Genomic DNA, 72,089 nt, shown 5'->3' on the forward strand with positions numbered 1-72,089 from the left:
TTTGGATTTGTTGTTCTTGTCTGGCAAATACTTCAATCTAAATTTTTAATTAATTATATAAATTTTAAACTAAAATATTAAAAAATAAAAATATTTTAATAATTTATAATGAGAATGGACATGCGGACAGTAGAAGACAAATTTTTAAATACTTATCTTAGTCTTTTTATCTCTTATTTCTTATCTAATTTAAAAAGTGAAATATTATCTATATTAATGCATATGTGTGAACATCAATATGGGTTTGAATATTACTCGCACATATATAAGTTTATTCGCCATCCATAAATATGAAATACAGTATTTTTTAGAATAGAAATATCTAAATATACATATATATATATATATATAAAGTATATAATTTAATACAAATATAATTAATTTTTATACAAATAAAAACATAACATGTAATGTAAAATGAAATTAAATTAGTCAACATGAACATAAAATATCTAACACTTCAACCATTTCAATCATAGAATTCCTTCCATCATATGGGAAAATAATTCTTTCAAATTTGATTTATTAAGAGATAATTAGTAACTTATTTTAAATTATCATTAATCTTCACCAATATTGACTCAAGCACAAAATTGAAAAGAAAAATATATATTTTAATATATATATATATAATTATGTTAGGTATCACTATTCAACTTGACATCTAAGTTATGTTAACACCTCAAATAACAAAAATCATCTGTCATTAGATAAAAAAATATTATTAAAAAAAATACAAAAAAATATGAAAAAATTAAATTAAATATTAAAAAGAATGATATATAGATAAATTATATTTATTTATAAAAAAATTTTAAGAACACAGTAATTTATCGATACGAATAAATTCTAAATTGAATTTTTTTTTTGAGGTTATTAAATTTGGAATAGCCTATAAAGCATTCATTAATAACTCATTGATGGATTCCCTGCGAGGGATGCTCAGAAAATCTGCCGAAAGCTCTTTATATATTACTAGTAAAGGTAGGCTTGTGTTCGCGTTTTTTTAACATTTTTAAAAAATAATCTAAGAGTGGTTATTAAATATTATAATTAATAAATTACATAAATAAATACTTTAACATAATTTATTCTATGTAAGAGATATTAAAAAAATAAGAATTAATTGAGACGATGGTGAGAAAATTAACAATTGTGATGGAATTTTTTTTATTATATATGATTATAAACTAGATTAATTCAACGTTCACTTTCACTTTCTTACAAAATGATGAGTTGATTCCGCTTATTTTTATAACTAATAAGTAAAAAATATTACTCTTATTTGTAATATTCATTAACCTAAGTTTTCTTTAATAGCAATAATAAATTACGATATTAATTAAATTAAATGGTAATTATATATAAAATGTGATAATGTAGTATAGACTAAGTACGTCTCTCAAGTATAATAAATCTTTAATTTTTACATTTTCCTTATACTCTATTTTATTTTAATTTTTATCTCTCTCTCTCTCTCTATCTCTCTCTCTCTCTCTCTCTCTCTATATATATATATATATATATATTCCACGTAATATTCTAAAATTAAAATTATAAATTAATATATGTTTACAGATATTTTTTATTTATCCAATATTCTTTTTAACACTTTATGAAACGACCACAATATTAATTTGATTCATTAGGGTATGATGGTGATCTACTCAACTTGAAAAAGAACCACAAGATAAAAATATATAAGAAAAAATAAATCTTAAGACACATATCCATAAATATCCTACTTCCAATAGTCAATTTGTGAGTTTTTTTTTAAAGGAAGAGATATTCTTTAAAAAATAAGAGATTTCCAACAAATATTTACTTCAAAAAAAATTTATACATATAGAAAATATTACTCTCAATTTTAACAATTCACAGTATAATCTAGTTTAAATGTGTAAATTGTTAATATTAATATCATGGTTAAACATAATTTAATTGTGGGTTTCAAAATTATAAAAAAGAAAAACTTATATTTCTACCAGGAACAACAAAAATTATAAAAGCAAATGTTGATATTATCTTTACATATTTTTAATATAATGATCAAGAATTAAAAAAAAAGTAATAATATTAAAGGAATTTACGAAGATAAGTTACTGCAATCATAAAGAACTAATTGAGCAAAAATTAAGATGTACATCATGGTAGTAAAGAAATTGAATATTTAATTCATTAAAATAAATGTATTTATACTTATTATTGTATTTGCTCTATTGTGGTAAAAATATATCTTAGTATATTAAACATGTTGTAAATACAAGTGTCACATCACATACACCTGAGGCATCATATTTGTTTCACAAAGCAACAAATCCAAGAGAGTATCAATTACTCTTCACAGTACAGATTTGGAAGAAAAAAAAAACTGTTTAATCTAATTTTGTTTGAACAACATTTCACTTGCTTAATCTAATTTTGTTTCAACAATATTTCACTGATCATTTTGTCCAAGTTCATGTATGAAAGACCACTAGATCTAGTGTCCTCCTCTGCCTTCTGCTTCAACTGCATCACCTTTTGTCTCATCTTCTTTCCTTTCTCTCCCACCATCAATTCATTCACATGTTTCTCGACCTCCTTTCTCTTCACATCAGTGTCAATTTCAATCCCAATGTCCCATTCATTGCAAATATTTCTACAGTTTCTTGACTGATCAGCAAAAAATGGCCAACACACCATTGACACACCAGCACAAATGCTTTCAATTGTTGAGTTCCATCCACAATGAGTCAAGAATCCACCAATTGAAGGGTGATTCAGCACTTGCTCTTGTGGACACCAGCTTGCAATTAGACCTCTATCAGATATTTCATTCACAAACTCAGATGAAAAAATCACTGAGCCACCACTCACAAGATCAGGCCTAATGATCCATAAAAAGGGTCTCTTGCTGTTGGCCAAACCCCAAGCAAACTCCAAAAGTTGTTCTGGAGACATAACCGTGATGCTACCAAAATTCACATAAACAACAGAATTAGGTTCCTTGGACTTAAGCCATTCAAGGCACTCAGTATCTTCCTTCCAGAGATTGGAAGCTAAAGATTCCAAATGATTCTGTGGACTTTGATTTAAAAATGATGGGAAAGGGCCAATGGGGTAAACAGAAGGGAGCATAGAAGAGAGAGCCTTCAATGCCTCAGTCTCAAGTTCTTCATAAGTATTTATAACAGTTGCAGGGGCTTTGAGCACACTATCAGCCATATCAATGATAGATTTTACTATAAAGTTGTTTGGATCTGCTGTCCTTATAAAGTCATTCGGTCTAAAGTTTTTCATGGCTGGAATCCTGTCTAGTTTGGTGTCCAAATAACTTTCATCTGCAATCATGATTACAAAGCCTATAGTTACAAGTTCCACATAATTACATATGAACATTTTCTTCATTTGCATGTATCCATTAGTTACAAATAGTAGAAAGGGCTAACATTGAAATAACTTTTCAGAGGATTTTGTTACCTTCAGTTATTATTTCAATTCAGATTAAGATTGTCACTGGTCTTACCTAATGGATGCTATAACTAATGCTATAAAACTTTTTACAGAAAGAAAAGATAAAGTAAAGTAATATATTTAGTACATCAGTCTATCAGGGAAAACCGACAACTGATATGATATCTCAGCAAAGACATTATTTTTTACGCACATATACACAATATCAATTGTTAATATATTACTTCATTTCGAGGAACCATATCCGAATTACTCGTGTTATTCGTGCACGTTCTTAAAAGAAAGAGCTTTAAAGCATACCTTTGAGTGGTATTAGACCTCTATCAGAAAGAATACGCATTTGCAAAATAGACAATAAGGAGCTGGCACTGGCTGGTGAAAATAGAAGAATAGGGAGTGCTAGTTCTTGAGCAGCTTGTGTAGTAAAAGTCAAGGAATAATCAGAAACCAAACAAGTAACTGGAGGTATATGGCCAGCAATGGCAGAATCATGGAGTCTAGCAAGAAGTTCACGAAAGGGTAAGAGAAAGTTCTCTCTCACTGATTTAGAAAGGGGCACTAAGTCTTGAGTGACATTAACAACTTCATCTGTGAGGGGAAGACCATCTGGGATTGTCTCAAAATGAAAATCTGGAGAACCATCAAAGGCTTTAAGACCCCTTGAATTGAGCAAGCGTTTGTAGTTGTATTCAGTGTGGACAAAGGTGATGTGAAAGCCTCTAAGATGAAGCAACTTTGCTAATCCGAACAAAGGATTGATATGGCCTTGAACTGGATATGGGATCAACACAGCATGTGGCTTTTTCTCTACAGGGTTACTCATCTGCATTTTTTTCTTGTAGTGTGAAGAGAGTGTTTGGAGAATGAGATACAATATGCATAAGCATATGCTTTCAACGGGGATGAAGCAATTATGCTTTGGAGAATGAGATATGGAGAAGGAAAAACATGTCCATTTAACTGGGATGAACCAATGTTGTTCAGCACCGAACGTGTTAACTATGATATTCTGTTTTTAATTGGAGAATGATACTTGTACGATACTTAAACTTAGAGAAAGTTTTGTTAACACCCTCTGTGTCAGTCTAACGTGGCCAAGGATGGTGACAAACCGTATCTAATCACTGGTTCTGATGATCACGCTGCCAAGGTTTTGTTTTGATATTGGTTTTCATTTGTTTGCTTGATTGATTTACCTGTTTTTGATCGTCTTGTGAAAAGACAAATTAATGGTGCACAATTCTTTATAACTTTTCCAAAATACTTTGGTATTTATCAATTAACATTAACATTACATTTTACTACAGTACACATGTGTTAAAATTTTATTATACATATTTAAATAAATAAATTTTGAGAAAATTATATCATATTGTAATTGTTTTGTAAAAGATGTTGAACTGAAAAGAAAATTAAAAAATATTATAATTGTTCTTGTAAAAGGGACTGAAATTGTAACTCTACCCAATGAACAATTAATTCCTTCTCGATTGTAGTACTTTCCTTCAACTTTCTCTCCTAGCAATCGTGCTTTAACTCTTGACCGGTCCGAAATGTCCTAGCAAAAGGTTATTTAATGTTTACGTAAGTGTTTGGTATTCAAATGCAATAAATACAATAATAATGTATTTTTGTCTTGATTGTTGTGTTTATTTATACAGTCTCGATGGACCCTTTTATTGTCTGGCCGAAGTTAAGATATGCATAACGATTAAAGGGTGTATTATCTAATCTTCCATATGACTTATCCTAAGTTAATGATTCATTTATCGTAATATAATTTTTTTATAATGGTAGGTTTTGTGATGGTCTGATCCCTAATAGTACAATAATTATAAACAATATTATCAAATTTTTAAATTAATGTTATTTAATAATTTTAATTGAAAAAATAAGTATTGTGTAAATTTTATGCACAATAGTTATAGAAAACGTAAGTAACACTAATAATATAAACTTATACACATAAAATAAAAAAATTATAGTTTAATTTGAGAAAAAAATAAATTTTAGAAATAATTTTTTTAAACAAAACAAATAAATTGTATTTTAAAACCAAACTTTAAAAAAAGATGGTTGTGCATTATTTTTTAATTTATTTTACTAAACTTTTCTTTTATTGTTGTGATAAACCAAACTCATTTTGACTATTTCGACTCTTCAGTGTAACTCTAATCCACTTTATATGAAAACTTTATAGACTAAAGTTTTTTTTAACTTATTCATTGATTAAGTCAATAAAAAAATATTTATTTTAAATATGGATTGTAACTGATGTGGGACATAAGTGAACTTAATATATATGATCAATCTAACTTTCTAATACTCAGTATAATAGAACACGCATCAAAGAATATCTTACCATATTTGTTTAAAATTCCTGAATAGACATAAAACAAACTTGTGCTTAAGCAATTTTTCCATTTCATAAATCTTAACTGCAAATAAGAAGTCTAAGAAAGCACTAATGTGATTTTCAAAGACAAAAGTAATATAGATAGCTTAAATATGTTGTAAACATAAGTTTCACTAACACTTGAGCCATCATTTTTGCTTCACACAGCAACAGATCCAAGATACATGACTCATCACAGTTCAGATTCAGAGGAAAAAGAAAAGTTGTTTAATCTAATTTTGTTTGAAAAACACTTCACTAATCACTTTGTCCAAGTTCATGAATGAAAGACCACCAGATCTAGTGTCCTCCTCTGCCTTCTTCTTCAACTGCATAACCTTTTGCCTCATCTTCTTTCCTTTCTCTCCCACCATCAATTCATTAACATGTTTCTCCACCTCCTTTCTCTTCACATCAGTGTCAATTTCAATTCAAATGCCCCATTCATTGCAAATATTTCTGTAGTTTGTTGGTTGATCAGCAAAAAATGGCCAACACACCATTGGCACACCAGCACAAATGCTTTCAATTGTTGAGTTCCATCCACAATGAGTCAAGAATCCACCAATTGAAGGGTGATTCAGCACTTGCTCTTGTGGACACCAGCTTGCAATTAGACCTCTATCAGATATTTCATTCACAAACTCAAATGACAAAATCACTGAGCCACCAATCACAAGGTCAGGCCTAATGATCCATAATAAGGGTCTCTTGCTGTTGGCCAAACCCCAAGCAAACTCCAAAAGTTTCTCTGGAGACATAATCGTGATGCTACCAAAATTCACATAAACAACAGAATTAGGTTCCTTGGACTTAAGCCATTCAAGGCACTCAGTATCTTCCTTCCAGAGTTTGGAAGCTAAAGATTCCAAATGATTCTGTGGACTTTGATTTAAAAATGATGGGAAAGGGCCAATGGGGTAAATAGAAGGGAGCATAGAAGAGAGAGCCTTCAATGCCTCACTCTCAAGTTCTTCAGAAGTATTTATAACAGTTGCAGGGGCTTTGAGCACATTATCAACCATATCAATGAGATATTCTAACATAAAGTTATTTGCATCTGTTGTCCTTATATAGTCAGGTAGGTCCTCCAGTCTAAAGTTTTTCAAACCTGGAATCCAGTCTAGTTTGGTGTCCAAATACCCATTTGTCAAATAACTCTCATCTGCAATCATGATTACAAAGTCAATAGTTACAAGTTCCACATAATTACAGATGAACATTTTCTTCATTAGCATGTATCCATTAGTTAAATAGTAAAAAGGGCAGATTGAAATAACTTTTCCGAGGATTTTGTTACCTTCAGTTATTATTTCAATTCAGATTAAGATTCTCACTGGTCTTACCTTATGGATGCTATAACTAATGCTATAAAACTTTTCTGCAGAAAGAAAAGATAAAGTAAAGTAATATTTTTAGTTCAGTCTATCGGGGAAAACCAACAACTGATATCTTAGCAAAAGACATTATTTGTTATTCACATACATAATATCAGTTGTTGATATTACTTCATTTAGAGGAACCAGATTCGAATTACTCGTGTTGTTCATGCACTTTCTTAAAAGAGAGAGCCTTAATGCATACCTTTGAGTGGTATTAGATCTTTATCAGAAAGAGTACGAAAGTGCATAACAGACAATAAGGACCCGGCACTGGCTGGTGAAAATAGAACAATAGGGAGTTCTAGTTCTTGAGCAGCTTGTGTAGTAAAAGTCAAGGAAAAATCAGAAACCAAGCAAGTAACTTACGGCATATGACCAGCAATGGCAGAATCATTGAGTCTAGCAAGAAGTTCACGAAAGGGTAGGAAAAAGTTCTCTCTCACTGATTTACAAAGGGACACTGAGTCTTGAGTGACATTAACAACTTCATCTGTGAGAGGAAGACCATCTGGGATTGTTTCTAAATGAAAATCTGGAGAACCATCAAAGGCTTTCAGACCCCTTGAATTGAGCAAGCGTTTGTAGTTGTATTCAGTGTGGACAAAGGTGATGTGAAAGCCTCTAAGATGAAGCAACTTTGCTAATCCGAACAAAAGATTGATATGGTCTTGAGCTGGATATGGGATCAACACTGCGTGTGGCTTTCTCTCTGCAGGGTTACCCATCTACAATTTTTTCTTGTAGTGTGAAGAGAGTGCTTTGGAGAATGAGATACAATATAGATAGGCAAGTGCTTTTAACTGGGATGAACCAATAATGCTTTGGATAATGAGATATCGATATGGAAAAGCATGTGCATTTAAATGGGATAATTATGTTCCGCACCTAATGTGTTAACTATGATGTTCTGTTTTTCATGTGCCAAACATAAAGCCAATGGCACTTTGAACTTTCCCATAATGGAAACATGTTGCATACACTACGTGTAATAATTATATAATAGATTATGTATGAGTAATATGTGTCCTTGATTTTATGTGATTTTTATTTTATATTTATAATGGAAGTCGGATATATACGTAATAATCCATATTAAATGTAATTTTAAATTGTATTTTTAGGGTTTGTAATTATGTAAGTAAATAATTGCATGTATAATTAATTCTATTATCATATTATTGTTTTAATTTTTACATGTTTAAATTTAATTTACAAATACCACTTTTCAATTTGGTTTTTTTATATTTCACTTTTTTAAAATTCATATTTGAGAAAATAAAATTGAATATCATTTGTAATTAATTATTTATATATTTTCAATTTCAAAAATTAGTTAATTTTTTAATATTATTTTTATTTAATAAGTTAATGATTTAAATTATTTTTCAATTTTAATTTATACTTATTCTTATTAAAAGAATACAATGAAGGGTAAGCCCAAAGACCTAAAGGGAAGCCAAAGAGTTGGGATTTTCTTAGGAACAACATTAAGCGTTTGGATGACACCCATCGTGAACACGTCAAAGGAAAAGGCTATATGCATATAAGAAAAGAAGCATAAGTATAAAAGGGGAGTTCAGAAGGAGCCTGATCGATACAAATGCTATCAGCCGGATGACACGAGTTGATAGCAAGGATGTCATCAACAACATCAGGTTTCAAAAGGCACACTCTATCTATGAAAGAAGTGATAGAAAAGGAATCCTAAATTGGAAAAAATACCTAGTGAATTTCGGATCAACCCAGTCAAATTCCAAACGATGGGATAACACTCCATTAGAGTTTGATCAGTCGACAATAGTGTCCAAATCATTAACTCTAACTGAGTTAACACTAGAGGGCACAACCTCCTCATGTTGAGGCATGGGGGGCAACATTTCAAGCGCCCCAAAAGAGGAAGAAGAAGAAAGAGACGATATGGAGGTAGAAGAGCTAGAGGAAGACATGATTAACCTCTCAGAATGAAGGGAAAACACCTCGCTAGATTGTAAGGGGTTTCGGAGGTCAGAGTGAAGCAAATGATGGACAAGTGCTAGAGGACCACTATTTATAGGCGTTGGAGAAGAGGAATAGTAAAGGTCTCTTTGATGTCAACCGTTAGATCTCGCTCAATACAACGATCATATTGCTTAGCGCCAAACATTTCAAGTAATCTTGACACACGTCTTGTCAGGATTTCGACGTCATCGATGTCACATCCAACATCGGTAAGTACAATCAGCACATTTAGACTCTTCAAGTTGGCACCTTTCCGGCCTGAGGGCAAGTGTATCGGTTAGAACCGGACGAATCATGGAGGATTCAGTACCCAGTTTATGTCAACCGACATGAGTAAATCCCCGTCAAACTCGATAGAAGATTAACACGTCTAAAACAGTGATTAAGAATTAGGTAATGTGCTCTTAATTATGATCCAAACATTAATCCCACCCAATAAAAATGGGCTCATGATAATCATATAAAGTCACAAGTTTTGAGAAAAAAGCATGTCATTATCACATATTAACTATATCGAATACCGAGAACTTACTTAAGTGTTGGAATACCTTTTGTAGGTACCATCCCGACCAAGAGCATACGAAGGAGTGGAGGCCAGGGGAGGAGGAGTAGCAAGGGTGATTCAAAGAGAAGTAGAGTTGTCAAGTGAAGTGGAGAGAAAAAAAGATCGACCGATCGAAGAAAAAAGTAATAATTCTCTTAATCATTTATGTACTAGAACAAAAATAGTTAATTTTTCTCTTATATGCAAAATCAAAGAGGATTTTAATCCTCTTGTAAACAAATTAATTGTGCAAAGTTGTTTATAACCTTGCCAAAACACTTTGGTATTTATCAATTAGAAGTTAACATTAAGATTACATTTTACTAAACTATACATATGTTGAAATTTTATTATAGATATTTAAATAGATAAATTGCGAACTATATTTATTGGAATACGAGATTTATTGTAGTATATATTCTAAAGAATAAATTAAGCATTGTATAAAATCAACTATCTGAAAATTAAACCATATTGTAATTATAAACAATATTATCAAATTTGAAAGTTAATGCTCTTTAATGATTTTAATTAAAGAAATAAGTATATATTGTGTAAATTTTATGCACAATAGTTCTAGAAAACATAAGTAACTAATAATATAAACTTATACACATAAAAAATAAGAAATTATAGTTTAATTTGAGAAAAAAAATTAGTTTTATAAATAATTTTTTTAAGAAACTCACAAAAAAAGGAAAAATAAATAAATTGTATTTTAAAACAAAACTTTAAAAAATGATGGTTGTGCATAATTTTTAATTTACTTTACTAAACTTTTCTTTTATTGTTGTGATGAAGCCAACTTATTTTTGCTTCACAAAGCAACAGATCCAAGATACATGACTCATCACAGTTCAGATTTAGAGGAAAAAGAAAAGTTGTTTAATCTAATTTTGTTTAAACAACACTTCACTAATCACTTTGTCCAAGTTCATGAATGAAAGACCACCACATCTAGTGTCTTCCTCTGCCTTCTTCTTCAACTGCATCACCTTTTGTCTCATCTTCTTTCCTTTCTCTCCCACCATCAATTCATTAACATGTTTCTCCACCTCCTTTCTCTTCACATCAGTGTCAATTTCAATTCCAATGCCTCATTCATTGCAAATATTTCTGCAGTTTGTTGGCTGATCAGCAAAAAATGGCCAACACACCATTGGCACACCAGCACAAATGCTTTCAATTGTTGAGTTCCATCCACAATGAGTCAAGAATCCACCAATTGAAGGGTGATTCAGCACTTGCTCTTGTGAACACCAGCTTGCAATTAGACTTCTATCAGATATTTCATTCACAAACTCAGATGACAAAATCACTGAGCCACCAATCACAAGGTCAGGCCTAATGATCCATAAAAAAGGTCTTTTGCTGTTGGCCAAACCCCAAGCAAACTCCAAAAGTTTCTCTGGAGACATAACTGTGATGCTACCAAAATTCACATAAACAACAGAATTAGGTTCCTTGGACTTAAGCCATTCAAGGCACTCAGTATCTTCCTTCCAGAGATTGGAAGCTAAAGATTCCAAATGATTATGTGGACTTTGATTTAAAAATGAAGGGAAAGGGCCAATGGGGCAAACAGAAGGGAGCATAGAAGAGAGAGCCTTGAATGCCTCAGTCTCAAGTTCTTCATAAGTATTTATAACAGTTGTAGGGGCTTTGAGCACACTATCAGCCATATCAATGATAGATTTTACTATAAAGTTGTTTGGATCTGTTGTCCTTATAAAGTGATTCGGTCTAAAGTTTTTCATGGTTGGAATCCTGTCTAGTTTGGTGTCCAAATAACTCTCATATGCAATCATGTTTACAAAGCCAATAATTACAAGTTCCACATAATTACATATGAAAATTTTCTTCATTTGCATGTATCCATTAGTTACAAATAGTAAAAAGGGCTAACATTGAAATAAGTTTTCCGAGGATTTTGTTACCTTCAGTTATTATTTCAATTCAGATTAAGATTGTCACTGGTCCTACCTAATGGATGCTATAACTAATGCCATAAAACTTTTCTACAGAAAGAAAAGATAAAGTAAAGTAATATATTTAGTAGATCAGTCTATCAAGGAAAATCGACAACTGATATGATATCTCAGCAAAGACATTATTTTAAAGGCACATATACACAATATCAATTGTTAATATATTACTTCATTTCGAGAAACCAGAACCGAATTACTCGTGTTACTCATGCACTTTCTTAAAAGAAAGAGCTTTAAAGCATACCTTTGAGTGGTATTAGACCTTTATCAGAAAGAATACGGATTTGCAAAATAGACAATAAGGAGCTGGCACTGGCTGTTGAAAATAGAAGAATAGGGAGTGTTATTTCTTGAGCAGCTTGTGTAGTAAAAGTCAAGGAATAATCAGAAACCAAGCCAGTAACTGGAGGTATATGGCCAGCAATGGCAGAATCATGGAGTCTAGCAAGAAGTTCACGAAAGGGTAGGAGAAAGTTCTCTCTCACTGATTTAGAAAGGGGCGCTAAGTCTTGAGTGACATTAACAACTTCATCTGTGAGGGGAAGACCATCTGGGATTGTCTCAAAATGAAAATCTGGAGAACCATCAAAGGCTTTAAGACCCCTTGAATTGAACAAGCGTTTGTAGTTGTATTCGGTGTGGACAAAGGTGATGTGAAAGCCTCTATGATGAAGCAACTTTGCTAATCCGAACAAAGGATTGATATGGCCTTGAACTGAATATGGGATCAACACAGCGTGTGGCTTTTTCTCTGCAGGATTACTCATCTGCATTTTTTTCTTGTAGTGTGAGGAGAGTGTTTGGAGAATGAGATATAATATGGACAAGCATGTGCTTTTAACTGGGATGAAGCAATAATGGTTTGTAGAATGAAATATGGATAAGGAAAAGCATGTCCATTTAATGTTTATGTTCAGCAACTAATGTTAACTATGATGTTCTGTTTTTCATATGCCAAGCATAAAGCCAAAGGGCACTTTCTTAGTACAGAATTTTTAACATTCCCATAATGGAAACATTGTTGCATAGATTAGTTTTCTTCTTTGCAAATCAAATTAATTTTCAGAGCATTTATGTTCACGTGGTGGTGCATATGTTCCAGATAAGGTATTATGTTTACTTATATAATTGATTATATATGAGATTACGTGTAATAATTATATAATAGATTATGTATGAGTAATATGTGTCCTTGATTTTATGTGATTTTTATTTTATATTTATAATGGCAGTCAGATATATACATAATAATCTATGTTAAATGTTATTTTAAATTGTATTTTTAGGGTTTGTAATGATGTAAGTAAATAGTTGCATGTGTATTAATTCTATTGTCATATTATTGTTTTAATTTTTACATGTTTAAATTTAATTTACTAATACCACTTTTCAATTTGGATTTTTTATATTTCACTTTTTTTAAAATTTATATTTGAGAAAAAAAAATTGAATATCATTTGTAATTAATTATTTATATATTTTTAATTTAAAAAATTAAATAATTTTTTAATATTATTTTTATTTAATAAATTAATGATTTAAATTATTTTTCAATTTTAATTTATACTTATTCTTATTAAAAGAAAACAATGAAGAGTAAGCCCAAAGGCCTAAGGGAAAGCCAAAGAGTTGGGATGAAGTTGAGAAGGAACAACATTAAGCGTACGAAGGACACCCATCATAAACTCGTCAAAGGAAAAGGCTATATGGAGATAAAAAAAGAAGTATAAGTATGTGAAGAAAAAGGGGAGTTCAGAAGGAGCCCGACCGATACAAACGGTATCGACCGAATGACACAAGTCAATAGCAAGGATGTCGTTAACGACATCAGGTTTCAAAAGGCACACTCTATCTAGGAAAGAAGTGATAGAAAAGGAATCCCTAAATAGGGAAAAATAACTAGTGACTTTGGGATCAACCCAATCAAATCCCGAATGGGATGACTCCCGAGTAGGGTTCGATCGGTCAACAACAGTGTTTGAATCGTTAGCCCTAACTGAGTTAAAACTAGAAGGCACGACCTCCTCATGTTGAGGCATGGGGGGCAACATTTCAAGCGTCCTGACCGACAAGGTTCGGTTGAGGATGAACCAGAAGAGGAAGAAGAAGAAAAAGACAATTTGGAGGTAGAAGAGTTAGAGGAAGACATGACTAACCTCTTAAAATGAAGGGAAAATACCTCGCTAGATTGTTGGGGGTTTCAAAGGTCGAAGCGAAGCAAGTGATGGACGAGTGGTGGGGACCACTATTTATAGGCGCTTGAGAAGAGGAATAGTAAACATCTCTTTGATCTCAACTGTTAGATCTCGCTCAATCCAACGATCATTATTTCTTAGCGCCAAAAAATTTAAGTAATCATGGCAATCGTCTTGTCGAGATTTCGGCGTCGTCGATGTCACATCCAACATCGGTAAGTACAACCATCACATTTACACTCTTCAGGTTGGCACCTTTCGAGCCTAGGGGGCAAGTGTATATCTGTCAGAACCAAACTAATTGTGGAGGATTCAGTACTCGGTTTATGCCAACCGACATAAGCAAATCCATCAAACTCAATAGAAGATTAACAAGACTAAAACAATTATTAAGAATTAGGTAATGTGCTCTTAATTATGATCCAAACATTAATCTCACCCAATAATAACGGATCATAATAATCATATAAATAGTCACAAGTTTTGAGAAAAAGGTACGTCATTATCGCGCATTAATTGCACTAAATACCGAGAACTTACTTAAGCGTCATAGTACTTTTCAAAGGTACCATCCCGACCAAGAGCATACGAAGGAGTGGAGACCAAAGGAGGAGGAGTAGCAAGGGTGATTCAAAGAAAAGTGGAGGGAAGAAAGCAACCACCAACCAAAGAAAAATGTAATAGTTATCTTAGTCCCTTTCTATAAAAAAAAAAAAGATAGTTAAGTTTTATCTTATATGGATATTCAAAGAGAATTTCTTAATCCTCTTGTGAAGAAATTAATGGTGCAAAATTCTTTATAACCTTTCTAGAACACTTTGGTATTTATCAATTTGAAGTTAACATTAAGATTACATTTTACTATAATACACATATGTTGAAATTTCGTTATACATATTTAAATAGATAAATTAGGAACGATATTTATTGGAATAGGAAATTTATTGTAGTATATATTCTAAAGAATAAATTATCAATTAAAAGTTAACATTAAAATTTCATTTCACTATATAGTACACATATGTTGAAATTTTTTTAGACATATTTAAATAGATAAATTTGGAACAAAATTTGGAACGATATTTATTGAAATACGAGATTTATTGTAGTATATATTCTAAAGAATAAATTAAGCATCGTATAAAATCAACTATCTGAAAATTAAACCATATTGTAATTATAAACAATATTATCAAATTTGAAAGTTAATGTTGTTTAATTATTTTAATTAAAGAACTAAGTATTGTGTAAATTTTATGCACAATAGTTCTAGAAAACGTAAGTACCACTAATAGTATAAACTTATACACATAAAACAAAATTATAGATTAATTTGAGAAAAAAAAAAAAATTTAGAAATAATTTTTTTAAGAAACTCACAAAACAAGCAAAATAAATAAATTGTATTTTAAAACAAAACTTTAAAAAATTATGATTGTTTATAATTTTTTAATTGATTTTACTAAATTTTTCTTTTATTGTTGTGATGAAGCCAACTTATTTTTGCTTCACAAAGCAACAGATCCAAGATACATGACTCATCACAGTTCAGAATTAGAGGAAAAAGAAAAGTTGTTTAATCTAATTTTGTTTGAACAACACTTCACTAATCACTTTGTCCAAGTTCATGAATGAAAGACCACCAGATCTAGTGTCCTCCTCTGCCTTCTTCTTCAACTGCATCACCTTTTGTCTCATCTTCTTTCCTTTCTCTCCCACCATCAATTCATTCACATGTTTCTCCACCTCCTTTCTCTTCACATCAGTGTCAAATTCAATCCCAATGCCCCATTCATTGCAAATATTTCTGCAGTTTGTTGGCTGATCAACAAAAAATGGCCAACACACCATTGGCACACCAGCACAAATGATTTCAATTGTTGAGTTCCATCCACAATGAGTCAAGAATCCACCAATTGAAGGGTGATTCAGCACTTGCTCTTGTGGACACCAGCTTGCAATTAGACCTCTATCAGATATTTCATTCAAAAACTCAGATGACAAAATCACTGAGCCACCAATCACAAGGTCAGGCCTAATGATCCATAAAAAGGGTCTCTTGCTGTTGGCCAAACCCCAAGCAAACTCCAAAAGTTTCTCTGGAGACATAACTATGATGCTACCAAAATTCACATAAACAACAGAATTAGGTTCCTTGGACTTAAGCCATTCAAGGCACTCAATATCTTCCTTCCAGAGATTGGAAGCTAAAGATTCCAAATGATTTTGTGGACTTTGATTTAAAAATGATGGGAAAGGGCCAATGGGGTAAACAGAAGGGAGCATAGAAGAGAGTGCCTTCAATGCCTCACTCTCAAGTTCTTCAGAAGTATTTATAACAGTTGCAGGGGCTTTGAGCACATTTTCAGCCATATCAATGAGATATTCTAACATAAAGTTATTTTCTTTTGTTGTCCTTATATAGTGAGGTAGGTCCTTCAGTCTAAAGTTTTTCAAACCTGGAATCCAATCTAGTTTTGTGTCCAAATACCCATTTGTCAAATAACTCTCATCTGCAATCATGGTTACAAAATCAATTGTTACAAGTTCCACATAATTACAGATGAACATTTTCTTCAATAGCATGTATCCATTAGTTAAATAGTAAAAAGGGCTAACATTGAAATAACTTTTCCGAGGATTTTGTTAACTTCAGTTATTATTTCAATTCAGATTAAGATTGTCACTGGTCTTACGTTATGGATGCTATAACTAATGCTATAAAACTTTTCTGCAGAAAGAAAAGATAAAGTAAAGTAATATTTTTAGTTCAGTCTATTGGGGAAAACCAACAACTGATATCTCAGCAAAGACATTATTTGTTATTCACATACATAATATCAGTTGTTGATATTACTTCATTTAGAGGAACCAGATCTGAATTACTCGTGTTGTTCATGCACTTTCTTAAAACAGAGAGCCTTAATGCATACCTTTAAGTGGTATTAGACCTTTATCAGCAAGAGTACGGAAGTGCAAAATAGACAATAAGGACCTGACACTGGCTAGTGAAAATAGAAGGATAGGGAGTTCTAGTTCTTGAGCAGCTTGTGTAGTAAAAGTCAAGGAAAAATCAGAAACCAAGCAAGTAACTAGAGGCATATGACCAGCAATGGCAGAATCATTGACTCTAGCAAGAAATTCACGAAAGGGTAGGAGAAAGTTCTCTCTCACTGATTTACAAAGGGACACTGAGTCTTGAGTGACATTAACAACTTCATCTGTGAGGGGAAGACCATCTGGGATTGTTTCAAAATGAAAATCTGGAGAACCATCAAAGGCTTTAAGACCCCTTGAATTGAGCAAGCGTTTGGAGTTGTATTCAGTGTGGACAAAGGTGATGCGAAAGCCTCTAAGATGAAGCAACTTTGCTAATCCGAACAAAGGATTGATATGGCCTTGAGCTGGATATGGGATCAACACTGCGTGTGGCTTTCTCTCTGCAGGGTTACCCATCTGCAATTTTTTCTTGTAGTGTGAAGAGAGTGCTTTGGAGAATGAGATACAATATGGACAGGCATGTGCTTTTAACTGGGATGAAGCAATAATGCTTTGGAGAATGAGATATGGATAAGGAAAAGCATGTGCATTTAAATGGGATAATTATGTTTAGCACCTAATGTGTTAACTATGATGTTCTGTTTTTTATGTGCCAAACATAAAGCCAAAGGCACTTTGAACTTTCCCATAATGAAAACATGTTGCATAGACTACGTGTAATAGTTATATAATAGATTATGTGCGAGTAATATGTATCCTTGATTTTATGTGTTTTTTATTTTATATTTATAATGGCAGTCAGATATATACATAATAATCTATATTAAATGTTATTTTAAATTGTATTTTTAGGATTTGTAATTATGTAAGTAAATAGTTGCATGTATAATTAATTCTATTCTCATATTATTGTTTTAATTTTTATGGAGAACTTACTTAAGTGTCAGAATATCTTTTGTAGGTACCATTGATAAGGGCCAATGTGTAGTATTTATAATTGAGAAAAATGAACACTTTGAAACTTAATTGTTGTTTAATGTTAGCAAATTACCTAAATATGAGAATTATTGATTCTTATTATATACGTTGAACCAAGAAACAAGTGAAGAAAATTAATCTCAATTTTTGTGTAAATTGCAGATGAATATGAAGCATTGAAAGAAAGAAAACAAAAACTTAATTGGATCACAAGAAGATTTAGCTCAAGCTAGAAGATTTAGCTCAAGCTAAAATTATCCAGATTTGATTAATAGTGCAATACTAATCTAGCTCAGGTTAGAATTGCTAACTCAAGCTAAAAAAACACCGAAAGATCTAGTTTAAGCTAAATTGGCTCGCTTGAGCTAGATTTCACTATATAAATTTTGAAATACAGCTAAAAGAGGGGCGGTGGAAAAAGTGTGAACTTTTAGAGAGAAGTTAGAGAGAGAAGAAGAAAACTTTCTTCTCAGGAGAAGAACTTGCTTAGATTAGCCATTCTTATGCAATCCAGATCAAGAATGAAGATTGGAGAAGTTGTCATGAGTGGCTAAGTGCTTTCTAACTTGGGATTGAATGTAATCTACTTTGATCAAATGTATAGATAGTACAATCATAATTGTTCACAACACAACAAGAAAAGTAAGGATAAGCTAGTGAAAATAAAATTTTAAAATATACACAATTTAATCAAAAGAGAAAACCAAATTAAATGGATCAATTTCTCAATTATTCAATCTTCTTCAAATCCCAACATAAAACAATCACATAAATTCCACATGGATTTACACATCCAGGATGTTCAACAAACAAAATAACAATTGGCACCTTCTAGAACACCTGTATTAAGTAAGTCCTACTAGATACTAACACTTAATTCAATACCCAAGACTTAAATTACCAACGAATCCAAGAGAAAGGACCAGGGTAAGTTCAATCCAAGTCGTGCATCTCATTGATGGAAAAAATGCACGCAGAAGCAACACACAATCACAAATCAACTACAGAAAATAAACAACACATGATTTAACGTGGTTCGGTTGCCAACTGCAACCTACATCCACACAGGCAACTATTAGGTTTTCATTATATCCTGTTAAACACCAATTACAAGTACAATGATCTCTTTAAATAGAGAAAAATAGAGATAATAAAAGGACACAATAATTAAGCCCACTCACTAAAACATGGTGTCTACTCAGCCCAACCCAATTGGTCCTGGCTTCATACCCAACAATCTCCCACTTGAAGTCACGGAACAATCTTCACTTGCGCTTCAACTGTGTACATGGTGTCTTGTCAGCCCAACCCAATTGGTCTTGACTTCATACCCAACAATATCCCACTTGAAGTCACAAAACAATGTTCACCTGCACTTCAACTGTGTACATGTACTTCTGTAATCTGTCGACGGAACTCAATGTTGCACCTCTAGTTGCCACCAGCCTTCTTAATCATTTTGAAGACTTCATTAAAACTCCCCTGAGTTTCAACACGTCAGTCATTGACCCGTTCTCTGTTCCTACCGGCTCCCACATACAAGAACTATCGGATCCTGGAACAACCTGAGAACAAACACTTTCCATATTCAACAAGAAATTTTCTGGAGAAGTTTCAACCGCTGGAATACTGGTTCTCATAACCCATTGTCGTCTAGGAACCTTAGCTGAAGCACGACCCGTGCTCCCACTGCCACAAGTACCTCTGACTGGTCTACCTGAACCTTTCCATGCTCGTTCATCCTGAATCTAACCTGTGGCTCTGGTCTCTTGTAAAGACAACCCTCCCACGAGATTCTGTGAATCGGACTTTGTTTATCTTCTAAACTGGGATGGTCACTCCCTCAGACATGGTAATCTGACTATATACAACGAACCTCTCTTTCTTCCGCAAGCCATGACAAGATTTCCCTTGACGACCTTCCACTTCTGATTTCCGAACTTCACTTCATGTCCCTGTTCGTCCAACTTCCTAACAGAAATCAAACTTTTCCTCAAGCTTGGAACAACTCTAACATCCTTCAAAGTCCAGAAACCAACTGGTGTCTTCAACACTATGTCACTCATGCCCATAACATCAAGAGTTCTGTTGTCCGCTAGTCATACCTTTCCAAAGTCTCCAATAACTAGATTCTGCAATGCTTCAGAATCCATGACCCAGGAATCCACACTGCTATCTGCGCAACAGACTGAAAAGTCCTCGTCCGCGAAGTCTTTTGCAATGTTGACTTATTTATCATTTGGACATTGATTCCTGAAATGCCCCACCTCCTTGCAAATCCAATATGTTACACTTGACAAATTCTGAATCTTTGATTGACTCCTTCTTTTGTTCTTGCTCCCATTATCTCTGATATTTTTCTTACCTCTGATGACATATAGCGATTCACTATAATTCCCCAGAACTCCTTCTTTGGACATCCTCACCAAGAATGAGATCACGAATCTTCTCAAAAGTGAATCTGTTGGATCCCGCACTGAACTGGTAACTGCTGTAACCGTTCCGGACCAACTGTCAGGCACAGACAATAACAGTAGTAAAGCTTGAACTTCATCATCGAACTTAATGCCCACTGACATAAGTCTGGCTAAGATCATATTGATGTGCTCAGTAACTGAACTCGCAAATCCTCAATTTGCATTTTCCACCAACTGAAATTTGTACCATCGAATTTTTAATTCGGAACTTCCCGTCTTCTGCCATCTCAAATGACTAGTCGAGATACTCGGTACAACTAATTTCAGATCTTGGCAATCTTTTTTTTTTAAATCAAGACCACAAAAATTGCACCACCCAAAATCACTCACCAACAGACCTGGTCGCAGTCCTCACTGCACTGGCGCTCTGCACCACCACCGTTGTTGGTCACCGTTGTTGTGAAGCAGATTTGGGAGCCTCCTCCTTGAACCGCTGTGAAACCCTAAGCCTTGGGACACTGTTGCAGCCCTTGCAAAACCCTAGCTTTGGGATGCTGTCGCCGCCTCTGCGAAACCCTAGCTTTGGGACACTACTGCCGCCTCTGCGAAACCCTAACTTTGGGACGCTATTGCAGCCGCAATTTTCACGTATCGTCGATTAATTTCTGCTAATCGGATCTCTAGTGTGTAAACGAACCAAGGCTCTTGATACCACTTGATGGAAAAAACGCACGTAGAAGCAACACACACAATCACAAATCAACTGCAGAAAATAAACAACACATGATTTAACGTGGTTCGGTCGCTAACTGCAACCTACATCCACACGAGCAACTATTAGGTTTTCATTATATCTTGTTGCACACCAATTACAAGTACAATGATCTCTTTAAATAGAGATAAATAGAGATAATAAAGGGACACAATAATTAAGTCCACTCACTAAAACATGGTGTCTACTCAGCCCAACCCAATTGGTCCTGGCTTTATACCCAACACTCATATGTCACAGTGTGCATGAACTCCCCCATAAGCCTTTCATCACCTAATATCTTAGTGTATGTGACTTAGATCATCAGTGAATTTAGGAGATCTCTGTTAGCACATAGGCATGAATTCTTAATACACAAACAAAAATCAATTAAAATATTATCCCAAATGTATGAATTCAATTCCATACCATTTTCATCATACAATATCATTCAAAATGCAATCCACAACATTCAAAAGCCTATTTAACATAAAAAAAACACTTAAATACTAAACCATCAAAAATCTAATATTTCTACAAGTTTAAACAATATATAAACAAACAACATCCCTGCAAGATAAATTGAATATTGGGACCACATCCCCTCCACATCCAGATCTTCTAGCCTAGGGTCCTATTTAAAACAAAAGTTAGTTTCTCATACCTGAAATTCCTTATTCTGATGGAAATTCTACCTCAAACAGGAGAATCACTCCAAATTTAGAAACCTAAAGCAAGTTATTCAAACATTACCAAATTTTACGGGGGTTACATTAGAGGTGGATGAATGAGTTTTTTAGACTAGTTGATTTATTCATTGAAAGGTTGTCAAATTATAATGACGAAGTTCAAGTGGTAGTCCACTTATATTAGAATATTCGATACTCAAGTCAGTAAAAATTCAATGAAATATGAGTTAATTAATGACAAAATAAAATTAAATGAGTATCCTTTGAGAAATAAGATTGTATTTATAGGTTTTTGAGGTTACGAAAACATCTGAATAAGATTCATACCAAATATTTAGGTCTGATGATATATTACCAAATATTAGAGTAATTATAGTGATAACAAGTTATTTTTTTCAAGTAATCCCTAATTATCCAGTTCTAGGGTGATTTTTGCCCAACTACTACAAATAGGTATTATACTACTAGTATTTTTCAGTACTAGGTAATAGACTGTGTTGTTATACATCTTGATTTGATTCATTTCGATATGATGGTTACTTGTGCTCAACTTAAAAAAAGAACCACAAGATAAAAAAAAAAAAAAAAACTAAGGAAAAAAAATCTTTAAGAGACATATCCACAAAAATCCTACTTTGTGAGTTTCTTTATTAAAGGAAAAGATATTCCTTAAAAATAAGATTTCGAACAAATATTTACTTAAAAAAACTTTATACATGTAGAAAAAATTATTTTCGATTTGAACTATTCACGGTATAATCTAGTTTAAATGTTTAAATTGTTAATGTTAAAATCATGGTTAAAGATAATTTAATTATGAGAAAAAATTTAAAAAGGAAGACTAACATTTCTACCAGGAACAAAAATAAAAAAAATTATAAACACAAATATTGATATTATCTTTACATATTTTTAATATAATGATTAATAATTTTAAAAAAAGAAATAACATTCAAGGAATTTACAAAGATATTACTATAATCATAAAGAACTAATTGAGTATAAATTAAGATGTACATCATGGTAGTAAAGACATTCTACATTTTATTTTATTAAAAAATAAATTTATTTATACATATTATTGTATTTACTCTATTATGGTACAAATATATCTTAATATATTAGACAATTGGTATAGTGTGATACTAAATTAAATAAGGATGCAATGTATTTTACCAGATAAATTTATCATGTTTATAATATAAATAAATTGAAAAGATAATAAGTTAATTGAAGTGAAATTTAAATAACATTTTCAACAATAAAAATAGTTCATTTTTGTCTGATATGAAAATTTAAAGAGAATTACTTGATCCTCTTGTGAACAAATTAATGGTGCAAAATTCTTTATAACTTTGCCAGAACACTTTGGTATTTATCAATTAGAAGTAAACATTAAAATTTCATTTCACTATATAGTACATATGTTGAAATTTTATTACACATATTTAAATAGATAAATTTCAAACGATATTTATTGGAATAGGAGATTTATTGTAGTATATATTCTAAAGAATAAATTAAGCATTTGTATAAAATCAACTATCTGAAAATTAAACCATATTGTAATTTTAAACAATATTATCAAATTTGAAAGTTAATGTTGTTTAATGATTTTAATTAAAGAAATAAGTATAGTGTACATTTTATGCACAATAGTTATAGAAAATGTAAGTAACACTAATAGTATAAACTAATACACATAAAAAAAAGAAATCATAGTTTAATTTGAGAAAAAAAAAATATTTTTAGAAATAAATTTTTAAGAAACTCACAAAAAAAGCAAAATAAATAAATTCTATTTTAAAACAAAACTTTAAAAAATGATGGTGGTGCATTAAGTTTTAATTTATTTTACTAAACTTTTCTTTTATTGCTGTGATGGACCAAACTTATTTTTGCTCAACAGATCCAAGATACATGACTCATCAGTGTTCAGATTTAGATCAAAAAGAAAAGTTGTTTAATCTAATTTTGTTTGAACAACACTTCACTAATCACTTTGTCCAAGTTCATGAATGAAAGACCACCAGATCTAGTGTCCTCCTCTGCCTTCTTCTTCAACTGCATCACCTTTTGCCTCATCTTCTTTCCTTTCTCTCCCACCATCAATTCATTCACATGTTTCTCCACCTCCATTCTCTTCACATCAGTGTCAATTTCAATCCCAATGCCCCATTCATTGCAAATATTTCTGCAATTTGTTGGTTGATCAGCAAAAAATGGCCAACACACCATTGGCACACCAGCACAAATGCTTTCAGTTGTTGAGTTCCATCCACAATGAGTCAAGAATCCACCAATTGAAGGGTGATTCAGCACTTGCTCTTGTGGACACCAGCTTGCAATTAGACCTCTATCAGATATTTCATTCACAAACTCATATGAAAAAATCACTGAGCCATCAATCACAAGGTCAGGCCTAATGATCCATAAAAAGGGTCTCTTGCTGTTGGCCAAACCCCAAGCAAACTCCAAAAGTTTCTCTGGAGACATAACCGTGATGCTACCAAAATTCACATAAACAACAGAATTAGGTTCCTTGGAATTAAGCCATTCCAGCCACTCAGTATCTTCCTTCCAAAGATTGGAACCTAAAGATTCCAAATGACTCTGTGGACTTTGATTTAAAAATGAAGGTAAAGGACCAATGGGGTAAACAGAAGGGAGCATAGAAGAGAGAGCCTTCAATGCCTCACTCTCAAGTTCATCAGAAGTATTTATAACAATTGCAGGGGATTTGAGCACACTATCAGCCACACCAATGCAATATTCTACCATAAAGTTATTTGGATATGTTGTCCTTATAAAGTCAAGCATATCCTTCAGTCTAAAGTTTTTCAAACCTGGAATCCAGTCTAGTTTGGTGTCCAAATACCCATTTGTCAAATAACTCTCATCTGCAATCATGATCACAAAGCCAATAGTTACAAGTTCCACGTAAATACAACTGAACATTTTCTTCGTTAGAATGTATCCATTAGTTACAAATAGTAAAAAAGGCTAACATTGAAATAACATTTCCGTGAACTTTGTTACCTTCAGTTATTATTTCTATTCAAATTGTGATTCTGACTAATCTTACCTGATGGATGCTATAACTAATGCTATAAAACTTCTCTAAAGAAAGAAAAGATAAAGTAAAGTATTATTTTCAGTTCAGTTTATCAGGAAAAACCAACAACTGATATCTCAGCAAATACATTATTTGTTATGCACATATACATAATATCGATTGTTGATATTACTTCAATTAGAGGAACCGGATCCGAATTACTCGTGTTGTTCATGCACTCTTTTAAAAGAAAGAGCTTTAATGCATACCTTTGAGTGGTATTAGACCTTTGTCAGAAAGAGTACGGAAGTGCATAATAGACAATAAGGTGCTGGCACTGATTGGTGAAAATAGAAGAATAGGGAGTTCTAGTTCTTGAGCAGCTTTTGTAGTAAAGGTCAAGGAACAATCAGAAACCAAGCAAGTAACTGGAGGTATATGGCCAGCAATGGCAGAATCATTGAGTCTAGCAAGAAGTTCACGAAAGGGTAGGAGAAAGTTTTCTCCCACTGTTTTACAAAGGGACACTATGTCTTGAGTGACATTATCAGCTTCATCTGTGAGGGGAAGACCATCTGGGATTGTCTCAAAATGAAAATCTGGAGAACCATCAAAGGCTTTAAGACCCCTTGAATTGAGCAAGCGTTTGTAGTTGTATTCAGTGTGGACAAAGGTAATGTGAAAGCCTCTAAGATGAAGCAACTTTGCTAATCCGAACAAAGCATTGATATGGCCTTGAGCTGGATATGGGATCAACACTGCATGTGGCTTTCTCTCTGTTGGGTTACTCATCTGCATTTCTTTCTTGTAGTGTGAAGAGAGAGCTTTGGAGAATGAGATACAATATGGATAAGCATGTGTTTTTAAGTGGGATGAACCAATATTTATATTCAACTCCTAAACCTGTTAACTACTGTGTTCTGTTTCCCATATGCCAAAACATAAAGTCAAAGGCTCTTTCTCAGTAGAGAATTTTCATCTTTCCCAGAATGGAAACATTGTTGCATAGATTACTTTTCTGCTTTGCAAATTGAAGTAATTTTCATAGTGTGTTTATTTCAATCGATATAATATTTAAATATGATTAGTGTTCCTGCTAGGGAGATGGAACTACAGAACTCCTGACTGACTTCGTTATCCTCCTTCCGGTCGGGCAGTCAGCTCCAACTTCAGTTTGTTCCTTTCACCTTAGCGCTACTTTTTCAGGTTCATTCTATCCCAGGTAAATGCCAAATGGGGGTACCTGCAGAAGACACTCTAACGCTCCAGTCAGCAAAGAGTATTATTCGGCATTCGGTTGTCAGAGTATATTCACTAATGACGTACCATGTTATTGGAACGTGCGCTATTTATATTATTTTAATGGGCTTACCTTATTGGGCTGGATTAGTGGAGTTGATCGTACTTAGGAGCGTACTACCTAGTTCTTAATAGTGGTTTGACTTTACTCTTGATTTGAGCATTAATGAGTTGGGTGTGTCGGTCGGCCCGCATGGACGTGCTGGGCTCGGTCAGCTCGATCATGGAGACCAAGTTATTAGTTCTTTGTTCAAACTTGAAATCTTTGTTGTGTTGGTAGTAAAATAATTAAAATGAATAATTGATATTAAACGAATTTTACTTTATTTTGACGTGGCAAACGAGATTCTATCATTATTATATTATAATACCATAATATTTTTTCAGTTATAATTTATTTTTTACATGCATGAAAATTGAGATACTAAATTCAATTTTAATTTTATTTCTTTTATATAAAAAAGATTTAAAATATTTATATAATATATTATTTTGTTTATATTAAAAATATCTTATAATTATAATAAGGAAATATTTATAATTAATATAAATGTAAATATTTATTATAAATATTAATTATAGTATTTATATTAATTATAAATATTAATTATCATTATAAGATCAATTTTAACATTAATGGATTTTATAATTATAATTAATATTTATAAACAAATATTATATTTATATTAATTATAAATATTTATTATAATTATGTTATAATATTTATTATAAATTATGTTATAATATTTATTATAAATTATGTTATAATATTTATTATAATTATCTTATAATATTTGTTATAATTATCTTATAATATTTGTTATAATTATGTTATAATATTTATTATAATTATGTTATAATATTTATTATAATTATGTTATAATATTTATTATAATTATGTTATAATATTTATTATAATTATGTTATAATATTTATTATAATTATGTTATAATATTTATTATAATTATGTTATAATATTTATTATAATTATGTTATAATATTTATTATAATTATGTTATAATATTTATTATAATTATGTTATAATATTTATTATAATTATTTGTAATTATTTTATAATATTTATTATAATTATGTTATAATATTTATTATAATTATATTGTAATAAATTTTAATGAAGTTTAAAAAAGGTTTGCAATAGCTGTAGAGTCAAGTTATGTGGGGTGAATGTGATAAGCACCCAAACTTTTAATGACATTGGGCCTTATGTATCTTGGGTCTCTTTTCTGTTTGCACCAAGCCCAACACGCATTTTAATTCTATATATATTTATAATACATGCCTGCATTAAATGCAAGCAAGAATAGTAATATTCTAACACTTTACTTTACTTTTTTTTTTCTCTGGCAAAACTATGTGCCTTGTTCACCCTTAAATAAAACATAAAATCTCAAATATGAAATTAAATTTTTTTATAGTTTATTGTAGCGAGAGTTTTTTGAACTTACCAGGTCATTTGTTGACATATCACTATCGAATCACCTATGATATATAGTTCCACACACGAGTTTGAGGGTCTCAGCGTGAGGAGTGTGTTGGAGATCTCACATCAACTATAGATAAAGACATTTCATAGTATAGAAGTGGGTGTAAACCTCACCTTATAAAACGGTTTTATAAGGTTGACTTAAGCTTAAATGTGAGGTTTGCACCCACTTATATACTATGAAAAGTTCTTATCTCTAGTCGATGCGAGATTTCCAACACACCTCCCTCTCGCCGAGACCTTCCAACTCATCTATCAAGTATCCAACTATGCATACCTTCTTTACCCTACGTTCTTGCTTATTTTTGGACAATCTCCTATGATGTTGCTAATTTCTTTCTCTTTATTCTTAGAATTCTAGATCATATTCACAAGTTGTTGCAGTTGTTCAAACCCAAAGACTTTCATTACCTATTCATTAAGAGTCTCTTCTTACGTAAACTTTTCTTTCTCAGCTTCATTTTTTTCATCCTTTTCAAAGGCATTTGTAGCGTAACTAGCTTTTTATTTCATCCATGGTGGAAATCCATGCTTTGAATAACATTCGTCAGCCATGTGGTTTATCTTGTTGCAGAAAGAACATTGTTTCCCATAGTTATTTCCTCTTCCTCTTCCATAGTTGTGCCACTCATGATTGCCATTGTTGATTATGTTGTTTGTTCTTTCTTGGTTCACGTTGTTTCAAGACCTCCGTGTCTATTCCCATGCTCTTATTGATGACTTTTTACGACAAGTGCACTATGTTGTCAAAATTAATAATATGTCCCTAAGGACGAATATCGAACTCACAATGAACAATTGAATAATTAAGTAAAATATTCGCTAAATATAAAAGAGAATAATGAAAGTTTGTTGGAATTTGTTGTGATAACAATCATTAACAAGAAAACAAGGTAAAGAGTTGTTGCTTCAATTGGAAAAATAGGGATTGAGTTTCATCTTTCTCACTCTTTTGTATTTTGATTAATCATGATAATATGGTGTCCTGTAATTGATATTGATGTTGTATAATAAAAATCATTTATATTGATTCCTCGTATATAAAATTATTATTAAGATGTTTCCTAAATATTGATTCCTCGCATATTTATAAAAACAACTTAGAATCAAGATCAGACGTTGATATCAATTAACATTTCAAACCCTAAAAATACTTTCCAATCAAATTTAAGATTCTAGATCAAGAATTAAAAGCAAAACAATAATACCAATAATCAATTAAGAACAAAATATTATGTTCAGAGATCATCTCAATGCATAAGAGTTTGAACAGATTACTCACAATCTTAAAGGGTAGAATTAGCCACACATGTTCTAACATCTTTTATTCTCCCAATTGGGTTACAAGTCAGACAATGATGTTTTCCTCACAACTTTGCACACTAGGGTTGTGCCTCAAACCTCCTATATCTATATTTTAATATGAAATATTACTGAAAATTGACATTTATCACTCGTTCAGATGTCTTTCTTGCTAGAGAACTAAAGAAAAGACGTGATTAATACATGGCAACAATTTTGTTAGCAAGATTTGCATTTTAACATCACTGTATGCTTCTACTTAACCTTTCAAGAAACATATCACCCATTCAAAATCCCTGTAATTCGCTATTATTCACTTTGCAAACACAAGTTGGTAGAGGTCGTAGCGAATCAACTCTTCCCACATGGTCTTAGAATCAGTGTAGTAATATATGATACTCCTTTCTCCTTGCCTGATGGAGTTAATTTCTGGAAAGAGATTCGAAACCCAAAAGTGATTACTCTTTACAAATCTTTCTTTAATATCTTCTCATTGTTCCCTTGCATTGTCGATGTTCACAGTGCTTTTAGCTATCTGTGTTGTGACATTCTGTGTGATGCATGAAATCACCATAACATTGCACCTCTCCCACACTTCATGATGTGATTCCACTAGCACAATTAGAATGATTCTTAACATTCTTAGGAATCATCTTGAGTTGGTTAAGAGCTAGGCACTTTATCATAGAAATGGATCAAAGTTCTATGAACAAGAACTCACCAAAACTAGTGCCAAAACACAAACTCATATAGAAGATCCAATTATTGTCAAATTGAACCAACAAAAAGAGGTAAAACTTAAATCCACCGAATAGAATTGGAAGGAAAGCAAACTGAACCGAACAAAATGTAAAAGAAAGGCATAGAACTGAAAATACTTGCTGGAAAAAGAAAAGTACCAAACCAAACACAAAGAGAAATAAGAACAGCTGCTGGAAAACTTAGAAATCGAACCAAAAACAACAAGGAAACAAGCTAAGACAAGGAATTAACAAAGAAGAAAGGAAGGAGAAGAGAATTGCTCATGAAGATGGATGAATGATGAATGATCACGCCACTAGAAGTGTGGTTGCTCCTAGATGAGTGTGTTGCCGCCACTTGAGGACACCATGGCTCCTTCAAGATAAGACTAGAGAAGAAGGCTCAAAAGCTCTCCAATGCTCACTCCAATTTTGAGTATAGTTTCTTTAGATAAATTCAAATCTGAATTTTACAAAGAGAGCACCTCTATTTATAGCCTAAGGTGCTGAAATGCAAGCAACACAAATTCAAAAATTCCCTCCTAAGAGACATCTAGAATCGGCGCCAAAACCCAAGCATGAGGAAGGTGTGACTCCTTCCTTCACTTTGGCACCTCCTATTCTACTTCTACACCTATCTACTAACACACCCCCCCTAAAGCTCCTAACTTAAGACTAAAAGATGCTATAACAATAGAGGTTTCTAATGTTTCCCTCTAAGCACCTTCAACTAAAGAAATTACAAAAAGAGAAAATAAATGTCCCCTAGCTCCTAAAGCTTTGAACATGCTTCTTGTAAGCCTTTGAGGTGGGCTTTGACCTCCATGGGCGTCCTCCATTTGTGCCTCTACCTCTTCTTGATCTTGTTGATTGGCCTCCATGTTCTCTTGAGCTTGATCTCCATCATACTCCCCGAGTTGGAGAGAATTCGACCACGAATTCTGGAGACCTACAGAAAAAGGAGTTAGATCGCTAACATTAAAAGTATGACTACCTAAGAATGTATCAGGCATATCTAACTCATAAGCATTGTCATTAATCCTCTTGAGGATTTGGAAAGGTCCATCCCCTCGAGGCATTAGTTTGGACTTCCTTTGAGTAGGAAAGCGATCCTTCCTCAAGTGAAGCCAAACCCAATCGCCCTCATCAAACAACAATGCTTTTCTCCTTTTATTGGCAAGTTCAGCATACTTGCCAACCTTCTTCTCAATTCTCTTCTTGATGTATTTATGCAAAGTTTTCACAAAAGAAGCCTTTTCATCACCATCTTTGCACAAGACATCTCCAAGAAGGGGAATAGGAAGAAGATCAAGAGGTGTTAGGGGATTAAACCCATAGACCACCTCAAAAGGAGAATGTGAGGTGGTAGAATTTACTACTCGATTATATGCAAACTCAACATGGGGTAGTAAATTCTCCCACACTCTAGGATTCCCCGAAATAAAACATCTCAATAGTTGTCCCAAAGTTCTATTCACCACCTCGGTTTGACCATCAGTTTGTGGGTGGCAAGTGGTAGAAAATAAAAGCTTAGTTCCAAGCTTGCCCCACAAGGTCTTCCAAAAGTGACTCAAGAACTTAGGATCTCTATCGGACACTATAGACCTAGGAATCCCATGTAGGCGAACCACTTCTTGAAAGAAGAGGTTTGCAATGTGGCATGCATCATCCACTTTGTGGCAAGGAATAAAGTGAGCCATCTTTGAAAAACGATCCACTACCACAAAAATGGAGTCCTTTCCCTTTGATGTCTTGGGTAAGCCTAAGATAAAATCCATAGATATATCTACCCAAGGCATTGAAGGGATAGGAAGAGGAGTATATAGACCATGGGGATGCATTTTAGATTTAGCTTTGCGGCAAGCTATGCATTTATCACACAAACTATGAACATGTTTATGCATATGAGGCCAAAAGAAATGTTCATGCAACACATCCAAAGTTTTAGCAACCCCAAAATGTCCCATTAAACCCCCCTCATGAGCTTCTCTAACAAGAGATAATCTAATAGAGCTTTGAGGAACACAAAGACGTTTTCCTTTAAAAAGAAAGCCATCTTGAATAAAAAATTCTTTGTGTCCTCCCTTAAGACACTCTTGATAGATGAGAGAAAAATCAAGGTCATCATGATAAAGTTCCTTAATGTGATCAAAACCAAGATATTGAGAGGTTAAAAGATTTAGCAAAGTGTATCTTCTAGAAAAAGCATCTGCCACAATATTTACTTTGCCTTGCTTGTGTTTGATCACATAAGGAAATTGCTCAATGAATTCCACCCACTTAGCTTGCCTCTTGTTAAGTTTGTTTTGGCTTTTCAAATATTTAAGAGATTCATGATCACTATGTATCACAAACTCTTTGGGAAAAAGATAGTGTTGCCAAGTAAACAAAGCCCTAACAAGTGCATATAATTCCTTATCATAGGTGGAATAATTGAGATGACTTCCCTTCAATTTCTCACTAAAATAGGCTATGGGGTGGCCCTCTTGAAGGAGAACAGCCCCAATACCTATGCTTGAAGCATCACACTCAATCTCAAATGTCTTAGTGAAATTAGGAAAGGCCAAGATGGGAGCATTAGTCAATTTTTCTTTCAAAGTGTCAAAAGCATTTTGTTGTGCTTCTCCCCAATGAAAGACCACATCCTTTTTCACTATGTCATTGAGTGGTGCGACAATGGTACCAAAGTTTGGGACAAATCTTCTATAGAAAGAAGCAAGTCCATGAAAACTTCGGACCTCATTTAAAGATTTCGGTGTAGGCCAATTTTGAATGGCCACCACCTTTGTTTTGTCCACATGGACCCCTTTAGAACTCACAACAAACCCTAGGAATTCTATATGATCAAGAGCAAACATACATTTAACAAGGTTAGCATACAAATGTTCCTTCCTAAGGGTTTCTAAAACTTGCCTAACATGCAACCTATGGTCATTCAAAGATAAGCTATAAATGAGAATGTCATCAAAGTAAACAACAACAAACTTACCAATGAAAGGTCTAAGAACATGATGCATGAGGCGCATGAAAGTACTTGGTGCATTAGTTAGGCCAAAAGGCATGACTAACCACTCATATAAACCAAAGTTGGTCTTAAAAGCCGTCTTCCATTCATCACCCCGTTTGATACGGATTTGATTGTAGCAGCTTTTAAGATCAATCTTTGAATAGATTTTTGAACCATGTAATTCATCCAACAAATCATCTAGTCTAGGTATGGGATGCCTATACTTAATTGTTATGTTATTGATGGCCCTACAATCCGAACACATTCGCCATGTGCCATCCTTTTTTGGCACTAAGATGATAGGCATAGCACAAGGACTCATGCTATCTTGCACCCACCCTTTCTCAATCAAAGCCTCAACTTGTTGGCGAATTTCCTTGGTTTCACTTGGATTGGTCCTATATGCTGGACGGTTTGGTAAAGAAGAGTCCGGTATCAAATCAATTTGGTGCTCAATCCCTCTCAAAGGTGGAAGTCCATTTGGAGGATCTTGAAACACATCTTGGAACTCTTCTACCAAATTTTCCAAGCAATGAGGACTATCAACAAGTGATTCTACTCTAAGAGTTCTAGGGATGGCTAAGAAAAGAGGATGATGAGCCACTATTTCCCTTTCAATGTCACGCCTAGACACAAGGAGTGTAGGCTTAGAACTCTTATCTTTTTTATCTTTTTCACTCTCCCTCTTTTTCTTCATGATAACTTGGTCCTCATGGACTTCTCTTGGAGAGAGAGATTTTAAAGTAACCTTGTGACCATGGAATTCAAAAGATAGTTTGTTGGTAAAGCCATCATGTAAAACTTTTCTATCAAATTGCCAAGGTCTTCCCAAAAGAACATGAGTGGCTTCCATGGGCACAACATCACATAATACCTCATCTTTGTATTTTCCAATGGAGAAATGGATGAGGACTTGTTTATTGACAATTATTTCTCCTACTTCACTAAGCCATTGTAATTTGTAGGGCTTTGTATGAGAGATAGTAGGCAATCCAAGCTTATCTACTACTCTTGTACTAGCCACATTTGCACAACTACCCCCATCCACTATCAAGGAACAAATGTTTTTTTGAATAAGACATCTTGTATGGAAAATATTTTCCCTTTGACTTTCATCAAAAGGTTGTGAAACTTGTCCAAGAAGTCTTCTCACAACTAACAAGTCCCCTTCAAGTGGACATTCGCTCTTTTCCTCACTAGATGCATGAGAATGCAATGAATGCTTAAGGGAATCCGAATCATGCTCACTAACTACAATGCCCTCATGCATGTACATACTTCGTTTGGAAGGACAATTTGCAGCTATATGACCATAACCCATACATTTAAAGCATTTAGTATTGGATGTTCTAGTGGGAGACTTAGGTCTAGAAGTAGATGGCTTAGTTTCCTTGGGTTTGAAAGAAGAATCTTTGGAAGGATGTTTAGAAAAGAATTTTTGTTTCTCCAAGACTTGGAGTAGTATCCATCATTGGAAGCATTTTTGAAAGAGTTTTTCTTAGCAAGTTGGGCTTCCACCTTCATTGCAAGATGAACTAAAGAGCCCAATGATGAATACTCTTGTAACTCAACAATGTCTTGAATATCCTTCCTAAGACCACTCACAAACCTAGCAATTATAGCTTCCTCACTTTCTTCTAATTCAATTTTAAGCACAAGCGTCTCAAGCTCCTTATAATATTCATCCACATTTAGCATGCCTTGTTGAAACCGTTGGAGTCTCAACATGAGGTCTTTCCTAAAATGTGGGGGCACAAACCTAGCGCGCATATGATCCTTTAAAGAGTTCCAAGAGTCCAAGGGAGGACCCTTGTGATAGATAATGTCCTTTACAATTCCATGCCACCATTTCATGGCATAATCACTAAACTCTAGGGTGGCTAGCTTAAGCTTATGCTCATCTTGGATCTCATGGATCTCAAATATTTGTTCACACTTAGCCTCCCAATCTAAATATACATTAGGATCGCTAGAGCCATTAAAACAAGGTAGCTTAACCGAAGGAAGCCTTGACTTTGCATCATGATAGAAGCCATTGCCGTAGTGAGTTCTTTCCCCTTGGTGATGATGTCTTTGTCCATGGACTTGGGTTGGAGGTCTCCTTCTCCTATGCTCATCTTCACGGCCAAAATCATTGGAAGAAGCTCTTGTGGAAGGTCTATGATGCTCATCATGAATTGAAGGAGATGGTCTAGCTTGTTGCACCTCCATCTTTTGCAATTTCTCCTCCAACCGTCTAATGGTTCTTTGAGCTTCATGTAATTCACCAAGGATTGAAGCTTTGGATGGAGAATTCTGCTTGTATGATGCATCACTTGAAAAGCCAGCCATTTTGGAAATAAAAAACAGCAAACACACAAAAAACAGCAAACAAGTTAAGAAACAAAAATTAGCAAAAACAGTGAGTGTGGTCAGCAAGAATGCCGAAGTGAAAAGAGGCAGAAAAAGAGGTCACTCTCAAAGAAATAATGTCCTTGCACCAATCTGATCTTGAGGCCTTGGAATCCTCAAATGAAAGATGTCAAAGCAAGCACACCAATCTCAAGGCAACCACCACAAAACCAAAGAAACAATAAAGACAAACAAGAAAAGGTATAAGCAAAGAAAGATAATTGCAAAAGGAAAACTGTATGTAAGACAAACTCAAAGAGTAAAGAATGAAAGACAATCAAGAAAATAAAGAACTCAATGAGAAAGTAGGCACACAAAAGAATACTTAAGGAAAAGCACTAGATTAGATGAAGAAAACAAAAAATTAGCTACTGGAAATTTTTTTTTAATGCAAACTGTGTTTGATATTCACTGATTTAACTGGATTATGAAATTTAAACCAAAGGAACTTCAAGATGTTAACTCAATAATGGCACTGGAATCAATTAAAAACAGTAAGCCAATTAATTGAGATAAATTTTTTAAAATCGCTGCCAGATTACCGTATTCTTTTCGGCAGAATGGTACACTTTTTTTATTTTATTTATCATTTTTTGTGTACTTTGAATTTTTTAATGATTCTTTTTTCTACTCTTTTCTAACACTTTGAATATCACAAATCCAGAATTTCAGAATTTTCCAGTGAGTAAATCAATTGCAATAAGGAAAAACAGTAAGCACTTTTTTCAGAAACAGAGGAATCCTAATAGGAATAAAAAACAGAATGATGAACTAGCAAAGACATAATGGAAAATGATGTATTGGAACTTGTATAGGTCTAGAATACAAGTATGAACTCAATTCTAAAATGAAAAATGCACAAAGGATCAATACCAATTCAGAAAATTATATGACACTAAAGCAAGAAACGATCAAAAACAATAAAAGTACTACTAGAAGTAATGACAATTATGGAATAACATGACTAAGACAAAACTTGACATGATTCAAAAAGGAAAATACTCAAACATATGATAGGCAAAAGAATTAAAACAGCAAGTAAACTCAAAATAAGCCTAAAACAGAAACTTAAATTGCAAGAAATTAAAAAAGCTCTTGAAATAAAGTGCTACACAACTCAACAATTAAACAAGAACACACCTAAACTCATGATACCACATGATGTGATTCCACTAGCACAATTAGAATGATTCTTGACATTCTTAGGAATCATCTTGAGTTGGTTAAGAGCTAGGCACTTTATCATAGAAATGGATCAAGGTTCTATGAACAAGAACTCACCAAAACTAGTGCCAAAACACAAACTCATATAGAAGATCCAATTATTGTCAAATTGAACCAACAAAAAGAGGTAAAACTTAAATCCACCGAATAGAATTGGAAGGAAAGCAAACTGAACCGAACAAAATGTAAAAGAAAGGCATAGAACTGAAAATACTTGCTGGAAAAAGAAAAGTACCGAACCAAACACAAAGAGAAATAAGAACAGCTGCTGGAAAACTTAAAAACCGAACCAAAAACAACAAGGAAACAAGCTAAGACAAGGAATTAACAAAGAAGAAAGGAAGGAGAAGAGAATTGCTCATGAAGATGGATGAATGATGAATGATCACGCCACTAGAAGTGTGGTTGCTCCTAGATGAGTGTGTTGCCGCCACTTGAGCACACCATGGCTCCTTCAAGATAAGACTAGAGAAGAAGGCTCAAAAGCTCTCCAATGCTCACTCCAATTTTGAGTATAGTTTCTTTAGATAAATTCAAATCTGAATTTTACAAAGAGAGCACCTCTATTTATAGCCTAAGGTGCTGAAGTGCAAGCAACACAAATTCAAAAATTCCCTCCTAAGAGACATCTAGAATCGGCGCCAAAACCCAAGCATGAGGAAGGTGTGACTCCTTCCTTCACTTTGGCACCTCCTATTCTACTTCTACACCTATCTACTAACACACCCCCCCTAAAGCTCCTAACTAAAGACTAAAAGATGTTATAACAATAGAGGTTTCTAATGTTTCCCTCTAAGCACCTTCAACTAAAGAAATTACAAAAAGAGAAAATAAATGTCCCCTAGCTCCTAAAGCTTTGAACATGCTTCTTGTAAGCCTTTGAGGTGGGCTTTGACCTCCATGAGCGTCCTCCATTTGTGCCTCTACCTCTTCTTGATCTTGTTGATTGGCCTCCATGTTCTCTTGAGCTTGATCTCCATCACTTCATATTGACTATCACTTCATGGAGGTTGTGGTATCTCCCCATTAACAAACTTAAAGTTGTTCTTCAAAAGCATAGCTCACTTCATTGCCCTACTCCATGAATGATAGTTCGATTCATCAAGATATGGAGTGACCAAGACCATGACTAGGCTTTTACCTGGGTGAAGGTAATAAGCATTGCCTGGATTCTATTGATCATTCTTGGGAGAACTTTGTTATGTGGCAACCATGAGAAAAAAAGAACAAGAAAGATAAAAGGAACACCGATAAAAGATGCAAAAGGAGAAAGAAAATAGAAAGAAAAAATCTAATACCCACTCTAATACTATCTTGAGAAGTAGACTTTAAACATAATTCAAACCTTATAAAATTGATTTATAAAGTAAAATTTACACTCACTTATCTATTATAGAATATTCTTACCTTTAATCGACTTGGAATCTCTTGTAAACTCACCCTACCTATGGAGAAAACCAAATATTTAAATATTTCACCAAACATCCCATAATACTATGGAACACACCCAGATAATACCGTAGTCCCTATCAGCCTACTCTTTCAAGGATATGGAACTACACTACGTTGGTTGGGATGACAAGTAATGATGGAAAGGTGAACATGTTCCTCTTCTTAAAAGTTATTAAAAATATAAAGAGAGAAAAAAAACTAAAGGAGATTAAGAAGCACAATAGTTTCTAAGTAACTCACACAAGTTAATCTTAATACAATTGCTTTCTTGTTAATATATTAAAAAGCAAAAGCAAGGTATGTTAATTTTATTCCACCTCTTCTCCATTTGTTTCACACTAAGCGAATGGTAAAAGTAGGAAAACGAAGAACTCACCCAATAATTCCTCCAATACAGTCATAGAATTGCTATATTTCTGGAAAAAGTTTCTAGAAACTAGATCAATTCTATAATCTCGTAATCCCCCAATGCCATCCCCAAACTCGCACAACTATTGCCAATATAGGAATTCAAATTCTCAATCATCTCCGCTATAGCGTAGAACGCGCTCTACGCGCCATGGATTCTAGCAATTCGGTTTTGTCCAAATACAGCATGTGCACCTGCTCCACGACAACCACACACTTGAGCAGGAACAGTTGCTCAAAGCTCAACCGAAACGAGGCCAAAACCCTAGCAAGGTCGCGACCCGAGCCGAAGAAGTGCTTCACTCTGGAAGCGGCGTTGAGCACTCAGAGCTTTTATACGAGAGTGGTGCATGTCGCAAGCCTGCCGTAGAGCGCGGTGAGGCGTGCAATTTTGCGGTGGAAGTTCAAGTTGTCTGGCATGTGAGACCTCCAAGGTCTCCGTGGAGATTCTAGCGACTTGAAATTTGGAGGGAGAGAGAGGAGATGACGTGGAAAATGAGTTATCGTTTTGAATTTATAATATTATAATATAATTTATACTAGAATTTTGTTTGTGTTAAAAAAATTAATATATTATATTATTAAAGATTTATTTTAATCATTTACTCTGACTTCGTCTCCTTTCCTCTTGTCGTGCGGTCAACTCCTACCTTAGCTTGCTTCTTTTTCCTTCTTATTACGTCTTGGTCGCACTGCCTCGGATGAATGTCGAATGGGGGTACCTGTAGAAGACACTCTAACGCACAAGTCAACGAAAGGAGTATTCGACACTCGGAAGTATACTGTAATTAATGACGTACTTGCTCCTTAGAATGTGTGCTATTTATATTACGTGTAATGATTTTTCTTATTGGGTCAGGTTAAGGAGTGAGTTTGCGTTTAGGATTGCATTACCTAGTTGCTAATCACGGGATTAGGCTTGTTGAGTCTGTCTAGGTGTAATAAGATTTATAACATCGATAGGTCCACTGGGAATAGGCCTTGGGTCGACGGTTCGCTAATGGGGCTGAGACTCTGGTTAGTCGTTCGGTCCACACCAATACATATTGCAACAATCCCATGGAGATGCAGGGAAAAATCTTAGGAGTGTAAAATGCAATTGCCTAAGAGTTTTGCTCTACTTGATTGGGTGCAATTATCAATTTCAACCTACACTCAATCTTTCATAAATATGATGAAAATGCTTCTATGGAATGACGAAAATTACCTTAAATGAAAAGAAAGGAGAGTGAATAAAAAATACTTATGAACTTTTTTTTAATACATTTCTGAATTTAAATATTCAGAACACATTTTTTAATTCCAGAAATTCATATCCATAATGCATTTTCAAATTTTGTGTTATGGATTTGAATATTTGGAACACATTTTTTAATTCTGAAAACTGTTTTTCAGAATATATTTTCAGATTTTGTTTTCCAAATTTGGATTTCCATAACACATTTTTTAATTATGGAAATTCTTTTTCAAATTGCATTTTCATATTTTGTGTTTTGAATTTTCTTTTTTGAAATGTATTTTTTACGGTAGATATTTTGACTGTTGAATTATATTTTTTAAATTCTGGATTTTCAAATATGAAATAGAGGGTAATTTTAGAAATTTTGAAAGATAATAGGGTGCAAATTAAAATTGATATGGAGAAGGAAGAATTTGTCTCTGTGAAAAGTTTTTTTTTATTGGGTCCAATTACAGTTGGTTTTCAACGAATTTAGTTTAACTGGGCCATCAATGGACCTGGATACTAAAGTTAAAATTAATCATGCTAACAAGTTTAGGTCACTGTTCTAACCCCTGGTTTTTCTATGTTCACACCATTATCTTTTCCAAGACGAAAATATATTTGATGAAAATACATTTTATATTGTGAAAAATACACAATAAAATATATTTGTGTTCTATTATACGATATGAATTTACATATGTCTCTATTATAAATATGTTTACATTACAAAAATCAAATATGCTTTCCTTGAGTAATTAGTTTCATATAAAAAAAAATTTCTTCTAAAAAGGTTATATTTGAACATCAATAAATTTAATTATGATATTTTTTTTAATTGAAACTAAAGTGATAAAATTTAGTTTTAAATAGAAAAGGAGTTAATTATGATACAAATTAGAATAAAAATATGTTTATAGTTAGATTCAATTTAACTACTTTATATTGTTTTTATCTATTTTTATTTTTTTTCTAATTTTAAAATGTACCAATTTTGTTCCTTTAAATTATATCAATAAAAGCTTAAGTAAAGTACTTACTTAACCAAAAGTAAAATTATTATAAAACTATAGAGATAAAAACTTTATAAGAACTAAATGCATATTTTATCCTACAAATTATCACTTTTAATTGAAAAGAAAACTATTACCCTTGATATTATCATTTTTTTTTTGTAATTTGATTAGTTAAGAAGCAATTATCCTTTTCATTAATAATTAATTAATCAAATTAATTTAATTTTAATTATTTTTTTTACTGTAATTAATTTGATTAATATTAAAAATATAAATGGTAACATAATTAATTATATTTTAAAAATAAAAATTTGTATCAAAATTAATTTTGATTAATATTAAAAAGTTTCTTTTTTAAAATGTAACTTGCTTGTGCACATTTAAAAAAATTTAAGTTCAAAAACACTTAAAGAACATCATGAAATAGAAACCAATTTTTAGAGACCAAAATAATTAGTTACCATAAAAACTAAAATAGAAACAATTTCAGAAACTAATTAAAAAAATGGTTTCTCAATTAGTTTTTATTATTTTCTATTATTGTTAAATAGTTTCTAAATTGGTATCTAATTAGCAACTAAGGTTTTAACTACCAACTAAAGAAATTAAAGTTTAATTTGAGAAAAAAAATTAGTTTTATAAATAATTTTTTTAAGAAACTCACAAAAAAAGCAAAAATAAATAAATTATATTTTAAAACAAAACTTTAAAAAATGATGGTTGTGCATAATTTTTTAATTTATTTTACTAAACTTTTTTTTATTGTTGTGATGAAGTCAACTTATTTTTGCGTCACAAAGCAACAGATCCAAGATAAATGACTCATCAGAGTTCAGATTTAGAGGAAAAACAAAAGTTGTTTAATCTAATTTTGTTTGAACAACACTTCACTAATCACTTTGTCCAAGTTCATGAATGAAAGACCACCAGATCTAGTGTCCTCCTTTGCCTTCTTCTTCAACTGCATCACCTTTTGCCTCATCTTCTTTCCTTTCTCTCCCACCATCAATTCATTCACATGTTTCTCCACCTCCTTTCTCTTCACATCAGTGTCAATTTCAATCCCAATGCCCCATTCATTGCAAATATTTCTGCAGTTTGTTGGTTGATCAGCAAAAAATGGCCAACACACCATTGGCACACCAGCACAAATGCTTTCAATTGTTGAGTTCCATCCACAATGAGTCAAGAATCCACCAATTGAAGGGTGATTCAGCACTTGCTCTTGTGGACACCAGCTTGCAATTAGACCTCTATCAGATATTTCATTCACAAACTCAGATGACAAAATCACTGAGCCACCAAACACAAGGTCAGGCCTAATGATCCATAAAAAGGGTCTCTTGCTGTTGGCCAAACCCCAAGCAAACTCCAAAAGTTTCTCTGGAGACATAACCGTGATGCTACCAAAATTCACATAAACAACAGAATTAGGTTCCTTGGACTTAAGCCATTCCAGCCACTCAGTATCTTCCTTCCACAGATTGGAACCTAAAGATTCCAAATGACTCTGTGGACTTTGATTTAAAAATGAAGGGAAAGGGCCAATGGGGTAAACAGAAGGGAGCATAGAAGAGAGAGCCTTCAATGCCTCACTCTCAAGTTCATCAGAAGTATTTATAACAATAGCAGGGGCTTTGAGCACACTATCAGCCATACCAATGCTATATTCTACCATAAAGTTATTTGGATCTGTTGTCCTTATAAAGTCAGGCATGTCCTTCAGTCTAAAGTTTTGCAAACCTGGAATCCAGTCTAGTTTGGTGTCCAAATACCCATTTGTCAAATAACTCTCATCTGCAATCATGATCACAAAGCCACTAGTTACAAGTTCCACATAATTACAAATGAACATTTTCTTCGTTAGCATGTATCCATTAGTTACAAATAGTAAAAAAGGCTAAAATTGATATAAAATATCCGAGGACTTTGTTACCTTCAATTATTATTTCAATTCAAATTGTCATTCTGACTAGTCTTACTATATGGATGTTATATCTAATGCTATAAAACTTCTCTAAAGAAAGAAAAGATAAAGTAAAGTAATATTTTCAGTTCAGTTTATCAGGAAAAACCAACAACTGATATCTTAGCAAATACATTACTTGTTATGCACATATACATAATATCGATTGTTGATATTACTTCAATTAGAGGAACCGGATCCGAATTACTCGTGTTGTTCATGCACTTTTTTAAAAGAAAGAGCTTTAATGCATACCTTTGAGTGGTATTAGACCTTTATCAGAAAGAGTACGGAAGTGCATAATAGACAATAAGGAGTTGGCACTGGATGGTGAAAATAGAAGAATAGGGAGTGCTAGTTCTTGAGCAGCTTGTGTAGTAAAAGTCAAGGAACAATCAGAAACCAAGCAAGTAACTGGAGGTATATGGCCAACAATGGCAGAATCATTGAGTCTAGCAAGAAGTTCACGAAAGGGTAGGAGAAAGTTTTCTCCCACTGTTTTACAAAGGGACACTATGTCTTGAGTGACATTATCAGCTTCATCTGTGAGGGGAAGACCATCTGGGATTGTCTCAAAATGAAAATCTTGAGAACCATCAAAGGCTTTAAGACCCCTTGAATTGAGCAAGCGTTTGTAGTTGTATTCAGTGTGGACAAAGGTAATGTGAAAGCCTCTAAGATGAAGCAACTTTGCTAATCCGAACAAAGGATTGATATGGCCTTGAGCTGGATATGGGATCAACACTGCATGTGGCTTTCTCTCTGCAGGGTTACTCATCTGCATTTCTTTCTTGTAGTGTGAAGAGAGAGCTTTGGAGAATGAGATACAATATGGATAAGCATGTGTTTTTAAGTGGGATGAACCAATATTTATATTCAACTCCTAAACCTGTTAACTAGTGTGTTCTGTTTCCCATATGCCAAAACATAAAGTCAAAGGCTCTTTCTCAGTAGAGAATTTTCATCTTCCCCATAATGGAAACATTGTTGCATAGATTACTTTTCTACTTCGCAAATCAAAGTAATTTTCAGAGTGTGTTTATTTCAATCGATATAATATTTAAATTTATGGCTAAATATGATTAGCTTTCGTTCTTTGTTTAAACTTGAAATCTTTGTTGTGTTTGTAGTAAAATAATTGAAATGAATCATTGATATCAAACGACTTTTACTTTATTTTGACGTAGCAAACGAATTCTATCATTATTATATTTTAATACTAAAATATTTTCCTCAGTGATAAATTATTTTTTACATGCGTGAAAATTGAGATACAAAATTCAATTTTAATTTTATTTCTTTTATATAAAAAATATTTAAAATATTTAAATAATATACTATTATCAATATTTTTTGTTTATATTAAAAATGATCATATAATAACAATAAGTAAATATTTATAATTAATATAAATGTAAATATTTATTATAAATATTAATTATAGTATTTATATTAATTATAAATATTAATTATCATTGTAAGATCCAATTTTAACATTAATGGATTTTATAATTATAGTAATATTTATAAATAAATATTATATTTATATTAATTATAAATATTTATTATAATTATGTTATAATATTTATTATAATTATGTTATAATATTTATTATAATTATGTTATAATATTTATTATAATTATGTTATAATATTTATTGTAATTATGTTATAATATTTATTATAATTATATTGTAATAAATTTTAATTAAATTTTAAAAAGGTTTGCAACAGCTGTAGAGTCATGTGGGGTGAATGTGATAAGCACCCAAACTTTTGATGTTTTGGGCCTTATGTATTTTGGGTCTCTTTCTTTTTGCACCAAGCCCAACACGCATTTTATTTCTATCTATATATATAATACATGGCTGCATTAAATGCAAGCACGAATAGTAATATTCTAACACTTTACTTTACTCTTTTTTTCTCTGTCCAAACTATGCGCCTTGTTCACCCTTAAATAAAACACAAAATCTCAAATATGGTATTAGAGTTTTTTTTATAGTTGATTGTAGCGAAACTTTGTTGAACGGTCATCTACTGTCAGATCAATATCAGACCACGTATAATATATAGTTTCATGCACGAGTTTGGGGGTTTCATCGTGAGGGATGTGTTGGAGATCCCACGTCAACTATAGATAAGGACATTTCATAGTATAGAAGTGAGTGTAAACCTCACCTTATAAACCGATTTTATAAGGTTGACTTAATCTTAAAGGTGAGGTTTGCACCCACTTATATACGATGAAAAGTCTTTATGTCTAGTCGATGCGAGATTTCCAACACATCTCCCTCACGCCGAGACCTTCCAACTCGTCTATCAAGTATCCAACTATGCATACCTTCTTTACCCTAAGTTCTTGCTTATTTTTAGACAATCTCTTATGATGTTGTTACTTGCTTTCTCTTTATTCTTGGAATTCTAGATCATATCCACAAGTTGTGGCAGTTGTTCAAACCCAAAGAGTTTCATAACCTATTCATTAAGAGTCTCTTCTTACGTAAACTTTTCTTTCTCAACTTCATTTTTTTCATCTTTTCAAAGGCATTTGTAGCGTAACTAGCTTTCTCTTTCACCCATGGTGGAAATATTGATGACTAAGATAGTAATTGATATGTTCACGTGGTGGTGCATATATTCCATATAAGGTATTATGTTTACTTATATAACTGATTATATATGAGACTACGTGTAATAATTCTATAATAGATTATGTACGAGTAGTATCTGTCCTTGATTTTAGGTGATTTTTATTTTATATTTATAATATCAGACAGATATATGCATAATAATCTATATTAAATGTTATTTTAAATGGTATTTTTTTAGGGTTTGTAATTATGTAAGTAAATAGTTGCTTGTGTATTCATTCTATTCTCATATTAATGTTTTAATTTTTACATGTTCAAATTTAATTTACAATTACCACTTTTCTTTTTGGATTTTTTATATTTCACTTTTTTTTAAATTCATATTTGAGAAAAAAAATTAATATCATTTGTGATTAATTATTTATATATTTTCAATTTCAAAAATTAAATAATTTTTTAATATTATTTTTATTTAATAAATTAATGATTTAAATTATTTTTCAATTTTAATTTATACTTATTCTTATTAAAAGAATACAATGAAGGGTAAGCCCAAAGGCCAAAAGGGAAGCCAAAGAGTTAGGATGAAACTGAGAAGGAACAACATTAAGCGTCTGAAGAACACTCATCGTAAACTCGTCAAAGGAAAAGGCTATATGGAGATCAGAAAAGAAGCATAAGTATGCGAAGAAAAATGGGAGTTCAGAAGGAGCCCGACCGATACAAACGGTATCGACCGGATGACACGAGTCGATAGCAAGGATGGCATCAACGACATTAGGTTTCAAAAGGCACACTCTATCTATGAAAGAAGTGATAGAAAAGGAATCCCTAAACAGGGAAAAATAGCTAGTAACTTTGGGATCAACCCAGTCAAATTCCGAACGGGATGAGTCCCTAGTAGGGTTCGATCGGTCGCAGCAGTGTCCGAATCGTTAGCCCTAACTGAGTTAACACTAGAAGGCACGACCTCCTCATGTTGAGGCATCGGGGGCAACATTTCACACTACAAGAAAATATGGAATTACATTCGATTATTAGATACGGATAAAAATTCATATGTAAAGTCAATGTTACATACGGATTATAATATTTATAATATTAATAATATTAAAAAACGGTTACATATGGATATTTGTATGTAACTTATTTCAAATTTAATTAAAAAATAACTAAAAATATTATTAAAATTTATAATATTTAAAATATTTAAAATATTATAACATGACTAACCTCTCATAATGAAGAGAAAACACCTCGCTAGATTGTAGGGGGTTTCGAAGGTCGGAGCGAAGTAAGTGATGGACGAGTGGTGGGGGACCACTATTTATAGGCGCTGGAGAAGAGGAATAGTAAACATCTCTTAGATCTCAACCGTTAGATCTCACTCAATCCAACGATCATTATTTCTTAGCACCAAAAAAATTAAGTAATCATGACAATCGTTTTGTCAAGATTTTGACGTCGTCGATGTCACATCCAACATCGGTAAGTACAACCATCACATTTAGACTCTTCAGGTTGGCACCTTTCGAACCTGAGGGGCAAGTGTACCGGTCGGAACAGGACTAATTGTGGAGGATTCAGTACCCGGTTTATGCCAACCGAGATAAGCAAATCCTTCAAACTCAACAAAAGATTAACAAGCTTAAAACAATGATTAAGAATTAGGTAATGTGCTCTTAATTTTGATCCAAATATTAATTCCACCCAATAATCATATAAATAGTCACAAGTTTTGAGAAAAAGGTACATCATTATCGCGCATTAATTGCACTGAATACCGAAAACTTACTTAAGCGTCAGAGTACCTTTCACAGGTACCATCTTGACGAAGAGCATACGAAGGAGTGGAGGCCGGAGGAGGAGTAGCAAGGGTGATTCAAAGAGAAGCAAAGTTATCAAGTGAAATGGATGGAAGAAAGCGACCGATTGACCAAAGAAGAAGGTAATAGTTCTCTTAGTCTTTTTCTATACTTGAAAAAAATAGTTAATTTTTGTCTTATATGGATATTGAAAGAGAATTTCTTGATCCTCTTGTGAAGAAATTAATGGTACAAAATTCTTTATAACCTTACCTAACACTTTATCGATTAGAAGTTAACATTAAGATTACATTTTACTATAGTACACCTGAAATTTTATTACACGTCTTTAAATAGATAAATTTCGAACGATATTTATTGGAATAGGAGATTTATTGTAGTATATATTCTAAAGAATAAATTATCAATTAGCAGTTAATATTAAGATTACATTTTAATATAGTACCCATATGTTAAAATTTTAGTATGCATATATAAATAGATGAATTTCGAACGATATTTATTGGAATAGGAGATTTATTGTAGTATATATTCTAAAGAATAAATTAAGCATTGTATAAAATCAACTATCTGAAAATTAAACTATATTGTAATTTTAAACAATATTATCAAATTTGAAAGTTAATGTTGTTTAATGATTATAATTAAAGAAATAACTGTTGTGTACATTTTATGCACAATAATTATAGAAAATAAGTAACACTAATAGTATAAACTTATACACATAAAAAAGAAATCATAGTTTAATTTGAGAAAAAATAATTATTTTTAGAAATAATTTTTTTTAAGAAACTCACCAAAAAAGCAAAATAAATAAATTGTATTTTAAAACAAAACATTAAAAAATGATGGTGGTGCATTAAGTTTTAATTTATTTTACTAAACTTTTCTTTTATTGCTGTGATGGACCAAATTTATTTTTGCTTCACAAAGCAACAGATCCAAGATAAATAACTCATCAGAGTTCAGATTTAGAGGAAAAAGAAAAGTTGTTTAATCTAATTTTGTTTGAACAACACTTCACTAATCACTTTGTCCAAATTCATGAATGAAAGACCACCAGATCTAGTGTCCTCCTCTGCCTTCTTCTTCAACTGCATCACCTTTTGCCTCATCTTCTTTCCTTTATCTCCCACCATCAATTCATTCACATGTTTCTCCACCTCCTTTCTCTTCACATCAGTGTCAATTTCAATCCCAATGCCCCATTCATTGCAAATATTTCTGCAGTTTGTTGGCTGATCACCAAAATATGGCCAACACACCATTGGCACACCAGCACAAATGCTTTCAATTGTTGAGTTCCATCCACAATGAGTCAAGAATCCACCAATTGAAGGGTGATTCAGCACTTGCTCTTGTGGACACCAGCTTGCAATTAGAGCTCTATCAGATATTTCATTCACAAACTCAGATGACAAAATCACTGAGCCACCAATCACAAGGTCAAGCCTAATGATCCATAAGAAGGGTGTCTTGCTGTTGGCCAAACCCCAAGCAAACTCCAAAAGTTTCTCTGGAGACATAACCGTGATGCTACCAAAATTCACATAAACAACAGAATTAGGTTCGTTGTTATTAAGCCATTCTAGCCACTCAGTATCTTCCTTCCAAAGATTGGAACCTAAAGATTCCAAATGACTATGTGGACTTTGATTTAAAAATGAAGGGAGAGGACCAATGGGGTAAACAGAAGGGAGCATAGAAGAGAGAGCCTTCAATGCCTCACTCTCAAGTTCATCAAAAGTATTTACAACAATAGCAGGGGCTTTGAGCACAATATCAGCCATACCAATGCAATATTCTACCATAAAGTTATTTCGATCTGTTGTCCTTATAAAGTCAGGTAGGTCCTTCAGTCTAAAGTTTTTCAAACCTAGAATCCAGTCTAGTTTGGTGTCCAAATACCCATTTGTCAAATAACTCTCATCTGCAATCATGATCACAAAGCCAATAGTTACAAGTTCCATATAAATACAAATGACCATTTTCTTCGTTAAAATGTATCCATTAGTTACAAATAGTAAAAAAGGCTAACATTGAAATAACATTTTCGTGAACTTTGTTACCTTCAGTTATTATTTCAATTCAAATTGTCATTCTGACTAGTCTTACCTGATGGATGCTATATAAAACTTCTCTAAAGAAAGAAAAGATAAAGTAAAGTATTATTTTCAGCTCAGTTTATCAGGAAAAACCAACAACTCATATCTCAGCAAATACATTATTTGTTATGCACATATACATAATATTGATTGTTGATATTACTTCAATTAGAGGAACCGGATCCGAATTACTCGTGTTGTTCATGCACTTTTTTAAAAGAAAGAGCTTTAAGGCATACCTTTGAGTGGTATTAGACCTTTGTCAGAAAGAGTACGGAAGTGCATAATAGACAATAAGGTGTTGGCACTGAGTGGTGAAAATAGAAGAATAGGGAGTTCTAGTTCTTGAGCAGCTTTTGTAGTAAAAGTCAAGCAACAATCAAAAACCAAGCAAGTAACTGGAGGTATATGGCCAACAATGGCAGAATCATTGAGTCTAGCAAGAAGTTCACGAAAAGGTAGGAGAAAGTTTTCTCCCACTGTTTTACAAAGGGACACTGTGTCTTGAGTGACATTATCAGCTTCATCTGTGAGGGGAAGACCATCTGGGATTGTCTCAAAATGAAAATCTTGAGAACCATCAAAGGCTTTAAGACCCCTTGAGTTGAGCAAGCGTTTGTAGTTGTATTCAGTGTGGACAAAGGTAATGTGAAAGCCTCTAAGATGAAGCAACTTTGCTAATCCGAACAAAGAATTGATATGGCCTTGAGCTGGATATGGGATCAACACTGCATGTGGCTTTCTCTCTGCAGGGTTACTCATCTGCATTTCTTTCTTGTAGTGTGAAGAGAGAGCTTTGGAGAATGAGATACAATATGGATAAGCATGTGTTTTTAAGTGGGATGAACCAATATTTATATTCAACTCCTAAACCTGTTAACTACTGTGTTCTGTTTCCCATATGCCAAAACATAAAGTCAAAGGCTCTTTCTCAGTAGAGAATTTTCATCTTTCCCAGAATGGAAACATTGTTGCATAGATTATTTTTCTGCTTTGCAAATCAAAGTAATTTTCAGAGTGTGTTTATTTCAATCGATATAATATTTAAATTTATGGTTAAATATGATTAGTGTTCCCGCTAGGGAGATGGAACTAGAGAACTGCTGACTGACTTCGTTATCCTCCTTCCGGTCGGGCAGTCAGCTCGAACTTCAGTTTGTTCCTTTCACCTTAGGGCTACTTTTTCAGGTTCGTTCTATCCCAGGTGAATGCCAAATGGGGGTACCTGCAGAAGACACTCTAACGCTCCAGTCAGCAAAGAGTATTATTCGACCTTCAGTTGTTAGAGTATATTCACTAATGACGTACCATGTTATTGGAATGTGCGCTATTTATATTATTTTAATGGGCTTACCTTATTGGGCTGGATTAGTGGAGTGGATCGTACATAGGGGCGTACTACCTAGTTCTTAATGGTGGTTTGACTTTACTCTTGATTTGAGCATTAATGAGTTGGGTGTGTCGGTCGGCCCGCATGGACGTGCTGGGCTCGGTAAGCTCGATCATGAGGACCAAGTTATTAGTTCTTTGTTCAAACTTGAAATCTTTGTTGTGTTGGTAGTAAAATAATTAAAATGAATCATTGATATTAAACGAGTTTTACTTTATTTTGACATGACAAACGAGATTCTATCATTATTATATTATAATATCATAATATTTTTTCAGTTATAATTTATTTTTTACATGCATGAAAATTGAGATACTAAATTCAATTTTAATTTTATTTCTTTTATATAAAAAGATTTAAAATATTTATATAACATATTATTATCAATATTTTTTTGTTTATATTAAAAATATCTTATAATTATAATAAGGAAATATTTATAATTAATATAAATGTAAATATTTATTATAAATATTAATTATAGTATTTATATTAATTATAAATATTAATTATCATTATAAGATCAATTTTAACATTAATGGATTTTATAATTATAATTAATATTTATAAACAAATATTATATTTATATTAATTATATATATTTATTATAATTATGTTATAATATTTATTAAAATCATGTTATAATATTTATTATAATCATGTTATAATATTTATTATAATTATGTTATTATTTTTATTATAATTATGTTATAATATTTATTATAATTATCTTTTAATATTTATTATAATTATGTTATAATATTTATTATAATTATGTTATAATATTTGTTATAATTATGTTATAATATTTATTATAATTATATTGTAATAAATTTTAATTAAGTTTAAAAAAGGTTTGCAACAGCTGTAGAGTCAAGTTTTGTGGGGTGAATGTGATAAGCACCCAAACTTTTAATGACTTTGGGCCTTATGTATCTTAGGTCTCTTTTCTGTTTGCACCAAGCCCAACACACATTTTATTTCTATCTATATTTATAATACATGGCTGCATTAAATGCAAGCAAGAATAGGAATATTCTAACACTTTACTTTACTCTTTTTTTTCTATGGCAAACCTAGGTGCCTTGTTCACCCTTAAATAAAACACAAAATCTCAAATATGGAATCAGATTTTTTTTTATAGTTTATCGTAACGAGAGTTTGTTGAACTTACCAGGTCATTTGTTGACAGATCACTATCGGATCACCTATAATATATAGTTCCACACACGAGTTTGAGGGTCTCAGCGTAAGGAGTGTGTTGGAGATCTCACATCAAATATAGATAAAAACATTTCATAGTATAGAAGTGGGTGTAAACCTCACCTTATAAAACGGTTTTATAAGGTTGACTTAAGCTTAAATGTGAGGTTTACACCCACTTATATACTATGAAAAGTTCTTATCTCTAGTCGATTCGAGATTTCCAACACACCTCCCTCATGCCGAGACCTTCCAACTCATCTATCAAGTATCCAACTATGCATACCTTCTTTACCCTACGTTCTTGCTTATTTTTGGACAATCTCTTATGATGTTGCTAATTTCTTTCTCTTTATTCTTAGAATTCTAGATCATATTCACAAGTTGTTGCAGTTGTTCAAACCCAAAGACTTTCATTACCTATTCATTAAGAGTCTCTTCTTACGTAAACTTTTCTTTCTCAGTTTCATTTTTTTCATCCTTTTCAAAGGCATTTGTAGCGTAACTAGCTTTCTGTTTCATCCATGGTGGAAATCCATGCTTTGAATAACATTCGTCAGCCATGTGGTTTATCTTGTTGCAGAAAGAACATTGTTTTCCATAGTTATTTCCTCTTCCTCTTCCATAGTTGTGCCACTCATGATTGCCATTGTTGATTGTGTTGTTTGTTCTTTCTTGGTTCACGTTGTTTCAAGACCTCCGTGCCTATTCCCATGCTCTCATTGATGACTTTTTACGACAAGTGCACTACGTTGTCAAAAGTAATAATATGTCCCTAAGGACGAATATCGAACTCACAATGAACAATTGAATAATTAAGTAAAATATTCGCTAAATATAAAAGAGAATAATGAAAGTTTGTTGGAATTTGTTGTGATAACAATCATTAACAAGAAAACAAGGTAAAGAGTTATTGCTTCAATTGGAAAAATAGGGATTGAATTTCATCTTTCCCACTCTTTTGTATTTTGATTAATCATGATAATATGGTGTCCTCCATAGAGCAAAAGCAAGGTATGTTAATTTTATTCCACCTCTTCTCCATTTGTTTCACACTAAGCGAATGGTAAAAGTAGGAAAACGAAGAACTCACCCAATAATTCCTCCAATACAGTCATAGAATTGCTATATTTCTGGAAAAAGTTTCTAGAAACTTATTCAATTCTATAATCTCGTAATCCCTCAATGCCATCCCCAAACTCCCACAACTATTGCCAATATAGGAATTCAAATTCTCAATCATCTTCGCTATAGCGTTAAACGCGCTCTTCGCACCATGGATTCTACCAATTCGGTTTTGTCCAAATACAGCATGTGCACCTGCTCCACGACAACCACACACTTGAGCAGGAACAGTTGCTCAAAGCTCAACCGGGACGTGGCCAAAACCCTAGCAAGGCCGCGACCCGAGCCGAAGAAGCGCTTCACTCTGGAAGCGGCGTTGAGCACTCGGATCTTTTAGACGAGAGTGGCGCATGCCGCAAGCCTGCCGTAGAGCACGGTGAGGCGTGCGATTTCGCGGTGGAAGTTGAAGTTGTCTGGCGTGGGGGTGAGACCTTCAAGGTCTCTGTGGAGATTCTAGCGACTTGAAATTTGGAGGGAGAGAGAGAGGAGATGACGTGGAAAATGAGTTATCGTTTTGAATTTATAATATTATAATATAATTTATACTAGAATTTTGTTTGTATGTTAAAAAAATTAATATATTATATTATTAAAGATTTATTTTAATCATTTACTCTGACTTCGTCTCCTTTCTTCTTGTCGTGCGGTCAACTCCTACCTTAGCTTGCTTCTTTTTCCTTCTTATTACGTCTTCGTCGCACTGCCTCTGATGAATGTTGAATGGGGGTACCTGTAGAAGACACTCTAACGCACAAGTCAACGAAAGGAGTATTCGACACTCGGAAGTATACAGTAATTAATGACGTACTTGCTCCTTAGAATGTGTGCTATTTATATTACCTATAATGGTTTTCCTTATTGGGTCAGGTTAAGGAGTGAGTCCGCGTTTAGGATTGCATTACCTAGTTGCTAATCACGGGATTAGGTTTGTTGAGTCTGTCTAGATGTAATAAGATTTATAAAATCGATTGGTCTATTGGGAATAGGCCTTGGGTCGGAGGTCCGCTAATGGGGCTGAGACTCTGGTTAGTCCGGTCCACACCAATTCATATTGCAACACTCCCATGGAGATGCAGGGAGAAATCTTAGGAGTGTAAAATGCAATTGCCTAAGAGTGCTCTACTTGATTAGGTGCAATTATCAATTTCAACCTACACTCAATCTTTCATAAATATGATGAAAATGCTTCTATGGAATGACGAAAATTACCTTAAATGAAAAGAAATGAGAGTTAATAAAAAATACTAATGAACTTTTTTTTAACACATTTCTGAATTTAAATATTCATAACACATTTTTTAATTCCAGAAATTCATATCCATAATGCATTTTCAAATTTTGTGTTATTGATTTGAATATCTGGAACACATTTTTTAATTCTGAAAACTTTTTTTCAGAATATATTTTCAGATTTGGTTTTCCAAATTTGGATTTCCATAACACATTTTTTAAATATGGAAATTCTTTTTCAAATTGCATTTTCAGATTTTGTGTTTTGAATTTTCTTTTTTAAAATGTATTTTTTACGGTAGATATTTTGACTGTTGAATTATATTTTTTAAATTCTGGATTTTCAAATATGAAATAGAGGGTAATTTTAGAAATTTTGAAAGATAATAGGGTGCAAATTAAAATTGATATGGTGAAGGAAGAATTTGTCTCTGTAAAAAGTTTTTTATAGTTAGATTCAATTTAACTATTTTATATTTTTTTATCTATTTTTTTTTCTAACTTTAAAATGTACCAATTTTGTTCCTTTAAATTATATCAATAAAAGCTTAAGTAAAGTACTTACTTAACCAAAAGTAAAATTATTATAAAACTATAGAGACAAAAACTTTATAAGAACTAAATGCATATTTTATCCTACAAATTATCACTTTTAATTGAAAAGAAAACTATTTCCCTTGAGATTATCATTTTTTTTTTGTAATTTGATTAGTTAAGAAGCAATTATCCTTTTTATTAATAATTAAGTAATCAAATTAATTTAATTTTAATTAATTTTTTACTGTAATTAATTTGATTAATATTAAAAATATAAATGGTAACATAATTAATTATATTTTGAAAATACAAATTTGTATCAAAATTAATTTTGATTAATATTAAAATGTTTCTTTTTTAAAATGTAACTTGTGTTCCTTTAAAACAATTTAAGTTCAAAAACACTAAAAGAAAATCATGAAATAGAAACCAATTTTTAGAGACCAACATAATTAGTTACAATAAGAACTAAAATAGAGACCATTTTAGAAACTAAAAAAAAATTGGTTTCTAAATTAGTTTTTATTATTTTCTATTATTGTTAAATAGTTTCTAAATTGGTATCTAATTAGCAATTAAGGTTTTAACTACCAACTAAAGAAATTATAGTTTAATTTGAGAAAAAAAAATTAGTTTTATAAATAACTTTTTTAGGAAACTAAAAAAAAGCAAAAATAAATAAATTATATTTTAAAACAAAACTTTAAAAAATAATGGTTGTGCATAATTTTTTAATTTATTTTACTAAACTTTTCTTTTATTGTTGTGATGAAGCTAACTTATTTTTGCTTCACAAAGCAACAGATCCAAGATAAATGACTCATCAGAGTTCAGATTTAGAGGAAAAAGAAAAGTTGTTTAATCTAATTTTGTTTGAACAACACTTCACTAATCACTTTGTCCAAGTTCATGAATGAAAGACCACCAGATCTAGTGTCCTCCTCTGCCTTCTTCTTCAACTGCATCACCTTTTGCCTCATCTTCTTTCCTTTCTCTCCCACCATCAATTCATTCACATGTTTCTCCACCTCCTTTCTCTTCACATCAGTGTCAATTTCAATCCCAATGCCCCATTCATTGCAAATATTTCTGCAATTTGTTGGCTGATCAGCAAAAAATGGCCAACACACCATTGGCACACCAGCACAAATGCTTTCAATTGTTGAGTTCCATCCACAATGAGTCAAGAATCCACCAATTGAAGGGTGATTCAGCACTTGCTCTTGTGGACACCAGCTTGCAATTAGAGCTCTATCAGATATTTCATTCACAAACTCAGATGACAAAATCACTGAGCCACCAATCACAAGGTCAGGCCTAATGATCCATAAAAAGGGTCTCTTGCTGTTGGCCAAACCCCAAGCAAACTCCAAAAGTTTCTCTGGAGACATAATCGTGATGCTACCAAAATTCACATAAACAACAGAATTAGGTTCCTTGGAATTAAGCCATTCAAGGCACTCAGTATCTTCCTTCCAGAGATTGGAACCTAAAGATTCCAAATGATTCTGTGGACTTTGATTTAAAAATGATGGGAAAGGGCCAATGGGGTAAACAGAAGGGAGCATAGAAGAGAGAGCTTTCAATGCCTCAGTCTCAAGTTCTTCAGAAGTATTTATAACAGTTGTAGGGGCTTTGAGCACACTATCAGCCATATCAATGATAGATTTTACTGTAAAGTTGTTTGGATCTGTTGTCCTTATAAAGTCAAGCAAGTCCTTCAGTCTAAAGTTTTTCAAACCTGGAATCCAATCTAGTTTGGTGTCCAAATACCCATTTGTCAAATAACTCTCATCTGCAATCATGATCACAAAGCCAATAGTTACAAGTTCCACATAAATACAAATGAACATTTTCTTCGTTAGCATGTATCCATTAGTTACAAATAGTAAAAAAGGCTAACATTGAAATAACATTTCCGTGGACTTTGTTACCTTCAGTTATTATCTCAATTCAAATTGTGATTCTGTCTAGTCTTACCTGATGGATGCTATAACTAATGCTATAAAACTTCTCTAAAGAAAGAAAAGATAAAGTAAAGTAATATTTTCAGTTCAGTTTATCAGAAAAAACCAACAACTGATATCTCAGCAAATACATTACTTGTTATGCACATATACATAATATCGATTGTTGATATTACTTCAATTAGAGGAACCGGATCCGAATTACTCGTGTTGTTCATGCACTTTTTTAAAAGAAAGAGCTTTAATGCATACCTTTGAGTGGTATTAGACCTTTGTCAGAAAGAGTACGGAAGTGCATAATAGACAATAAGGTGGTGGCACTGATTGGTGAAAATAGAAGAATAGGGAGTTCTAGTTCTTGAGCAGCTTGTGTAGTAAAAGTGAAGGAACAATCAGAAACCAAGCAAGTAACTGGAGGTATATTGCCAGCAATTGCAGAATCATTGAGTCTAGCAAGAAGTTCACGAAAGGGTAGGAGAAAGTTCTCTATCACTGATTTAGAAAGGGACACTAAGTCTTGAGTGACATTTACAGCTTCATCTGTGAGGGGAAGACCATCTGGGATTGTCTCAAAATGAAAATCTGGAGAACCATCAAAGGCTTTAAGACCCCTTGAATTGAGCAAGCGTTTGTAGTTGTATTCAGTGTGGACAAAGGTGATGTGAAAGCCTCTAAGATGAAACAACTTTGCTAATCCGTACGAAGGATTGATATGGCCTTGAACTGGATATGGGATCAACACTGCGTGTGGTTTTCTCTCTGCAGGGTTACTCATCTGCATTTCTTTCTTGTAGTGTGAAGAGAGAGCTTTGGAGAATGAGATACAATATGGATAAGCATGTGTTTTTAAGTGGGATGAACCAATATTTATATTCAACTCCTAAACCTGTTAACTACTGTGTTCTGTTTCCCATATGCCAAAACATAAAGTCAAAGGCTCTTTCTCAGTAGAGAATTTTCATCTTTCCCAAAATGTTAACATTGTTGCATAGATTACTTTTCTGCTTTGCAAATCAAAGTAATTTTCAGAGTGTGTTTATTTCAACCGATATAGTATTTAAATTTATGGTTAAATATGATTAGTGTTCCTGTTAGGGAGATGGAACTAGAGAACTGTTGATTGACTTCGTTATCCTCCTTCCAGTCGGGCAGTCCACTCGAACTTCAGTTTTTTCCTTTCACCTTAGCGCTACTTCTTTAGGTTCGTTCTTCTATCCCAGGTGAATGTCGAATGGGGTACTTGCAGAAGACACTCCAAAGCTCAAGTCAGCAAAGAGTATTCTGTCTTCAATTTTAATTTTATTTAGTTTATATAAAAATTTTAAAATTTTAAAAAATATATTATTATCAATATTTTTTTATATTAAAAATATCTTATAATTATAATAAGGAAATATTTATAATTAATATAAATCTAAATATTTATTATAAATATTAATTATAGTATTTATATTAATTATAAATATTAATTATCATTATAAGATCAATTTTAACATTAATGAATTTTATAATTGTAATTAATTATTTATAAACAAATATTATATTTATATTTATTATAATTATGTTATAATATTTATTATATTTATGTTATAATATTTATTATAATTATGTTATAATATTTATTATAATTATGTTATAATATTTATTATAATTATGTTATAATATTTATTGTAATTATGTTGTAATATTTATTATAATTATGTTATAATATTTATTATAATTATGTTATAATATTTATTGTAATTATGTTATAATATTTATTATAATTATGTTATAATATTTATTATAATTATATTGTAATAAATTTTAATTAAGTTTAAAAAAGGTTTGCAAAAGCTGTAGAGTCAAGTTTTGTGGGGTGAATGTGATAAGCACCCAAACTTTTGATGATTTTGGGCCTTATGTATCTTGGGTCTCTTTTCTGTTTGAACCAAGCCCAACACGCATTTTATTTCTATCTATATTTATAATACATGGCGGCATTAAATGGAAGCAAGAATAGTAATATTCTAACACTTTTCTTTACTCTTTTTTTTCTCTAGCAAAACTATGTGCCTTGTTCACCCTTAAATAAAACACAAAATCTCAAATATGGTATCAGAATTTGTTTTATAATTTATCGTATCGAGAGTTTGTTGAACTTATAAGGTCATCTGTTGACAAATCACTATCGGATCACCTATAATATATAGTTCCACGCACGAGTTTGAGGTTCTCAACGTGAGGAGTGTGTTTGAGATCTCACATCCACTATAGATAAGGACTTTTCATAGTATAGAAGTAGGTGTAAACATCACCTTATAAAAGGGTCTTATAAGGTTGACTTAAGCTTAAATGTGAGGTTTGCACCCACTTATATACTATGAAAAGTCTTTTATTACAGTAAATGAAGATGAATAATAATATTCTTTGCCTGATGTGATACTTTAATGTAGCGTATGTAATCGCACGTAATCGTAATGGAGAAAGAGAGGTTTTGATGAACCCTAATTGTAGAGAAAAATAAGTATAAAAGAAACTTTTATTCACTTGTATATTAGAGAGTAAAATACATGGTATATATATATAAGAAAAAGATTAAGACCTAGCTGAAACAGAAAAGGAAAGTTGGGCCAAACAAACAAAGCCCAATAATTTAAAATAGAAAATTAAATATGTTAACACCCCCCTCAAGCTGGGGAGTAGATATTTCTCAGGCCCAGCTTGGATTTGAGAGTAGAGAACTGTGCGGAAGCAAGGGGCTTGGTGAATATGTCAGCAACTTGCATTGCAGAAGTAATGGACAGTAGTTTGAGGAGACCAGAGTTAAGTTTTTCACGAACTAGGTGGCAATCAATTTCGATGTGCTTGGTTCGTTCATGAAAAACTTGATTGGAAGCTATTTGAAGGGCAGATTGGTTGTCACCACTAGTACAAAATTCTTCATTAACGACGGCTTTTAAAGACGGTTTAGAAAGAACCATCGTAAAACGTAATGAAAAAAACAACATAATGACCCAGAAGATACAAACAATGACATTTGTGAGATTGAATCACTTACAAGAACGACCATCAATAAAGAGTACGAGGATGTTGCTGATGTTGTACATGCAACTCGAAATGATCATGATGAAGGAATATATATTTGTATGTATATGTGATTCATGTTTAGTTTTACAATATATTTCATTTTAATTATATTTCATATTCTTGATGCTTATCATATTTGTTTGATAACAGGAACATGGCAGATGATAAAGTTTCTCGTTCAAAAACTGGTAGAGGACCTACAAGATTAAAGAATATGTTTAAGAAGATAAATGAAGATGACAAAATACCTTTGTCAATTGATATCCACACGGGTGTGGCCACCGGGCAATATGCAAAGAAATACAGGAGTTATCTCGGAGTACTGTCTCGTGAAAGGATCTCTATCTTAACTCAGTCCTGGGATCACGTGCCTGACCACGAGAAAAACATGATTTGGCAATATATTCTGGTATGTAACTGTTTTTACTTTGCTCAATCTAAAGTTCTTTTATACTTTGTTTTTGTTTATGAACTAATTCTTTCAAACAATGTAGATACATTACAAGATCTCGAATGTGGAAATCTTGAAAGTGAAGGTTCTTTCAGATGAGGGTGTCAAGTTTCGTCAGTTCAAATCAAAATTGACAACAGACTATATATATGGGGAAAGGAAAGAAGAAAATCCTTGTGCAAAATATGCATCCATTGATGAAGAAACTTGGCAGCAGTTTGTGAATATTCGACAAACTGAAAAATGGCAGGTTAATATCACTTTTATATTTGAATATAGTTTATATTAACGTATTACTAAATTTTGAGTGTTATGATAGGAGGTTCGAAACGAAGCAAAAGCCAGTCAGGCACATAATGATACCCCACACTTATTGTCTCGTGGTGGTTATAAGTTGCTAGAGCAGAAGATGCTTGAAGAAAAGATTAAAGCGCGTTCTACTTCCATTGAGGAAATGAATAATGTAGATTCCTTAAGACCTCCATCCTCACCACACCGACATGAGATGTGGAAGGGTGCCCGTATATACCCATTAGGGACATGGAGTTCTAAGTCTACAGAACAAACAGTTGAACGCATTGTAAGAAATATGTTTTCTATGTGTTATTTTAAATTCAATGTGTTGAAGTTTGACAATTTCTTTTCATTTGTTTTAGGATTCTCTTAATGAGCAATCAACACAGGGGACTTTCAAACCATGTGGTCGCAATGATATTCTTAATGTTGCTCTCGGATGACCTGAACACCCTGGACGTGTTCGTGTAGCTGGATATGGGGTTGGGATTCGGTCATACTTTGGACCTCCATCACACAGCAAGGAACAATTGTCCAATGAACCTAGCCAAGAGTATTTACTACAACTACGTGAGCAGTTAAAGACTGAGGTAACTCAAGAGCTTAAAGAAAGCTTCATGGAGGAGTTTAGTGCGCGAATGGAAATGGAGTTCAAAAAACTATGGGAGGGTTTAGGACTCTCACAGCAACCACCTACTATGGTAGAAGATGAACCACCTCCACCTCCTATTAAGAAAGTCCGCACTAAAGGGAGTTGTTCAACAGTTGATCTATCAGGGGATGACTTTGGCTCAACTAGCCAATGCGAATTATATGTTGAGTCTATTTCTTTGACCCGACTCGTTGCCTTAGGTAAGTGTTATGAAGGGGTCACAATGTTACACAATGTGCCTCTTCCTTCTAATTTCATGAAGGTCACAGTGGAGAAGGTCCTTTATGGTGATCTTGCAGTTCCTGTGCCGACATCAGAGGTCACAATTATAGCAGAGGCATTACATACTTTCGTTGTCTAGCCTAGACATCTCGCCAGACCTATAGATTCTATGGTATATCTTTGCACTAATACTAATAGAATTATATATAAGATATATTACATTCTAACTAATTTAAGTATTTGTTTGTTTTGATGAGTAGCAGGAACCTAAGACAAATCTGGCTCTGGGAAAGAAGAAAATAGTCTCCATTGATGATCCTCTGGCGGCATTGGTGGAAGTTGCTACAACTTTAGATACAACCGTCTTAGAGGTTCCATGGGATGCCAATCATTTTGGAAGGCATAGTAATCTACCGTTGTACGTTCACATGTCTGATTTGTTGGACCTTGCATCCGGAGATCAAGAGATTAACATAATAGTTCTGCGATTATGAATGATGTAAGTTCAAATTTTAAAATCTTTATACTTTTGATTTATTAAATATATTAGTACTAACTTATTGAAATTTAGGTATCTTTTTGGATTATGCTTGGATGAGGGGAAACACAAATATATGGGTTTTTAGACGAGAAGTCGGAAACACGAACATACATCACCACTGCCTTAAAGAATGGTGGAAAACAAATTTATTTTGCTCCGTACATCCACGAGTAAGTCCTTATTTATTAAATAAGTTATAATAAATTATTGAAATAAGATAAACTAATTAACTGATTTGTTATATAGGCGTCATTGGCAACTATTGATCATATCTGTTCAACATCATACCGTTGTATGGTTTTGCTCCTTGCATAGAAAACCCCCTACCTATTTTAAAAACATTATATACAGGTACGACAATTTCATTTAACATTTATTATTACTTATACATTATATAATGTTATGTATTCTAACATGAAATCTTATTATTTTAGTGCTTACTCTGGATATAATATGTTATGTGGGAGAAGAAGTTCAAATGCACAAAAACTCACTTGGATGTACCTTAAGGTATTTAAAGTATATTTGTTCACTCAATTTAATGTGTTTAACTCATTCATTTAATACATTTATTTTCACATCAGACAATCTGGAAATTATGAGTGCGGTTACTATGTTATGCAATGGATGTTGACTATTTCGCAAGCTTCAATTCATAAAGGTTGGGATCAGGTAATACTTCAATACAATAAACACTTTCAAATTTGGGGTTTATTATTCATGCACTAACTCAAAAAATTTCAAATATTACAGTTGTTCAACGACCAACACCCATTAGATTCGGAAGCATTGGAGTATGTGAGAACAACATGGTCAAAGTATTTTTTAACCATGTATAACACCTTACAATAGATAAATTATTATAATGACATACTTTTTCATATATTAGAAAAAAAATTTGTATAATGTTATCATTTGTTGTATGTAATTTTTATATATAAATTATCATTTTAAATGTTTTGATTTTCTAGATTTGAAAATTTTATGCAGGTTTCAGATTTATTAATTTTTTTTTTACGATAGCTACATATAACGACGGTTCCAATTTAAAATCCCAACTTACAACGACGGTCCTCTGGGAACCGTCTTTAAAAGTCCCAAAATTAGAGCTGCTTTTAACGACGGTTAATACAACCGTCGTTATAAGTCTGAGTTTTAACGACGGTTCCAGAACCGTCGTGAAAAACCCCCACTTTTTAACGACGCCCGCAATAACGACGGTTTTGGAACCGTCTTTAAATGTTGATTTTAACCGTCGTTAATTTACCTTTTTGTACTAGTGCACAGTACAAGGTTGCAGGCTGGGAGAGAGCAATATGTAAATCCTGAAGGAGGTAAGACAACCATTGTAGATCACATGTGGTGGTGGCAAGGGCTCTATACTCGGCTTCAGAGGAGTTGCGAGAGATAGTTGGCTGCTTCTTTGATTTCCATGATATTAGGGAGTCTCCTAAGTAGATGGAATGTCCAGTGACAGATTTGCGTGTGGTAGGACATGTTGCCCAGTCAGAGTCACTGAAACCACAGAGGTGAAGTGAACTAGTGTGAGAAAAATATAGTCCTTCACCAGGGGTGCCCTTGAGGTAACGCAAAAGACGTGAGACAGCTTGTTGATGATGAGTTGTGGGTGCAGATATGAATTGGCTTAAATTGTGGACAGCGAAGGCGATGTCTGGTCGCGTGTTGGTTAAGTAAATTAGACGTCCAAGGAGTCTTCTGTATTGGGAAGTGACATCAGCATCGAGAGGTGAGCCTTGGTCGAGAGAGAGACGGGAGGTGTGAGTCATAGGAATGGCCACAGGTGCAGAGTCAAGCATGCCAATTTCTTGAAGGAGATCAAGAGTATACTTGCGTTGACTTAAATGAAGACCAGTACTGTTGCGAGCAATTTTCAGTCCCAAAAAGTAAGTGAGATTACCTAAATTTTTTATCTTGAAGTGATGGTGAAGGGATGTAGTAATTGTATTGATTTCCTCCGTGTCATCACCAGTTAAGACCAAGTCATCAACATAAACAAGAATAACAGTGAGTTTATCATTATTATATTTAAGAAAAAGAGAGTGATCAGCAACAGAAATAGAGTAATTATTTGATAAAATAAAAGTAGAAAGTTTGGCGTACCATTGGCGACTAGCTTGACGAAGGCCATACAAAGATCGTTGAAGCTTGCAAACATGCTGGGGAGAAGGAAGAGAGAGGCCAGGTGGGGGGGTCATGTATACCTCTTCATGGAGATCACCATGAAGAAATGCATTATTGACATCAAGTTGTTTTAAAATCCAATTTTTGGTAGTGGCAATAGCAAAGAGAAGGCGGAGGGTAGTGAGTTTAGCAACAGGTGCAAAAGTGTCTAAGAAATCAAGTCCTTCAAGTTGGGTGAACCCTTTGGCAACAACTCTAGCTTTGTGGCGCTCGACAGTGCCATCAAAATGGTATTTGATTTTATATACCCATTTACAACCAATAGTTTTCTTTCCTGGAGGGAGAGGGGTAAGTTGCCAAGTATTGTTAGCAGCAAGAGCTTGAAGCTCATCTTGCATGGCAGATTGCCAAGAAGCATGTTTGGAGGCTTCGTTATATGTCCGAAGTTCAGGATGAGAATTGATAGAGGAAATAACATTTCTAAAATTGGAAGATAAGGAATTGTAAGACAAGTAATTATGAATAGGATATCTACTACTTACAGTGTTGGTTGTAGTGTGGAAATCTGCAAGATAGGCAGGTTGTCGGTGAGGACGAGCTGATCTTCTTGGAAATTGGGGTGAGGTGCTTCCCGGAGATGCAGGCGGTGATAATTCTGATGGAGGTGCAATGTTGGATGCAGGAGCAGAGACACTATCTGTTGGAAGATCAGAGGATAATGAGGCTAGTGGAGGGACAATATTGGGTGCAGGAGTAGAGGCACATGGCTCGACAGAAGGTGCAGTATTAGAAAAAAAAATCAAAAGCAGAATTATATGCATTAGATATAGGGAGAGATAAAGTGTTAGGGTCCTTAGGGAAGTCACTATCCAATTTATATGGAAAGTGGTTTTCATGAAAGATTACATGTCTTGATATCTCTATGCTATGAAACTTTAAATTTAAGATAATATAACCTTTTGTATTTTGCGGGAAGCCAAGAAAAATACCTTTGATAGATCTATCATCTAATTTTTTTTTCCTATGTGCAGTAATGGTAATAGCATAACAGAGACAACCAAACACTTTTAGAAAGGAAATGTCATATGGTTTTCCAAACAACTTTTCATGAGGAGTGATGTTATTAAGTAATGGAGTAGGAATAACATTTATTAAGAAAACAACATGATTTACAGCAAATTCCCAAAAACTAGGAGGAAGATTTGCTTGAAAAAGTAAAGCCCGGGTTACATTTAGTATGTGTTGATGTTTATGTTCTACAATGCCATTTTGTTGTGGTGTTTCAACACAGGATTTTTTATGTATAATTCCCTTTGAAGCATAAAAATTTGACATAGCAAACTCAACACCATTGTCAGTACAAATCGTTTTGATATTAGTTTTGAAATGATTTTGAACGAAAACAGTGAAGTTAATGATGTGCTGACGCACTTCAGATTTGTTATGCAGCAGAATAACCCAAGTATAACGCGAGTATTCATCAACAATAGTCAAGAAATAACGAAAACCTTGCATAGAAATTATGGAACATGGTCCCAAATATCAAAGTGTACAAGATTAAAAATAGCAGAGGTAACAGTATTACTTAAAGTGAAAGGAAGTTTTCTCTGTTTTGCACGACTACAAGTGACACATACATGATGAGTATCAATAGTAATAAAAGAGTATTGTTTGCTTAAGACATGTAATCTTTCAAGTGAAGGGTGTCCTAGTCTATAATGTCACAGTGTTTTCTCCGAGAACGACTAGAAGCAAGCAAGGTAGTGACAAGGTACAAGCCAGCGGTGGCTTTAACTGTACCAATCCTCTCTTGGGTGAGATTGTCTTGTATAATGCAGTGGGTTGAAGTGAAAGTTAAAGTGCATTTAAGTTGGTGTGTGAGTTTAGAAACATATATTAAGTTTAATTGAAAATGAGGCACATATAACACATCAGACAAATAAAACTTATCAGGAAAACGTACTAAACCAGAATATGTGGCATAAACAGTTTGGCCATTTGGAAGACTAATTAAGACAGGTTTAATTTTAGTATAAGTAGTAAAAGCGTTCAAATTGTGACAAACATGATCCGTGGCACCAGAATCAATAATCCAAGATTCTTTTATAGAAGATAGTGAAGAGAGAAGCTTACCTGTTGAAGAATGCTCAGTATTGGGGATTTCACCCGTAAAGATGTTGTCGACTTGATTAATTTGAGTGTGAGGGGCAGGATCCTCAAGGTTTTGCTGACGTAAAATGTTGGTAAGGAATTGGCACTGTTGTGATGTAAGTTGAATCCCCTTTACATCCTGTTCTTTATGAAAAAGCTCAGAAAAAGTGTCAGTAGTAATCATATTATTGGCTTGGGATGTCCAATTGGTGAATTTGTAGCCAGGAGAGAACTCATGCTTTTTATAACAGGTGTCGACAGTGTGGCCAAGACGATTACAAAAAGTACAGACTTTTCTAGTAAAAGAAAACTTTGAGGTTTTAACATTACCAGAAGGAAAACTCACTTTGCGAAAACAAACAGCCTCAGTATGACCATATTTACCACAGAAATTGCATGTAATAGTATGACTACTATTAAGACTATGAAGACTAGGGTTTTCATTAAACATTGCCTAAGAGATTTTTAAACCCAATCAAGATTTTGAAAGAGAACAAAAAAAAAAAAACCAAGAACAGCAAAAAGGGAAATAGAAATCAGAGAGAACCGCAGCAGAACTCTTCATTTGAAGAGCTCTGATACCATATTACAGTAAATGAAGATGAATAATAATATTCCTTGCCTGAAGTGATACTTTAATGTAGCGTACGTAATCGCACGTAATTGTAATGGAGAAAGAGAGGTTTTGATGAACCCTAATTGTAGAGAAAAATAAATATAAAAGAAACTTTTATTCACTTGTATATTAAAGAGTAAAATACATGGTGTATATATAAGAAAAAGATTAAGACCTAGCTGAAAGAGAAAAGGAAAGTTGGGCCAAACAAACAAAGCCCAATAATTTAAAATAGAAAATTAAATATGTTAACATCTTTATCTCTAGTCGATGCGAGATTTCCAACACACCTCCCTCACGCCGAGACCTTCCAACTCATCTATCAAGTATCCAACTATGCATACCTTATTTACCCTACGTTCTTGCTTATTTTTGGACAATCTCCTATGATGTTGTTAATTTCTTTCTCTTTATTCTTAGAATTCTAGATCATATTCACAAGTTGTTGCAGTTGTTCAAACCCAAAGACTTTCATTACCTATTCATTAAGAGTCTCTTCTTACGTAAACTTTTCTTTCTCGGCTTCATTTTTTTCATCCTTTTCAAAGGCATTTGTAGCGTAACTAGCTTTCTGTTTCATCCATGGTGGAAATCCATGCTTTGAATAACATTCGTCAGCCATGTGGTTTATCTTGTTGCAGAAAGAACATTGTTTTCCACAGTTATTTCCTCTTCCTCTTCCATAGTTGTGCCACTCATGATTGCCATTGTTGATTATGTTGTTTGTTCTTTCTTGGTTCACGTTGTTTCAAGACCTCTGTGTCTATTCCCATGCTCTTATTGATGACTTTTTACGACTAGTGCACTGCGTTATCAAAAGTAATAATATGTCCCTAAGGACGAATATCGAACTCACAATAAACAATTGAATAATCAAGTAAAATATTCGCTAAATATAAAAGAGAATAATAAAAGTTTGTTGGAATTTGTTGTGATAACAATCATTAACAAGAAAACAAGGTAAAGAGTTCTTGCTTCAATTGGAAAAATAGGGATTGAGTTTCATCTTTCTCACTCTTTTGTATTTTGATTACTCATGATGATATGGTGTCCTGTAATTGATATTGATGTTGTATAAAAATCATTTATATTGATTCCTTGTATATAAAATTATTATTAAGATGTTTCCTAAATATTGATTCCTCGCATATTTATAAAAACAACTTAGAATCAAGATCAGACGTTGATATCAATTAACATTTCAAGTTTATTCCCAGCACTAAAATATGTTAAGTATTATTAATTAAGTCAGAACCTTAAAAGTACTTTTCAATCAAATTTAAGATTCTAGATCAAGAATTAAAAACAAAACAATAATACCAATAATCAATTAAGAACATAATATTATGTTCAGAAATCATCTCAATACATAAGAGTTTGAACAGATTACTCACAATCTTAAAGGGTAAAATTAGCCACACATGTTCACATCTTTTACTCTCCCAATTGGATTGCAAGTCAGACAATGATGTTTTCCCCACAACTTTGCACACTATGGTTGTGCCTCAAACCTCCTATGTTTATATTTTAATATGAAATATTACTAAAAATATTGGCACTTATCACTCGTTCAGATGTCTTTCTTGCTAGAGAACTAAAGAGAAGACGTGATTAATACATGGCAACAATTTTGCTAGCAAGATTTGCATTTTAACATCACTGTATGCTTCTCCTTAACCTTTCAAGAAGCATAACACCCATTCAAAATCCCTGTAATTCGTTATAGTTCACTTTGCAAACACAAGTTGGCAGAGGTCGTAGCGAATCCAACTCTTCACACATGGTCTTAGAATCAGTGTAGTAATATATGATACTCATTTCTCCTTGCCTGATAGAGTTAATTTCTTGTAAGAGATTCGAAACTCAAAAGTGATTACTCTTTACAAATATTTCTATAATATATTCTCACAGTTCTCTTGCATTGTCGATGTTCAGAGTGCTTTAAACTATCTGTGTTGTGAGATTTTGTGTGATCCATGAGATCACCATAACATTACACCTCTCCCACACTTCATATTGACTATCACTTCATGGAGGTTGTGGTATCTCCCCATTAACAAACTTAAACTTGTTCTTCAAAAGCATAGAACACTTCATTGCCCTACTCCATGAATGATAGTTTGATTCATCAAGATGTGGAGTGACCAAGACCATGACTGGGCTTTTACCTGGGTGAAGGTAATAAGCATTACCTGGATTCTATTGATCATTCTTGGGAGAACTTTGTTACGTGGCATCCATGAAAAAAAAAAAAGAACAAGAAAGATAAAAAGAAAAACGACAAAAGATGCAAAAGGAGGAAGAAAATACAAAGAAAAAATCTAATACCCACTATAATACTATCTTGAGAAGTGGACTTTAAACATAATTCAAACCTTATAAAATTGATTTATAAAGTAAAATTTGGACTCACTTGTCTATTATAGAATATTCTTACCTTTAGTCGAGGTGAAAACCAAATATTTAAATATTTCACCAAACATCCCATAATACTATGGAACAAAGACACCCCTGTAATACCATAGTCCCTGTCAGTTTACTCTTTCAAGGAACTGGAACTACACTACGTTGGTTAGGACGATAAGTAATGATGGAAAGGTGAATAGGTTCCTCTTCTTAAAAGTCATTATAAATATAAAGAGAAAAAAAAAACTAAAGAAGATTAAGAAGCACAATAGTTTCTAAGTAACTCACACAAGTTAATCTTAATACAATTGCTTTCTTGTTAATATATTAAAAAGCAAAAGCAAGGTATGTTAATTTTATTCCACCTCTTCTCCATTTGTTTCACACTAAGCGAATGGTAAAAGTAGGAAAACGAAGAACTCACCCAATAATTCCTCCAATACAGTCATAGAATTGTTATATTTCTGGCAAAAGTTTCTAGAAACTTGTTCAATTCTATAATCTCGTAATCCCCCAATGCCATCCCCAAACTCGCACAACTATTGCCAATATTGGAATTCAAATTCTCAATCATCTTCGCTATAGCGTAGAACGCGCTCTTCGCACCATGGATTCTACCAATTCGGTTTTGTCCAAATACAGCATGTGCACCTGCTCCACGACAACCACAAACTTGAGCAGGAACAGTTGCTCAAAGCTCAACCGGAACGAGGCCAAAACCCTAGCAAGGTCGCGACCCGAGCCGAAGAAGCGCTTCACTCTGGAAGCGGCGTTGAGCACTCGGAGCTTTTAGACGAGAGTGGCGCATGCCGCAAGCCTGCCGTAGAGCACGGTGAGGCGTGCGATTTCGCGGTGGAAGTTGAAATTGTCCGACGTGGGGATGAGACCTCCAAGGTCTCCGTGGAGATTCTAGCGACTTGAAATTTGGAGGGAGAGAGAGAGGAGATGACGTGGAAAATGAGTTATCGTTTTGAATTTATAATATTATAATATAGTTTATACTAGAATTTTGTTTGTATGTTAAAAAAATTAATATATTATATTATTAAAGATTTATTTTAATCATTTACTCTGACTTCGTCTCCTTTCCTTTTGTCGTGCGGTCAACTCCTACCTTAGCTTGTTTTTTTTTTCCTTCTTATTATGTCTTGGTCTCACTGTCTCGGATGAATGTCGAATGGGGTACCTGTAGAAGACACTCTAACGCGCAAGTCAGCGAAAGGAGTATTCGATACTCAGAAATATACAGTAATTAGTGACGTACTTGTTCCTTAGAATGTGTGTTATTTATATTACCTGTAATGAGTTTTCCTTATTGGGTCAGGTTAAGGAGTGAGTCCGCGTTTAGGATTGCATTACCTAGTTGCTAATCACGGGATTAGGTTTGTTGAGTCTGTCTAGGTGCAATAAGATTTATAACATCGATTGGCCCACTGGGAATGGGCCTTGGATCGGCGATCCGCTAATGGGGTTGAGACTCTGATTAGTCGTTCGGTCCACACCAATACATATTGCAACACTCCCATGGAGATGCATGGAGAAATCTTAGGAGTGTAAAATGCAATTGCCTAACAGTGCCCTACTTGATTGGGTGCAATTATCAATTTCAACCTACACTCAATCTTTCATAAATATGATGAAAATGCTCCTATAGAATGACGAAAATTACCTTAAATTGCCTTAAATGAAAAGAAAGGAGAGTGGGAATAAAAAATACTTATGAACTTTTTTTTAATACATTTCAGAATTTAAATATTCAGAACACATTTTTTAATTCCAGAATGCATTTTCAAATTTTGTGTTATGGATTTGAATTTTTGTAACACATTTTTTAATTCTGAAAAATTTTCAGATTTTGTGTTTCAAATTTGGATTTTCATAACACATTTTTTAATTATGGAAATTCTTTTCCAAATTGCATTTTCAGATTTTTTGTTCTGAATTTTCTTTTTTAAAATGTATTTTTTACTGTAGAGATTTTGACTGTTGAATTATATTTTTTAAATTCTGGATTTTCAAATATGAAATAGAGGGTAATTTTAGAAATTTTGAAAGATAATAGGGTGCAAATTAAAATTGATATGGTGAAGGAAGAATTTGTCTCTGTGAAAAGTTTTTTTTTATTGGGTCCAGTTACAGTTGGTTTTCAACGAATTTAGTTTAATTGGGCCATCAATGGACCTGGATACTAAAGTTAAAATTAATCATGCTAACAAGTTTAGGTCACTGTTCTAACCCCTGGTTTTTCTATGTTCACACCATTATCTTTTCCAAGACGAAAATATATTTGATGAAAATTCATTTTATATTGAGAAAAATACACAATAAAATATATTTGTGTTCTATTATACGATGTGAATTTACATATGTCTCTATTATAAATATGTTTACATTACAAAAATCAAATATGCTTTCCTTGAGTAATTAGTTTCATATACAATTTTTTTTTCTTCTAAAAAGGTTATATTTGAACATCAATAAATTTAATTATGATATTTTTTTAATTGAAACTAAAGTGATAAAATTTAGCTTTTAATAGAAAAGGAGTTAATTATGATACAAATTAGAATAAAAATATGTTTATAGTTAGATTCAATTTAACTATTTTATATTTTTTTATCTATTTTTATTTTTTTTTCTAACTTTAAAATGTACCAATTTTGTTCCTTTAAATTATATCAATAAAAGCTTAAGTAAAGTACTTACTTAACCAAAAGTAAAATTATTATAAAACTATAGAGACAAAAAATTTATAAGAACTAAATGCATATTTTATCCTACAAATTATCACTTTTAATTGAAAAGAAAACTATTACCCTTGAGATTATCATTTTTTTTTTTTGTAATTTGATTAGTTAAGAAGCAATTATCCTTTTCATTAATAATTAAGTAATCAAATTAATTTAATTTTAATTAATTTTTTTACTGTAACTAATTTGATTAATATTAAAAATATAAATGGTAACATAATTAATTATATTTTGAAAATACAAATTTGTATCAAAATTAATTTGGATTAATATTTAAAATTTTATTTTTTTAAATGTAACTTGCTTTTGTTCCTTTAAAAAAAAATTAAGTTCAAAAATTTTAACCATCAGTTTTTTTTTTTTTAATTTTTGCGTATTCAAACTATATTTTGTCTATCTATAATATAAAATACTTTGTATATCCTAAACGACTTAAAAAC

At 32.8% G+C, this 72,089-nt stretch overlaps 7 protein-coding genes and 1 pseudogene across 7 annotated transcripts; all 8 read right to left on the reverse strand.

The window, feature by feature from the left end:
• Window positions 1-2,222: 2,222 nt before the first annotated feature.
• On the reverse strand, window positions 2,223-4,487 carry LOC137837030 (7-deoxyloganetin glucosyltransferase). The gene is made up of 2 exons (XM_068645850.2): window positions 3,757-4,487; window positions 2,223-3,323 (listed from the first exon to the last, which is right to left on the reverse strand). Exons 1-2 carry the CDS (start codon window positions 4,283-4,285, stop codon window positions 2,416-2,418), a joined length of 1,437 nt encoding a protein of 478 aa, XP_068501951.2. The 5' UTR covers window positions 4,286-4,487; the 3' UTR covers window positions 2,223-2,415.
• A 1,546-nt stretch (window positions 4,488-6,033) lies between these two features.
• LOC137837031 (7-deoxyloganetin glucosyltransferase) lies at window positions 6,034-7,971 on the reverse strand. Its single transcript, XM_068645852.2, is given in 2 exon segments — window positions 6,034-7,016; window positions 7,436-7,971. Coding segments are annotated over 2 exon segments (1,455 nt in total). The 5' UTR covers window positions 7,959-7,971; the 3' UTR covers window positions 6,034-6,084.
• A 2,694-nt stretch (window positions 7,972-10,665) lies between these two features.
• Window positions 10,666-12,572, reverse strand: LOC137836386 (7-deoxyloganetin glucosyltransferase-like; annotated as a pseudogene).
• A 2,967-nt stretch (window positions 12,573-15,539) lies between these two features.
• On the reverse strand, window positions 15,540-17,414 carry LOC137837032 (7-deoxyloganetin glucosyltransferase). The gene is made up of 2 exons (XM_068645853.2): window positions 16,892-17,414; window positions 15,540-16,471 (listed from the first exon to the last, which is right to left on the reverse strand). The coding sequence occupies exons 1-2, from the start codon at window positions 17,412-17,414 to the stop codon at window positions 15,540-15,542; spliced, it is 1,455 nt and encodes a 484-aa protein (XP_068501954.2).
• A 6,296-nt stretch (window positions 17,415-23,710) lies between these two features.
• On the reverse strand, window positions 23,711-25,646 carry LOC137836387 (7-deoxyloganetin glucosyltransferase). Its single transcript, XM_068645115.2, has 2 exons — window positions 25,118-25,646; window positions 23,711-24,693 (listed from the first exon to the last, which is right to left on the reverse strand). The coding sequence occupies exons 1-2, from the start codon at window positions 25,644-25,646 to the stop codon at window positions 23,762-23,764; spliced, it is 1,461 nt and encodes a 486-aa protein (XP_068501216.2). The 3' UTR covers window positions 23,711-23,761.
• A 15,632-nt stretch (window positions 25,647-41,278) lies between these two features.
• On the reverse strand, window positions 41,279-43,199 carry LOC137837033 (7-deoxyloganetin glucosyltransferase). Its single transcript, XM_068645854.2, has 2 exons — window positions 42,635-43,199; window positions 41,279-42,210 (listed from the first exon to the last, which is right to left on the reverse strand). The coding sequence occupies exons 1-2, from the start codon at window positions 43,161-43,163 to the stop codon at window positions 41,279-41,281; spliced, it is 1,461 nt and encodes a 486-aa protein (XP_068501955.2). The 5' UTR covers window positions 43,164-43,199.
• A 4,513-nt stretch (window positions 43,200-47,712) lies between these two features.
• On the reverse strand, window positions 47,713-49,707 carry LOC137836388 (7-deoxyloganetin glucosyltransferase-like). The gene is made up of 2 exons (XM_090301385.1): window positions 49,143-49,707; window positions 47,713-48,728 (listed from the first exon to the last, which is right to left on the reverse strand). The coding sequence occupies exons 1-2, from the start codon at window positions 49,669-49,671 to the stop codon at window positions 47,797-47,799; spliced, it is 1,461 nt and encodes a 486-aa protein (XP_090157511.1). The 5' UTR covers window positions 49,672-49,707; the 3' UTR covers window positions 47,713-47,796.
• Window positions 49,708-55,200: 5,493 nt separating this feature from the next.
• On the reverse strand, window positions 55,201-57,136 carry LOC137836389 (7-deoxyloganetin glucosyltransferase). Its single transcript, XM_068645116.2, has 2 exons — window positions 56,608-57,136; window positions 55,201-56,183 (listed from the first exon to the last, which is right to left on the reverse strand). Exons 1-2 carry the CDS (start codon window positions 57,134-57,136, stop codon window positions 55,252-55,254), a joined length of 1,461 nt encoding a protein of 486 aa, XP_068501217.2. The 3' UTR covers window positions 55,201-55,251.
• Window positions 57,137-72,089: the final 14,953 nt, after the last annotated feature.

The sequence above is a fragment of the Phaseolus vulgaris genome, chromosome 4 (genome assembly GCF_051622355.1).
Source record: "Phaseolus vulgaris cultivar YP4 chromosome 4, ASM5162235v1, whole genome shotgun sequence".
In the NCBI taxonomy this organism is placed as follows: Eukaryota; Viridiplantae; Streptophyta; class Magnoliopsida; order Fabales; family Fabaceae; genus Phaseolus; species Phaseolus vulgaris.

What these genes read in the sequence shown, in the direction of transcription:
- LOC137836388 (XM_090301385.1), bottom strand. Translation starts at nt 49,671, where the DNA reads ATGCAGATGAGTAACCCTGCAGAGAGAAAGCCACATGCAGTGTTGATC. An exon ending in AGGTCTAATACCACTCAAAG is followed by an intron (nt 48,729 to 49,142) that starts GTATGCCTTAAA and finishes TCATGATTGCAG; the next exon opens with ATGAGAGTTATTTGACAAAT.
- LOC137836389 (XM_068645116.2), bottom strand. Translation starts at nt 57,136, where the DNA reads ATGCAGATGAGTAACCCTGCAGAGAGAAAACCACACGCAGTGTTGATC. An exon ending in AGGTCTAATACCACTCAAAG is followed by an intron (nt 56,184 to 56,607) that starts GTATGCATTAAA and finishes TCATGATTGCAG; the next exon opens with ATGAGAGTTATTTGACAAAT.
- LOC137837032 (XM_068645853.2), bottom strand. Translation starts at nt 17,414, where the DNA reads ATGGGTAACCCTGCAGAGAGAAAGCCACACGCAGTGTTGATCCCATAT. An exon ending in AGGTCTAATACCACTTAAAG is followed by an intron (nt 16,472 to 16,891) that starts GTATGCATTAAG and finishes CCATGATTGCAG; the next exon opens with ATGAGAGTTATTTGACAAAT.
- LOC137837033 (XM_068645854.2), bottom strand. Translation starts at nt 43,163, where the DNA reads ATGCAGATGAGTAACCCTGCAGAGAGAAAGCCACATGCAGTGTTGATC. An exon ending in AGGTCTAATACCACTCAAAG is followed by an intron (nt 42,211 to 42,634) that starts GTATGCATTAAA and finishes TCATGATTGCAG; the next exon opens with ATGAGAGTTATTTGACAAAT.
- LOC137836387 (XM_068645115.2), bottom strand. Translation starts at nt 25,646, where the DNA reads ATGCAGATGAGTAACCCAACAGAGAGAAAGCCACATGCAGTGTTGATC. An exon ending in AGGTCTAATACCACTCAAAG is followed by an intron (nt 24,694 to 25,117) that starts GTATGCATTAAA and finishes TCATGATTGCAG; the next exon opens with ATGAGAGTTATTTGACAAAT.
- LOC137837030 (XM_068645850.2), bottom strand. Translation starts at nt 4,285, where the DNA reads ATGCAGATGAGTAACCCTGTAGAGAAAAAGCCACATGCTGTGTTGATC. An exon ending in AGGTCTAATACCACTCAAAG is followed by an intron (nt 3,324 to 3,756) that starts GTATGCTTTAAA and finishes TCATGATTGCAG; the next exon opens with ATGAAAGTTATTTGGACACC.